The sequence below is a fragment of the Centruroides vittatus genome, unplaced genomic scaffold, assembly GCF_030686945.1.
Source record: "Centruroides vittatus isolate TY-2023 unplaced genomic scaffold, ASM3068694v2 contig_991, whole genome shotgun sequence".
Classification (NCBI taxonomy): Eukaryota; Metazoa; Arthropoda; class Arachnida; order Scorpiones; family Buthidae; genus Centruroides; species Centruroides vittatus.
The window spans coordinates 43861-115949 of record NW_027122660.1 but is presented as its reverse complement, the minus strand read 5'-3'; the positions used below and the strand labels follow the sequence as shown (position 1 = coordinate 115949).

Here is a 72089-nt window from a genome sequence, read left to right as displayed (position 1 = left end):
TTTTCTGAATTAAAAGTAATAATAATTGCTATTCATATAAATAATGTATAAATGACAAAATTAGAATATATTTTCAAACCTGACAAATATCTGCTGTAAAATATATAATTTTATCTGTAGTATCATTTCCAATTGTAAACTGTTACTGTCACACTGATAATTAATACGATGTAAATACTGTTAAAAATCTTTGTAAATTTTTTTTCAGTATTCTAATATACTTAAATTAAAGTTAAGATTTTTAGATGTTTTCATTTACTTTGCTGTAAATGTATTATTATTAAATGTTATTTAGTTAATGTGTTTTTCATTATTCTACAAGCACAGTAACGACGCAAGTTTAACTTTACATTTTATTTTTCCATCTATTACGTTCTGTATACATAACAAGAGAAAGCAATAAAATCGTATACAATTTCACTCTTTGAGACTTTTTTCCAAATCGGCATGCTTGGACACATCCTAAACCCAAAATGTCAATAAAACCAGAAAAAAATTCTGACATATGAATGCGTGCGTGCGTGCGTGCTTAAATATGAAGAGCATGAATGGTATTTAATTCTTGTTGTTAAAGTTGGAAGGTGAAGAGATAATGGGTGGTCATGTGCCATATCACAAAAAAAGTTTAACTTAATACAGATCTAAATCATTACTAACTTTTAAATTTTTTGTACAAAACTCATCACATCTTTCATGATTAAAAATAAAAAAATTTTTAGTAGTAAAATCTCATAACAGCTGGCGCTATGAACAACTTGATTCACTCTGTTTTGTACCACATTAACAAATAATATTAATTTATATAACTATTTAATAATAATACTTTTTATGGAAAAAGAAAGGTGTATAGCTTACGGCCAACGTGCATGTTAACTAGGTACAGGTCTAAAGTCGTTGACAACAGTGAGTCTGTATCCCAAGTTTCAATCTATTCTGGAGTTTCAAATTCTTTTCGTTGCTACGTTCTAGTGGATTTCTCAGCGACAAGTGAACTGCTTTCTGCTTCTGTTTGTTTATATGCACTCTGTTATCAGTTTTCGACGCACGAAACAGTAACTATTTATCTTCGATCAGTGACTTATTCGGTCATAGTTCGATCTGAAAATTTGTCTGTTACAGCACTTTTCCTTTTGGGACGAAATGTCTTGGCTCGTAATTATTTTTATAGAAGTAAAGCAAATACGATATCCGAAGACAAGATTAATATTTATTTTTAGCTTTGTGGAGATTCGTCTGTGCTGTACTCTTCATGTTGCGTATCATCGGGTTTTGGTTCTATATCAGAATCTCTGCTTTCTTGCGCCAACGTTGATTCTTTGACAACTGGTCTAGGGACTTCATGATGAATATCGGCATATAAAACACTTTCAACCACTCCACATGGACCACATCAAGTCATGAGATACCATGAGTTTTACAGTCAATAGCCTTTATATCATCATTATTGTCGTTTAGCTTACAATTCTGAATGTCCTTTATATTTTATAGGTTTGCCATACTGTAATTATTTTAAAATAGTAAATAATGCTAGCTACTCCTTGAAATATTTATGGTATTGTCAGCATTCATTGTATTTGTTTATAGACAGATTTTTGCGTTAGCAATATAACTTTGCACAACTTCGCGAGAGGCCTCTGTGCACCTATCCCTAAAAAAAACATTTGTTTCAGCCAATTCGTTGTTATTGTCAACATTAATCCTCTTGAAATATAGATAAATGGAAGTAGTAGTAGTGATTTGAGCAGCACTAATCACAAAATTAATTTTTCAAGGAAAATTGTGAGCAGCTTTGATTACAAAAAAAAATTATTTTCAGATTAAATTAAGATTACAAATAAGTTTATTATCAATACTAGAATTATTTTTTTAATTGTTATTTGTTCAGTAAATTACAATAAGATTACGAATAATTTGATTCAATATTTGATAAAATAATATTTTATTAAGTTGGAGTGATATTTTATTAAGTTGCAGTGAAATTTGTCAAGTAAACTAAGATTACAAATAATTTGCCAAATAATAGTTTTATTATCAATACTAAAAGCAATTACTATCTCGATCGATAATTGTCTTAATATTCAGGTACATTTGAAATAATATAACACTACAATTATTTTGAAAAAATTTTTATTCATAAATTATAAATAGAAATCATTTTTAAAATTAAAATTTGTCAATTAATAAGAAATCAAAGTTTTATTCTTATTAGAGAAATTGGTTATTTTCTCGATTGATATTTGTTTTAATATTCAGGGTACACGATGATTAGAAGTTGTATAAACACGAAATATTATTTTGGAAAGTTTTTTTTATTTTTACGTTATATTAATACAATTTATTTCAGTTTTTGCACTTTTTTTTTCTGTTTAACTTTAGTTTTCTTGCAGGAATAAATATTCATGATTGCTGACGATATATTCTCGATCTAATTTTTGATATTTTAGAATGTGACACCAAGAAAGTTGACGTTAGAACTTGTCAATCAATTGTTGGTAAAGTTTTTGGTAAGGAGAAAGAAAATTCTAGTTTAGATAATCTTGAATTTCGCGTAAAATCTTTGTTTTTAATTCTTGGTATATTAAAATTATCTTTATATCAAACGTATGTATGAATAAAACAATTAGATTATCTGGAATAGTTTGAAATTCAGCGATTTTATTGCAATCAAGATGTTTTGAAAAATTAGCTAAAAAATTTTCGTATAATTTCTGATATTGGCAAATTAAATCTTATTTTGCATATTTAATATGTTATATGATAAATGAGATAGAGTATTTGTAATTTTTTCATATGAATTCCCAATTTAATTTAACCCGTGTATTGTGAAAAAGTGTGAGATAAATCGTTTTACTGATTGATGATATCTCGGGCAACATAATTTTTGAAATAACGAATAGTACATTCTTCTAATGACAAAGACAAGAAAGTTTTTCTGTCAAAGTGGAATTGAGTATAATCTGTAAAAAAATAAACAATTCTTTTGAATTACAAAATATTGTTTATTCGAATTGAATACAAATTTAAAATTGAGCACATATTAAATAGACACAGTTTCAGTATATTCTCCAAAACTTTTTCATTTATGCAAACAACATTTAGTTTTCATAGTTTTCAATTCTAGAATAATATATAACAAGTATATTATTTAACATTATAAACCTTAATAAATGCAATAATATCCAAACAAATTAAAACACATATACTAAACTTTGGCTTATTGTTAAGATATTTTTTATTAAAATTATAATCACATTCTAAAATTTATATTATATATATATTAAAAAAATAATACCTACTATCAGTAGCAGTGGTTTGGGTCACTCTAATGACAAAATTGTAAAATAAATTTTATCCTGTTTTATAAAGTATTATAAATAATTTATTAATACCTTTCGTAATACTTGAATTAAAAAATGTGATTGGCTGATTGTTGATATAAATATAATTTTAACATATGTTAGAATTTATTTTAATGCCAAGATCGAACATGAAAGCATATGGTTTTATTTTTACCTACGACAGTGACAGAAATTATTGTTTCTACTCCTTTGTACAAGTCTCTGGATAGCTGTATTGCTGCGATAAATAATTTTACACTCGATATCCTTGATAACTTTCCAATTGTTTTCCGTTATTTTAAAGTTAACAGGGAAATATGGAAAGGACATTGAAAATTCGGTCTTATAATTGTTGATGAAGACGAAAAAATTAACGAAGTTAGTAATAAATTGTATTGTTTATTCGAACAATGTTCGGATGTTATGAAGGAAGTTTACGTTGAAAAGAATAAAAAGAATATATTAATATTTAGAGAGATAAATTGCGGATTGAGACATTATAAATTTAATAAATTCCATAAAATCGATTGATATGTATTTTAAGCATCTCAGTAACTGTATAATCGCCGGATCATCGCAATGTGAAAAGACTACGTTAGTAAGAAACATTATTCGTTTTAAAATTTATGATAAGCCATTATAGAAAATTTTATGGTGTTATTCTGTATATTTGCCATTTTTTTGAAATGAAAAATGTATTACATTCATGTATGGCTTACCTGAATCTGTGCAAGGATGGGATTTAGTAATAATTGATGATTTGATGCACGAACTCAGTTCAAAAACTGCATTTGTGTTTACGACAGAGAGTCTCACCATTATAATGTAAGCGTGATCCTGATAATGCAAAATCTGTTTTCGAAAAATAGAATTATGAGACATATTACTTTAAATACACATTATTTGATTTTATTTAAAAATAATCATGACGAAAGTCGAGTACGTTGTTTAGGACAGCAGGCCTTTGCAGGAAAATGTAATTTTTTATGGATGCGTATATAAAAAAGCGACAGAAAAAAATTTTTGTTATTTGTTACTGGATTTTCACCCTAAAACAGACAAGAAAATTTCGGTGCGGGATTCGCGTTTTCCGGACGAACAAGGCATTCATTGGATATACTTACCGATATAATGAAGAATATAAAGAAAAATTATCATATGCTGGTACTTTTAGTTAAAACTACTCCCTCTCAATGAAGAGCGATATTGAAAGAGGCTACTCCTGATCAAGTTAAAGTTTTGTGCGAAAAATATGCTATAATTCGCAAAGAGGAAATTTACCTGCTAATGTTCATGAATTACGAAAATATAAAAATATAATCAGGAAATTAAGTGAAAAACGCGTTCCTTTAAATATGAAAAAACAAAATTTGATTAATCAATCTGGTGAATTTCTTCCTCTTCTACTAGCACCCTTATTGTCTATGGCAGGAGGACTAATTGGTAAAGTAATAGGAAAAAAATTTAATGGCGAAGCGAATGGCTCTGGTCCCTCCTGAGTTATTAGCAAGATATCAAATAAAACCTGAAATAAGAATTGGTAATAATATGGAAGGATTACTTGAGAGTACTGATTAATCCGACGATAGTAAAGTTTAATTATTAAGTCAGTTTATTTTAAGATATCAGAGAACCGTCCATAAGCCGGAAAAGCCAGTCAGAGTATCTGTTGTGCTTGATGAAAATCAAGAACCACCCGAAAAAAACCCGCTGTTGACGATAATGGTGAAAATGCATTTATTAAACAAATAACTATATCTGAACCGCAGCTATATCAAAAATACATTCCTCATTTAATCGATAAGCTGAGACAAAATCATTACGGATGGAATACAAAAGGTGAGTGGTTAACAGTTAGCAACACTCCAGTTGTAAGAAGTAATATGATCGATTTGTTATCCCATTTAATGAGAAATCGAAAAACACCCCTTTCTCCAGTTGGTTTTAACGTGTTTTGGAAAGCTGTAAGAAAATTAAATTTTCCTAGGAATGGATAGGAAATAAAAGTTTGGCAACTCTACCCGAAATCGGCGAAAAGCAAAGATATCAACTGACACAAGTTGAAAGTCTTGAAGAAATTTTTTCTAGTTTCTTTAAGAGTATTTTACCAGTAGAAAAATTCATTGAAAAAGAGAAAGAAGAGTCCAGAATAAAGAAACTATTGAGGCCATTACCGTATAACCCAAAATCTTCGGCATCGTTCGGAGGAGTGAGTAAACTAGTTAAAGCTTCTTAACTTACTGAGATGTATTGTCGAAAAATCACTGTCTTCTCAATCTGTATATTCGTTGCATAAACCTGTAAGAGTTAAATATTCGCAAAGAAAAACAAAAGCTTTTCATCCTAATGACCTATGGCAAGCCGATTTAATTGTGTTAAAGCAATTTTCTAGATATAATAATGGTATAAAATATTTATTAAGAGTAATTTATGTATTTAGTAAATATCGTTACGTTGTGCCAATAAAAGATAAAAAACCTAAGTCTGTTTTGAACCTAAGTCTGCTTTGTCCTCTAAGAAGCCTTTGCTCTCCATCCAGCCTGGGAAGTAGACATTGATAATGATAAGTCTTTCACTATTAAACAGTATAGTTTGTAGTCACGATAGTGCTCGTTACAGTACTTAGTGTTGTGCAATGTTGTTCATGCATAATTACTATAGAAAAAATGCCTAAAATCTCGATTTCAAATTTTAACTGAAAAAAATTAATTTTTATGCCTTAACAGATAGTTATATTATGTGCCATTATAATGAAGCCAAAATACTTAAATTATAATGAGATTACATCATGATTTCTAGAAAAACAAAGTTAATATTTTTGTTACAACAAAAAAAGTGAATGTTTTTATTATGTAGTCGTGTGAATAAATATTTTACGTAAATCAATGATTGTTTTATTTTAAATACGTCTTAATAAACCTATTATATATATATATTAACATAATATTGGAATTATCTTTACAAGTTATATAATGTAGTGTTTTATTTTGGGGTCTCTGAGACCTTACCAGGCGCTCGGTGAAAATTTCTTTACCAGGAACCCCGAAAGTTAACGGTAAGATATTCGATGCATATGGAAAGCCTTGTACCTTCTAACATGTTTATTCTTTGCAAATCAGAAACCGTGTTGTATATATTTAAGAATTGCATCGATTAATCTATTTAAAAAAATTATTGCCATATACTATATATAAACCATGACAACATAGTTCAGACGAAACATCGATTCCTACACACGGTTGCAACACAGAACTACAGGATCACGTAGAAATAACAATAATACACGAAATAGATCGAACTAAACAGTTTTTAAGTGTGTAGCACTTGTGCGGTTTAGTTTATTCATTTACCGAAATGCGTCACATGTCGTCCTTCCAGATCCGCAGATGCTTTTTCTTAAATGATTTTCAATAGGAAACTGACCACTATTAAAAAGTTACACACGTGAAGAAAACTTGAAAAATCGAAAGTTGGCAGCCTGAATTAACGATCAACTACCATTCCTCAGTAGATTTATTTACTCGTCAATTGATGGGATGTGGAGCACAGGAAATTCGGAAATCGAACTTCGTCAATAAATGTATTTGTTCTCGAAAATGCTTTGCTCATTGATTGAAATTTCAGTATAAAAGCTATTTTAATATATGACATTTAATTAAAACTATTATTATGAAACACATGAACAGTCAGTATATACAAGAAAAAAAAACGATAAAGATATATATAATTAATGATAACAATAGAATATAAAAAAAAAATTAATTTCTGGATGTGAAAATGAATATAATTTGAATTGTAATTATTGATAGATAATATCAATTCTTTAATTAGAATCTAAATCGAAGTAATTTTTTCTATGAATTTTCAGAATATGTTCGTTCAAAGCTATCTTTGAATGAAAAACTCCACGACATACACCGCAACGTACAGGCTTGTGAGTTTTGAGGTGCATATTTAAGCTGGAAAAGTCAGAAAATCTATCTTTGTAGACTTCGCAATGAAATGAATTATCATTTTTATGGACGAGTCTGTGATTATCTAATTGATGTTTCTGTCTAAAACGTTGGTTACAGATATCACATATGAACTGATTTAAACTGAAATGCTTCAGACAGTGTTCATCATAATATTTTTTCGTTTTGTAAGTTGCATTACATATAGGACAAGTGTAGAACGAAGTATGAGTTTTCGAATGAGCACGCATCAGCGACTTAGTTCTGAAGCTCTTGTTGCACGTATCACAAACAAATGGTTTCTCACCAGTATGTATCTCGAAAATGATTTATGTAAGATTCTTTTCGGGTAAATGTTTTATCGCATGTTAAACATTCGAATTTTAGACCAAAACTAGTGGAATGACTTTTCATATGACGATTCAAGTTCCATTTCATTGTGAACGCTTTATCACAAAAATCACATTGAAAAGGCTTCTGTCCTGTGTGAATTATTAAATGACGTTTCAAATTGTATGGTCTGGCAAAAGTTTTTTTGCATTGTTCGCATACAGTTGACATTTCTGGGCACTTGAAAATCTAAAAGTAAAAAAAAACTTTTACTGAAAACTAAACAATAAGATATTTTACATAAAATTAAAACAGTGCTATAACTAAGCAGGTGCAACGGATATGGTTCGACAAAGCAGGTGCAAGTTGAAGGCAAAAGTCATAAGGCTGTCCAATAGAATATGAAATTGAAAAGTAAGTGAGGATTACTTTATAATAATTTTTTGTTTACACATACATATATCAATAATATAAATAATGTCCATTACTGTATTTCCGTACTAAGACAATAATGTGTTTAATAACTGTATTTTAGAAATCAATGACATAAATTAAACAATAACAATGTTTAATATAAATAATTTATCTATCTTTCTATAAAAGTTCTTTGGTGTTTTAATCATAAGAAACATAAAATTTCCAGTAGTAATAAAATAATTTATAATAACATTTTAGTCAAAGTATAGCTGGGTAACCCCAATGGCGTCGCTACGGCCGCGCTTCCGACTGTTTGTGCTCCTGACTGACCTTTCAAAGCGAAGTCGCCGTGTGCTAAACGTCACTAGTTATTGATTCACGGTAGTTATTGAACAAAGAGAAAAAAAGGAAACGTCTACTAATAATATAGTTAATCTAATCTAATTTAAAAGAAGCGTCGTAATTGGGGTTACCTAGGTATACCTTAACTAACTTTTTATTTATACTAGGTATTCTTAACAGTAGTTTCTCATTAAAAACACATTTAGTACTATAACACTAAAATCATATTTATTACATGCCACTTTACTGTTATAAAACTTATTGTTTCAACTTTAGAATATAATACAGAAAGCTCACTTATAATACTGAAAATACATTAAAAATTACTGTATGTAGTATTAAGTTACAATAGTCAAGGCAATTAACCGGCTATCTTAGTTTAGGAAATGTATATTCTATTAAATGTTTTTAATTGTTTAATACAATTTTGAGTAGTCAATAGAAATACTATATTTAATTATTAAACTTCTAGAAGTAACAGAAACTTTTTAACTATACAATGAAAGCGGCTAGAAAAGTAAACACATAAACGACACTCATATGTTAGCTATTCATTTATTAAGAACAGGAAAAAAGTAAAATATTAAATTGATATGCTAGTCATTAACCTGCTATAATTCAGAAGAATAATGCAAGTACTTAATATAAATTCATACGAATAATTTGAATTTTCTCGATTCTTTTCCGACTTTCAAAAATTATAGTAATATGTTTTATATTTTGATCAAGAATTTCGTATATACCTACTCTTAATAAATGTTAAAAACTTCTGATTCGCGTTCAATTGGTTTTACTCCGGTACAATCAATGTCAAAGAGCATTACTTAATCACTCGAAGTACAATGTTATTGCAGTGTTATTTGCATAATAAGTTATTAAATATGAAAAAAATTACATAATTTGGTGTGTAAAAACCTTATTAATATTATATTTTGATGTTTATGTTTGTATAAATCATTTTCTGGTTTATCAGTTATTTAAAATAATTTAAAGCATAAATACGAAAGTGAATAATTGGTCATAAGGAACCTTGCCTATCTCTTGATGTTAAGTATTGATTAAATCACAGACTGTGTTTGTGTTTAAATGTACATATTCTAAATTTTTCTGGACGTGTTTATTGCTACCGACTCATTTAAAAAGAAAGTGAGACACAAGCTTCTGCATTCTAGAAGTGTGAGCGATCTGGAATGAGAGTAACATCCGTGAAAAAATCTGAAGCATTTTTACATATTTACCTTGTATGCCTTTTACACCCGAATGTATCGCTACGTATGAGCTAGCGAAATGAGATCCTTTAACTGAGAAAACTTTGCTTCAAGTTAACCATTGTTCTGCAACAACTTTTTTTACGTTTGCAATAATAAAGTGTCATTCGTTACCAGTCTATTAGTGCCAAGTTGATAAAAATTTCGAAACACTGCTGATTCAAACACTTTTATTGCAAACATTTCCATGAGATGAACCTCTTAAACATTGTATAGAAATTTTGTGTCATGCTGATAGTTTCTGTTTGACAACTGCAGTCAAACAAACACCGGATTATATTGGGCTATTTTTCTGCTATTATATTTCATTAAATACTAAATAATTTTGCACTAGAGGCAGGCGTTAGATGTCATGACTTAGTAAGTTTAATTATTATTATTAAAATTTATAAAGTAATTAAAAATATTCCAGAAGACGGTGCGTTTAATATTCTCGAAGTAACGAGTACATACTTTTGAATTAAATTTATTAAACGTAAAATTGTTGAAGAGAAAAAATAACTTCTTATGAAAAATAATTTCTTATGCAGAAACATATAATATAGTTTAATATTCATACTAAACGTATTGAGTTAAACGTATGGGGCAAATGTCAATGAAGAATGCCTGGACACAAAGAACAACCAAAAGCGAAAGGTCCTCACGTCACATTCACTTTTGTAATATACCTCTTTTTCACCGATGATTCGTAACTGGAGTTACATACGATTTAAAATATTACAAACTTTACAAATTACCTTACAACAAATATCTTTTAAAGAAAAATTACATTTAAACTTTAAGATGACTTACGAAAAGTATATATATCTTTTTTCAGTCTATTCTTTTTTATCTGCTTCACAATACCACACAGAAGTAACAGCTGATCGGCTTGAAGATTTAATAAAATCTTCATTAAAGCGACAATAATAGATTATTAAAAATTTTTCACACAAAATTACAATTAATAAAACGCTCATTTTTTATTTTATAATTCGGCGCTTTTTTTAATTAAGACAATGGTGACAATTTTCCACGAAAACTACCATATCTTGTATCTGTAATATACATATAATTGCTTCAAAGCCTTTGTTGATGCTTTCTAGTATTTACAAAAAGTTATTTGCATAAAATCATACCTTATTTACATAATAACAACGTAAACCAGAATTATCGTTTTAATAAAGATTTTATTATATATTCAAGCCACTAGGCTCTTATTTCTCTGTGATATTATAAAAAGGATAAAAGAGAAAAGACCAAAAAAGTTGCATATTTTTTTGTAAGCCGTTTTAAACTACAGATGAAGATAATCGCGAATTATATCGTCACTGGGTAAGTAATGTATGATTTTATGGAAACTACATTTAAATTAACATTAATTTTAAGCATTAATGATATTTTGAATGCCAATTAGTTACTTTGTAGTTGATATTATTGTAATGAAATAATGCTACATTGAATTATGAGTAGATAATGCAAGTATAACAGTAAATTTAATTGTAGCTTGTATTTACACGTACTGTAATTTACCGAAAAAAATAAACAGTTAACGCCGCACAATGTTCGACTACGATCGTTTATAATTACTACTTTTTCAAAAAAGATATTGTTTTAATCAAATATGATAATGGTTATATTTTGCGCCAAATGAAATTGTGCTGTATATCTGTTTTAACATTAAATTCGCCTATTTACTAATTTTAGTAAATCATCTTTATTGAAATTACGTTAGCTTCTTCTGAATGTTTTCAACGAGCAAGGCATGTTCCAATGTTTACGCGCTTTTAATATTGATAAATGGTATTCCAAGTACTAATAAGATGTTTGACCATTCAGTTTTGTTTTCTTCCAATGGTAAGGGATAACTTATCAGCCAAACTTATAACTTGCATGTTTTGTTATACGATTTTTTTCGGTTTAAATATACGAAAAAGAGTATAAATGCAACCGATCGTGAATTTTTACACTATGAATGTAACAAAAGATATGACAGACCTAAACGTGTGACGAAAAGTAAAAATATAACTTGCAAACCACCAGTCAGTGATGGTTATTTAAATCATCATAGACTTGGATTTTCGCTAAACAATCACAGTTTAAAATTTCAGGTTTCTGAACATTTTTCTAACTTAAAATTTAAATGTAAAAACAAATAAAATTCGTATAAATTTTTCGTTTGAAAGCTCGTTATTGTCTTAGTTTTAGATTAATGAACTTCATACTGGTATAATTATATTATTATTTCATACTATATAAAAATTTTATACCCTATCTAAAAGATAGGATATGGAATTTTTTCTAATTCGGAAGATAGAGATCTAGTTTTGCACCCGGTAAAAACGGATGAGATTGGCTGAAGTCTAATAATCTTAAACTTCGCTATCGTGACATTTTTCTTGCGATCATCTGCTAGTAATTTAATAAAAGGGTGTTTTTACCATTTAATGTTTAAACTTTATTCGTAAGAATTAAAAAACTAGTCAGTTTCGCGTTATTCTATGGTAGAAAAAAGGCAATTTCCTGGCGGATTCACGAACAGCGGCCTCAAATTAATTTCTTATAATCTCATTAATATAAGTGTTTAAATAATTATTGTAGTAAATGTATACTGTGAGAAAACCATGAAACACAGTTTAGCCAAAAAACTGAATTTTTTACCCGGATGCATAAGTACAGAGAGACAAAGCAACATGAATTTAATGAAAGAACAATTCACGAAATAGGCTGGAAGTGTTTGAATTATAAAACTTTGACTTCACAGTGTTTGTGTTCTCTTACGCGCTCTGCTTATTATTGAGATCCCAGAATCTATTTTAACATATAACACCGATCTAAACGTTTCTGATATACTCGTACTTTAATTATAACACATAGTTACAAAATACATCAATAATAAAAAAATACAAAGAGATAAAGTGAACAGAATAAAAACTACATGAAATTTTTTAAAGAATAAAAATGTAAACATTAAACAAATCTTCGGAGACCATAAATTAATTATAATTACACGTGTAATTATTACAAATGATGTTGATGCTTTACACAAATTTTCAATCTCACAAAATCTATCCGTAAACTTTCAAAATATAATTGTCCATAGAACTCTTTGAATAGAATTCTTTACAACATATACTGCAACGAACAAGATTTTTAGTTTTGATGTGGTGCATTAAGCTGGTACAATTAAAAAACTTTTGTTGATAGATTTTGCAATTAAATGGATTATACTGATCATGAAGAAGAGTGTAGTTATCTAATTGTGACCTGAGTGTCGGCACCACTTTCATGCCTTGAAAGCATTGACACCATCGTGTCTTGGTTGACACGGAAGCCGCGACGGTTCAAAAATAGGTTCCGCGAGCGGCCGCGTGCACGGACAATTCGGATTCGGTATCGAGTGAGAGACAGCGCACCGGAAGTGACTCACGCAGAGGTTAAGGTAACGAAACAACACTTATTTGAAACATGACGTTAGAATACATGCTGTCCTCGATCAAGAAAGAAATATGTGAGGTACTTTCGCAATCAGAGAAAGAGAGTTTACAACAATTTCGCGTGGCGATATAAACCTGACATAGTGGTGGGTCTTTTACATGATTTACATACAGAACTTTAAGAAGTATGACCAAAAAGTTAGAAAGCCGATTATTCTTACACAATGTCGAGAAGAATGTAATGTGCAAGGAGATGAAAAATATGCTGAATCGTGTAAATACATAGTAGAAATGTAGTGGAACCAGCAGCAATGGCAGAGCATATTACGGAGGTAGTGAACGATGATCTAGATCAAAAGTGAGCAACCTTTTTTATAACACGGGCGAAAATAAATTTTACGTTTTTACCGCGGGCCGTAGTAGTTAATTGATGCCTTCTTGTAACCTGTAATTTTTTAGTGTGCAAATATGAAATAAATAAAAAACGTTAATTAGTACATTTATTTCTCTTATCATTTTCGAAAAATTACAAAGAATTGGAAAAATAACTATTAATTAGTTATTTTTTTCAATTTAATAATCTATTAAAGATCTCGTTTGCTGGATAGAAACTTTTCGCGAACCGTAGCTTGCCCGTGGGCCGGGGGTTGCCCACCATTGATCTAGATAACCTGGATTCTCTGAATTTCACATTGAAACAAGAATTGAAGATTCAACTAAAACGTGAGAAAGAAAACTTTATGAAACGTGAAAAAATTAGTATTAAGAAAAATTGTGATAAATTATTAGAAAAGGAAAAGGCTGTTTATAAAAGTGAGGGGGGTCAAAGGTGAAAACGTTTATTTTTGATTTATGATTATTTGATGACCCTGAAACCGACTAGCGTAGAAGCAGAAACGGCCTTTACCGCAGCAAAATATATTTTCTGTTCATTAAGAAGTAGGTTGGGAGACACCATCGATACCATTTGTTTCTTGAGATCCTATTTCCAGAAAAGTCAAAAAATTAACAGAAGTAATTGATTTAGTTTTATTTAATCCTGTAAAATACTTTATTCAGAACAAGACCAATATTTTGTTACTTTTACTGTAATTCTATTGATTAAGAGTTTTTAACTTTTATTCTATAAGTGGTTTGTGGGCTAGACTAGGCAATTTTATTGTGAAAATTAGTGAGAAACTGAGACTGCCTAGTTAGTAAAATAGTTAATTAAATTAAAGAGTATCAGTATCTTAGATATATGACGATATGAATATATGTGATTCATGATTGTGATAGTAATAACTAACTATTAGACTACTTACTGATTACTTACTCACTACTTTACTAACACTAATAGTTAAATTACTTATAAATAAATACAAAGTAATATGTAGAGCCTATATCAGAAAACTGGTAAGACTGATAGCCTCTTAGCCACTGATTATTTGTCCTTACATTATTTTAACATAATATATTAATATAAATTAACTAGCAGATAGGCCCGGCGTTGCTCGTGCAAAAGTAACGATAGCGAAGATTGAGATTATTACGTTATAGTCACAAAAGAAAAAGAGTAATTTCCATCTACGAACTAAATATTTGTAAAGAAAGGTCGAATTTGAAAATCGAATGTTCTAATATTGTTCGATTTTCACGACGTGTTCTAATTATATCGTTCGATTTTTAACGAATGAAGAAGAAAAATCGAGAACTAATCTGTTTAAATTTGAAAATCGAATGTGTTCTAACATATTAGTCTTTTTCTTTATTCTTTTTTTCAAGAGCCCGTAAATCTTGCCCATCGCTTTCTCTTGTTCTTCATTGTTACTTAACACTTCCATTGTTGACACATCCGTTATTACTTAACACTAACACTTTGGTACTTAAATTTGGTACCCTAACTGTTTCCCAAATTTCAACTTTCAACTCCTAACCGTTTTAGCGAAAAATAAGATAATTACGTTACAGTCAACATTACTCGTTTTCACAGAATGCAAAAATTGGGTCCCCCTTGTTTCAAGACTAATTACAGAATTTCTAGATGGGTCTAAAAATATGTTCGATTTTCCGCAAAAAAGAAAAAAAACAGCATCTGCGTCTTGCACGTCACTTTTTCTTAACAATTCCATTGTTACGTAACACGTCGATTGTCGGCATTTCCATTGTTACTTGACACTTCCATTGTTAATGGAAGTGTTAAAACTTAGTCCTTTCCCTCTTCCCCGTGTGGAGTAATTTCGAAAAATCTTTTTTTAGCGCGCGTTCTCGTGACGTACCCTAACTGTGTACCAAATTTCAACTTTAAACTCCTAACCGTTTGGGCACGTCTCGATAATGTATATAGAGGATTTAATTTTGTCCCTACCCCCGTAGGGAAAAATTTCGAAATATCCCTTCTTAGTGTGCGTTCTCATGATATACCCTAACTGTGTAGCAAATTGCAACTTACAACTCCTAACCGTTCGAGCTCTGCGCTGATTATTATTATTATTATCAAGTCGTCTCGATTATATATATAGACTAGCAGGTAGGCCCGGCGTTGCTCGGGCAAAAGTAACGATAGCGAAGATTAAGATTATTATGTTGTAGTCAGAAAAAAAAGTAATTTCATGAAAGAACTAAGTTTTTCTAAAAAAAGGTCGAATTTGAAAATCGAATGTTTTAATATTGTTCGATTTACACAACGTGTTCTGATTATATCCTTAGATTTTCATCGAATGTTCTAAAGAAGGAAGGTCGAGAAAAACCGAAGTAATCTGTGTAAATTTGAAAATCGAATATGTTTCAACATATTACTCTTTTTCTTTTTTCTTTTTTTTCCAGCACCTGTAAATCTTGCATGTCGCTTTCTCTTGTTCTCCATTTTTATTTAACACTTCCATTGTTACTTAACACATAGGGTACCAGATTTAAGTACCAAACTGTGTATTAAATTTTAACTTTCAACTCCTAACCGTTTGTGCTGTTAACATCTCCATTGTTACTTAACACTTCCATTGTTACTTAACACTTCCATTGTTACTTAACACTATCATTGTTACTTAACACATAGTGTACCAGATTTAAGTACCAAACTGTGTATTAAATTTTAACTTTCAACTCCTAACCGTTTGGGTTCTGTGCTGATTATTATTATTATTATTATCAACTCGTCTTGATTATATATATAGATTAGTAGAATTATCTTTGCTATTATTTAACTTCAGTTATATTATAATTATAATGCAATTTTTGTTCTATAAGCACGATATAGAATACGACACGATTTCAAAAAAATGGCAAATATAATGTAATCTTTAACATTTAAAGTTAATTATCTCTATCTCAAGTGTTAAACCAACCGAAAGTTAAGTTTACTACCTAAATGTGTAAGAAGTTTTACTGATTTATAGTGACCAGTATAAATAATAAAAGTTTCTTGAGTATTTAAAACATAAATGTTTTATTTTTTTAAATTGCTGGATAAATAGTTAGATAGATAACACTTTATTGCACCAAAAATACACCTGCGCTGGATCCAGCTGAAATAATGTCGGTCCAGCAAAAATCCAGCAGGATTTAAAACCCTGCTGGATTGCAATCGCTATACAGATCTAATGTGGTAATTGTAATCTAGTATATTTTCGGTATTGATATAAATATACAGACTAAAGTAAACAATTACATATTTTTAACCACTATATATTTTTCAGTAGATTTCCATTAAACTAAAATGGAAACAACTATTTAATAGCTGAATATACAAAAATAACCTTTTCCAAAATGTTGTAACAACAGTTATAAAGTTTTGTAAGTCGATAAATATTAGAAGTATACTATAACAAAAACTTATTCATTAACACCAAAACTGTCGTACACATTGAATGCATTTTGCTTTACATTCTCGAGCGGCTGCTGGCTCTACGGTCAACTTTGGTTGTACTAAATGGCAACAGTTTAGTTGTGTGATTTAGTTACTTACTCAGTAGCATTTATAAAATGAAATTAGTTAAATTTTTCTGCCCTTTGTATTTTTCTGCAATAATTAATCTTTACTGCTTCTTACAACTAAAGATAAACCAGTGCTTTATTGGAATAATACGACAGAAACGTTTGTAATTTTTTGTAAGATATGTGATGAAAACAAAAAATTCTTTGTCCCCACCACGTTGAAGAAATATAGCCCACTACTAATTACCAATATTTAGATGTTTTACTTAATACTGATTGGTTATAGTCAATTATAATCTTGTTTTTTTCCTGCTCACTTTTAATTTCACACTATATAATTTATCTCTGAATTTTGATTTTTCCTCCATGAATTATTTATAACCTTATTACAGAGAACATTGTTATCCGCACATAACATGCTGCATAGTTTTTCTTTCATATTCTCTAAACAGATGATATATCTTCTAAGACAAAAGGACTAGCCTAAATACTGAATTTTAATTAACATCACTCCTACTCTGTAGCTCTGTGCATCTGCATTTTTTTTTCAGAGTCCTTGTACTCTTTTATGTGTATCAGTATTACTCTAGTTATCTTCTTAATTCTTGCATAGTAGATATGAATAGAACTTATCGAAACTTTCTCTAGGCAAAGAAATGTTTTGTTCGAGTTTTCCTTATAATGCCTATATTTTTTCAACAGTGGTTAGAATCATTGAAAAAATAAAAGCATCATTCATATTTATCATTATTACAGCTTCCTAATACAATTTATATATTTAAAATTTATTTATTTTGTTACTTATAGGTTGTCTACAAGATATATAATTTTCACTTACAATAATTCCAAAGATTTTCTTATAAAACTCATTTTTCTTTTTAATACAATCTTGTAGATAAGTAGTATTTGACTATAATTACTAAAAATAATATTTTACATATCTGTATTATATGTTTAATCCATTTAATTACTTAAAATGTTTTGTAATTTTATAAATAAATTATAATGTTTACTACTGCATTTAACTGAAAAATGCAAAAATTACAATATTTACTTAAAATACATTTAATCAACTATTTTACAAAAACTATTTTCTACATTTTCTTCCCTTGAAACATTGCGATATTTTATTTATTTTCATTTTTACACTTCACTGCTATACTTGAATTTGGTTATTTCATTTATATTTTAAAACTTTAGTATTGTTTCTATACAATTCGCATCCCATCCAGTTGCAGAACATGATCGATATTTTTAATCCAAGTGTGTTTAATATAACGAAGACAAACAAATACATATGTATCACAGACCAGTCGTTTTAAAATGAATTCCTTATAAACTAATTTTAGGATATTTTTAATTTTACTTTGCTTTTATAATATTTTGTCCACTAGATTATTTAAAATTCCAGTTATAAGCTATTTATCTAAAGGAGACATGTGCATGATAAATAGTACACTATAATTTATTTCTCTTACTACAGGAAACGCCATGCTCAATAACAGAGTATTGATTATTGATCGAATAAGCTGTATTACAAAATGGATATTGTACTAGGTTTGAAAATAGATATTACTTGTATTAGATTACAGTTGAAGATTGCACACGTTTAAAACATAAGTAATTCTGAACAACTGACATGATTCGGAAAGTATTGTACCTCTTACATAATTACAGTTATTGGATAGTATAAATATTTCTTTTTTCCATTTTATCTACCGTGTTTTGTAAGTGTCGTTTCATCTTAATTAGCTATCATTGTTTTCTACATTTTTCAAATTATATTGAATAAAAAATATTTTACAGAATAGACAACTAATATAGATTAAGTTATATAAATTACATATACAATTACTTTATATTTATCTATATATTATAAATATTTATACATTAAATTTGACAATACTAAATCGATGTTTTTCATTTTCCGTAAAGATTTCAGTTATCCGAAGTTTGTTACTTAAAATATTTATTATAGAATAATAAAAATTCAGGTATTACATGTGTTTAGTGATATTAGTAATTTAAGAAATAGTCGATTGAGAAATAGTCATATATAGAGTATATTACGATAAGGAAAAAAGAGTAAATATATGTATATATATATATATATATGTGGGTGTGTTCGTGTTTCTGTGTACATAAAAAATTTCCGTTTCGTTCCACTTTGAAATTCCTGTTTTTATAAATATCTAAACATGGATTTCATCAAGTCTATAATAAGAATCGCCAAGTGAAAAGGGTAGAAGACACAAACATAACAAACATTTTTAACTGAAAAGTTTTTGAAAATTCCTACCCCAAATATTTGTACAGATGTACGTTGACATTTAACAGTTTTTGATGTTGAATTACTACGTATTTAATTTCAATAAATACATTTTTTATCCAGTGTTAATTTTTCACTCATTTGAAAATTATCCATTCTGTTTTAAAGCATTATCTTGGTTTCTTGCCAGCTATTATTCTTTTAAAGTTTTATTTTTCATTATTTCTCTATGCACCAGTAATTTTAGTTCTAATATATAGATTCGAGGTATGCTGGAGATAATAGGCACTTTATCTCTTAAACACTAATTAGTGAAAACGATTAACGATTAATAGGAATATATCTTTTAATTCTCTGAGTCAATCGAACTATATAAACCTAATTTACAGAGTTAACAGATGTAAAATTTATCTTTTTCATATATTATTTCTGTTACTTAAAATTGCAGTAAAAGTCATTTTAAATAAAAAAATAATAGGTTTTGCATTTCTTTATGTTAATTTAATGTAAAATTTTAATATAGTTGAAACGATGTTATATTATAGATATATATTTTGAGCACAATACATTTATGACTAGGATCTTAATAATTGACAGCAAAGCACTTGTTAAATCGTTTACACTGTGGCTAGGTAGGGTAACTAAACAAACTGCAAAATTAAATTTCATCTTTATCCGTGAAAAAACAATTTTAAAAGAAAAACAAAGAGAACACGGAAAAATTATAAAAGTTAACAAAATTAAAACTTTGTATAAATAAAAATGATATTACGAAAATAAATAATATATGTATACTGTTTTTGTGGTTAGGTGGAGAAATATACAAAAATCCCTTTGAAAATAATAATACTCGTAATTTACAAAATATGTTTGAAGTGTTTCAGTTTTATGTTTTAAAAATATATAGTAGTAAAAATTATATTTTAACAGAACGTGCTCAGCAAACAATTAGACAATTATAACACACCGTTTTCATTGTCGAGGGAGTTATATTTAAACTAACGTTTTCAACCTATTCTACGAGTCATGCTCAGGTTGAAATGCGTTGGAATATCTCCATAGACTAATGTATAAATTTTGTGTTCGTGGCAAACTTTTTTTTACTATAAACTTCCAAGTCGATCGTAAGCCTTCTGCTTCCCTTGCATTTATGCATGTTTCATCCGGTTTGCTCTTGTATATTTTTAGCGGTCCTTACTAACATTGGTGAGCGCAAGGGTTTGACAATGTCCGCTTCATCCCAATTTACTATCGAGCCTTAAGTTTGCACCATCTGAGAAAGTACTGTTGTGTTGGAATCTTTTCTGGTGTTATATTTGTGTTCTTTCAGTCTCACTCCTTAATTCCTTGTTGTGACAACGATGTACGTTTTTTGATATTTAGCTGTACGTTATCGTAAGAAATGACAATAGAAAAATAACAAAAATAGCTAAAAGATACGAGATGAGCAGAACAGCTTCAAGATATGAATTCGGTAAAATTGGAAAAATAAAAGTAGCATTCATATTTATTAATATTATAGCTTTCTAATAAAATTTACATATCTAAAATTTATTTATAATGTTACCTATAAGTTGTCTACAGAATATATAATTTTGACTTAAAATAATTCAAAAGATTTTGTCATTCTAACTTAATTTTTTACTTATTAAATACAATCTTATAGATAGGGAGTACTCCACTATAATTAGTACAAAAAGTATTTCACGATTTGTGATATATTTTACGTAACTGTGTTATATGTGTAATCTATTAACTTACTTTAATTTTTTTCTTTTTTGTTATTTTCCAAGTATATTATAATTCTCACTAATTTTTTGAAAAATGCCTTAGTGACAATGCAAAAATTGCAATATTTACTTGAAATACATATAATCAACTGTTTTATAAAAACTATTTTCTACATTTTCTTTCCTTGAAACATAACTATATTAAATATATCTTCATTTCTACACTGTTTTTTTTGTTCACTGTCATAATAACTTGACATTGGGTTCGTTTTATTAAACTGATTTCATTCATCTTTTAAAGCCTTAGGGTTGATTCAATACAACTTACATTCTATTGAGTTACAGTGCCTGATCGATATTTTGAATTTAAGTTTGTGTTTAATATAACGAAAGAAAACAAATGCATTGGTATCATAGACCAGTCTCTCTGAAATGAATTCCTTATAAACTAATTTTATAAAATTTCTAATATTTCTTGGCTTTTATAATATTTTGTCTATTGAAATATTTTAAATTACAATTGTAAGCCATTTGTGTAAACACAGACGTGCATAACGAATAATACACTATAATTGATTTTTTCTCTAAAGGAAACATCATGCTGAATAACAGAGTATTGATTATAGATGAAATAAGCTGCATTACAAAATCACTATAGTACTAGATTTGAAAATAGATATTACTTTTATTAGATTACAGTTGGAGGTTGTACACGTTTTAAAAGTAAGTAATTCTTAACAACTGAAATGATTCAAAAAGTACTTTTTACACATAATTAGTGTTATTAGGTATTAGGTATAACTTACTGTTCTTCGGCAATTATATTAAGTTAATAATATTTTACAAAATAGACAACTAATATAAACAAAGTAATATAAATTTTATATACAATTATATTGTATTTAACTTTATAATTTTAATATTTTTACATTAAAATTGATAATATTAAGTCGAAGTTATATGAAATTTCTTACTAAAAATATTTAGTACAGAATAAAAAAATAAGAAGTCTCATGTGTTCAGTGAAATTACTTATTAATTAAAAGTGTATTGAGAAATAGTTATACATTATATTACAATAATGCAGTAATAGTAAATCAGTGAACACACACACACACACATATATATATGTGTGTGTGTGTGTTGTGTGTGTGTGTGTGTGTGTGTGTGTGTGTGTGTGTGTGTGTGTGTGTGTACAGTAAGGCCCCGCTTAACGCTGCCTCGCTAATGAAACTGCACGACTTCAACGCAAAATACAAGAATTTTAGAACAGTTAAAACCTTCGTTACAAAATATAAACTTTACATTTCTGTGCGCATATGTTTATTTGTTATTTAACCTATATTATTATGCAAAAATTTATATACAAATAATTTAAAATTATAGTAAAATTTGCTTACTTTTTGGTCGCGTGTTACCTATTCCTCTTTATTCTAGGTCAAAATGGTTTCGTTTAACGTTGTTTCGGTTTGCGCTTTGTCGTCTAGGAACGCATCCCGCGCGTTAAGCGTGGTCTTACCGTATATACATATGTGTGTCTCTCTCTGTGACAAAAGTAAAATCCAGATTATAAGGAATATATGATTTAAACGTATTTTCTAAGTTCGATTCTAAATTTTTGTAGAGATTTAGGTATATCTCAAGACTTTATATTTTAAAATTATTACGTATTTAATATCAATAAATATATATTTTATTTAATGTCACTGTCTCACTTTATTTGAGAATTATTCATTCTATGTTAAACCATTATTTTGCATTCTGCCAGATATTTTTCTTCTAAAATTTTGTTTTTTTACTATTTTTACATGCATGAGTAATTTTAGTTTTAACGTATTAATCCAAAGTATATTAATTATAATGGACACTTTAATTACACTTTAATTATTGAAAACAGATAAAAAATTAATACAGTTATATTTTATTGTTTCAGTGTGTCAACAGAATCATAAATCCGGGTTACAGAGTTAACTGATAACAAGTAAAATTTAACTTTTTCATATTTTATTTACATTACTTAAAATTGCACATAAAGCCATTTTAAATACAGTTTATAATATGTTTTTGCATTTGTTTTTATACATTAAATGTATAATATTTGCTGTAGTTTAAACGATTCTATAGCTGCCAAAAGGGAACCGTGATACAGTACATTTTTATCATTGAAATACTTAGATTGGTATTATATTAGCAAGTGAGATAAATGCTCAATGTTAATATAATGCATTTCACTATAATATTACTTTATCTTCCATATTGTGAGCACTATACAGTCAAACCTGTTTTTATGCGGTCTTTTTTTGTGCGATTTTTTATTTGTGCGGTATAGTCGGCGACTAGTCTCGTGCGATTTGTCATGTCTCACGTCGACTTATTATAGATAAATAAACTTATTATAGTAATATTATTGCATGAATACGCGAAAAATGAAATAATTTATTTTTTAAGTCAACAAAACACCACCTGGACAAAAATATGTAAAACAGACTATCGATGAGACGATGCAGTCAAGTGCTGACATCTGTTTTCAATAAATTCTATTTCGTACTGTTTCGAGTTATTTTTTATGTGAGACTTTTTTTATGCGATTCCTATTGACTGCATAAAAATATTTTTTAAATTGTGTTGCGAAAACTATTTTTTATAGCCACTCGTATAGTTTCGTGCAATTTTTAATGCGTTTTTTTATGCCGTCCCTATCCACCGCATAAAAACAGGTTTGACTGTATATCATTGAATAAGTTTTCAGATATCTGAAACTAAAGCAATTGTTAATCGTTCATACCATGGCTAGGCGCTGTAACTAAATGAGTTGCGAAGTTAAATTGTAGGAAAAATAAGTTTAAGAAACTAACAGAACACGAAAAATTGTAACAGTGAAGAAAAAACAAAACTTTGTTTAAATTAAAATGATGGCATGAAAACAAATGATATATGGTTACTATTACTGTAGTTTGGTGGGAAAACGTACAAATTATTATTATGGTTAAATAATTGATAAAATGTATTTGAAGTGATTATTGTAAAATTGGATTAACGATTACTTTTATTTTTGTGAGATTCACGGATTAAGAAATTAAGTATTATAAAATATTTTATTTCTTTGATAAAAGTTTAACAAAAACAATGTACGTGTTTCGTTTCCGAGAAAGAGAAATAACAAACTTCATTTCTAGGCTAACTAAAAACTACTTACTGTCCTATGACAATGAGTCAGTTACCAGCCGTCCCATAAAAAGAGGTAGATTTTCTGCCTTTTCGTGCAGTTCATCAGAGGTTTGACAAGATTCGAACTGGCCACATAAGAACAGTTCTTAGGAGACAAAAATTGCCGTAATAACTAGACAGTCTCCCATAGTCTTGAAGGCGACATATACAAGATATAAACCATAATGTATATTGAGCGCATAAAAGATTGATTCTCCCGTTCCGCATTTTCCAGAATACTTATCAACACATCCAAAGTTAAGGTCAAACCTCATGTGGAGGTAGTATAATATTTAGAACGATTGTACGCTCTCTCTCTCTCTCGTGAAGCATTAGTGTCGGGTATGCAGAATATAGTTAGATTTAGATTTTTTATATGATATTCTTGCATTTTATAATACTTATGGACTATTGTATATATATTTTATCGTTATAATATAATAAATAATATATATATATATATGCGTGTTAGTCCGCGATAAATGGACTATCTGGTGTCAGCATTCTGACGTTGACCGAAATTTTACGATTTTGATCATCCATTACCGCTCGTAAAAAGGCTGTCCTTCGACTTAGTGAGCGATACGTAAGTTCCGACAGGGTAAACGCGTTTTGAAATTTGCGTTAACGACCTCTTGTATTCTCACACTTTTTAAGTAAATGAGGTTGTGACAATTATAATTTCAATGGAAAATCACAGGGAAAATTTGCAAGTAATTGAAAAGAAAACTACACATACTGGTATAATGCAAATGTGGAAAACTAGCAGATTTGCCCGGCGTTGTTCGTGCAAAAAATAATAGCAAACATTAAGATTATTAGGTTTATTTCGTACTTTAACAATATTATTATATTACATTATAGTGCTTATTTACATAACTACCAATATTATCTTAAAGATTGAAAACATCAAGTTGTCAGGTATTTAAATTTTCTTAAACTATGTTCAGTACAGAAATAGATTATTTTTAGAACGTACTAGATTAGTCACTCGGTGTGAGAAACACTTACGTAAAATGATTCTAGTATTTATATAAATAAAATACTATAATATAATAAATATAAAAATTTTGATTTTTTTCGCACGAATTAAATATTTTTGTAAAAATTGAAAACAAAGTCGCTCTAAAAATATTTTAGATGATCACCATTTTTATTGTGTTCTAGAACAAAATTATAGACAGCTTGTCCTTCTTATTTAAGCTACACAACTGCCCACATTTAAAATAGTTCCTTAAAAACACAGGAAAAACCAATAAAAATTAAAAGAATTTTTCTAATTTTGATTAATTTTTTTGTTGTTTCTAAGAAACTATTCTAAATGTGGGCAGTTTTGTAGCCTGAAAAGAAAGAACAAGCTGTCCGTAATTTTATTCTACAACACAATATAAATAGTAATCGTTGGAAATACTTTTAGAGCGACTTTTGTCTTCAATTTCTACAAATATTAAAATGAAAACCATATAAAAAGTTTGGCTTATTATCCTACCATTGTCACGTTCATCATGATACTCGAACGGCACGAAATGACATAATTTTGTTGACTAAGTAGACACAAATGTGGTATCTTAAATTTTTTCTACTTCTAAAAATGTTATCTCTAAGAAACTGTTCTGATCACAGCCGAATATCAAATAATCATTTCACAACAAATCAATTTAAGACAGACCAAATATTTGAACTCTAGAAAACAACTCAAATCATATTTTGTGCTCACCAGAACCTTGTATTATGTAATTTTCTTATTTCAATGCCACTTGACTGATTAATCCGATAAAAAAAAGGTGCCGTGGTGAAAAGGTCTTAAAGTAATTCGAGCAAAACTAGTCGTTTACCTTGTCCCAAAGAAGAGGATAGTCAAACACTACAAATTAATACAGGTCTAATTTTAATACTTGTAAAATAATCCGTGTTAGACAGGTTATGAGAGTTTCACATGTGATCAAATTGCTAACCTTAACATTCAAAAGACTTCATATGAGTTTAATTTAAAAATTTTTTTTAAAACTGTGCAAATAATTGCTTTAATGCTATACCTATGTAAACATATTTTATATCATTGAGAATTATTCATTAATCATAACGAACGTTTTCAATCTTTAACCAACTTTTTTTTATATCTTTTATTATTTTTATATTTGTTAGTTTGTATATATATTATTGTAATCTATACTCTAAATTTAAATAACGCAATATTTCAAAAAATTTTGAATATTAAATGTGTTCTTAACTGGTTAATAGAAACAAAAATAGTTATCAATATTCCGCAATTTTAAAAAATCAGAAGATGATTTGTAGGAGAGCTTCACAACTTTCCTTACTGTTAAAGAGTAATTCTAATCGAAAAAAAAAATTTTGCATAGGTTAAGAAGCACCTAGGTGGGTATTATGTATTATATGTTATAAAATAGTGTTTATATTTTTGCAACTAATTGTATAAATTATACGAAGAATATGTTCCGTAACATAACGCTTTTATACAAAAATTATTAAACTGCAATTTAAACAAATTAAATACTAGTAGTAGTGGTTTAAAAAGCTTTGATCGCAAAATTAATTTTTTAGTTACAAATTCGAATTCAATTAATTTTATTTAGACAATAATGCAAAGTTTCTGTATTTATTATTAAATGTTTTTTTTTTTATAAATTTGAATTAAATAAATTTTATTTTAACAATATTAAAAAGATATGATTACAAAATTAATTTTTTAAATTTATTTTAATATTATTATTAAATTAAGTGGCAGTGATAATTTATAATTTGTCGTGTAAATTAAATTAAGATTACAAATACTTTTTAATTCAATTCAGTTTTTATACTTAAAAAACTTTTTAATTCAATTTAGTTTTCATATTTAAGAAAACTTTTCAATTCACTTGTTTAGTTTTCATATAACATCTTATAATAGTAAAGCAAAGTTTAATTAATATATTCTTTCTAATCATTAAATTTTTTATTATAAAATTAATTTGCATTAATAATTTATACTATTTGTTTTAATATAAAGGGTATATTAAAACACAACTTTAAGTAACATTTGAATAATAAAAAAAAGTAAAATACAGTAATTGTTCAATATAATAATTATCTAAATTATTTATTTACTTATATATTAAATACCTATACACTGTATTCATTATGAAAATATTTGTTTTCGTTTAATTAAGAATTGTTCGTAAGATAGAATACTACAAAAAGAACATTTTTTCAAAAATATTTGTAATAATAACAATTTTTTAAATATAACTTAATCTTAGACACTTAAGAAGTATTTACTGTCAAAATAATTTTAGTTTCATTAAAAAAATAAAAATTTCTATTTGTTCATTATTTTCAATTTTTTTAAAAATTTAGGTACCTTCGAACTTTCTAATGTCAAATGATGAAATTTTTATGTACATTATTGCTTCGGTTAAGTTTGAAAAATTAAATTTAATATCTCTTTCTTGTAATAAATTATGTTGTACTTTTTATATAAGTTAAATAAAATTTCATATACTTTACTATGACACTTTCGACTTCTAAAATCTTAATTTTTATTTAATAAATACATTTCTTGTAAAAATTTCCAAATTTAACAAATTTTTTCTCTCGTGGTGATAAATTATCAAAAGTAATGAATTGGTTAACTGTAGTAAAACTTTTTGATGGCGAAAGAAAGTACATTTATACCACTATAATACAACACCTTAATTTTGCTGAGAATTAGATATTTTAATGACAAACGCTTTCAACCTGATTAACAGGCCATTTTCAGGTCTACAAAAAACGATAATGGAACAGAAACGTTCCATGTATAGAATATAAATATTTAAATCAAAATTTTAGAACAAAAATTTAAAAAATATACAATAGAGACGGAATAAAATATAAAATTAAAATATACAAGAGAATAAATAAAAATAAACTAAAAAATATAATATACATAATAAATCTTCCCATAACTGATTCTAGCATGAGTTTTCAGTGAATTTTTTAATCATGTATTTCCACGCCGACGACAGGCTCTCAGCATCTCTCGCATTCAAACACCCTTCCCGTAGCCTACTCCTATATATTTCAATCTTCTCCGCTGTCATTGATAAAGTGGGGGAAGATACTGGTTTTATAATCGTTGCCTCGTCCCATTTTACTATCGAACCTTGGACTTGCGACATTTGTGACAAAACCGTGGTATTGGATCCTTTTTTTACGTTATACCGATGTTCTTTTAGCCTTACCCCTAAGCTCCTGTTGGTGACGCCGATGTAGTCTTTCTTAACATCTAGCTGGATGTTTTCATAAGGAACTTTATAGACCCCTGGTTTCTCTTCTGTCTTTATTCTATCCTTATCATTTCTCAATATCTTATATAAATTTGGGGCTCTTTTTAAAATCATCCTTGCTTGTTTCTTATTAGCCACTTCTTTCATAATACTGCTCAAATTACTGTTATATGTAAACTTCAAGCGTCTATTGTGATCCGTATTTAATCCTTGTTTCTCATTGTTCTTTTCATATTTTTTGAGTAATCCTACTATGGTGCTTTTCTTGTAGCCTAGGGTCTGAGCTACTTGTAATATTCTTTCAATTTCTTTATTTCTGTCACCGATTCTATCACAATACAAATAGGCTCTTCTTATCAAAGTTTGAAACGCAGCCATTTTATATCGATATGGATCCATGGACTGTGCTGGTATATATAGCGGGGTGTGAGTAGGTTTAACATATACGCTTGTGTTAAACCTACTCACACCCCGCTATATATACCAGCACAGTCCATGGATCCATATCGATATAAAATGGCTGCGTTTCAAACTTTGATAAGAAGAGCCTATTTGTATTGTATGTCGTGCAGAAATCGCCAATTTGTCTACATGAGGTGTTGAAATGGAAGATTTTCGTCTCGAATCGTGAAAGCTTCGAAGTCAAAGATAACTCGTATTTCACTGTTTAATGTTTTTATGGCCAACAGTCAATAAGTTAAAACGCTTTAAAGTCTATCGGCATGTCATTTTGTAATTTTATATAAATTAAAATAGAAATTAATATTATTTCATATTTAATAAGAAAAATAGCGAAAAGATTTCATACATAAATATTTTTTATCTGACTATATAAAATGTTAATTGATATACCAAATTGTTAATGTAAAATCTATAAAAATATAATTTTTAAAATTTATATTGTAATTGAATTGAAATAAAACTTATGTTTTTTAAAAATATTTATATATAGTTACTAAAATGAAAAAAAAGTAAAAAATATATTATAAGAATCTAACTCAAATCGTACAGTAGCAATAATGATAATGATAATATTATAAATGGTCTTTTTTCAAATCAAATTTATACTGTGTGATCCAACTTATTTAACTTTGAATTACTATACGGTTTATACTAAACCATAATTTCTTTAAAATAATATTTATTTTACTAATAAACTGTAATTAAAGATATTAAATTTATAAAATAAAACTGTGATTATATACATTTTTTTTATTATAAACTCATTTCACTTCTATGAAAACTATTATATATCAACGAACTTTAAGAATAAATTTTACAACTATAACGTGGATTATTTTAAAAACAACTTATTTAATTAAGCTAACTAAACACATAATAAAATTGTAACACTATCTGTATTAGTTTTATATTATAGTACGTAAAATTAGATTAGTTTTAAATATATTCAAAAAATTGATATATAATATGAGTACATTTATTTATTAAATATTAACTTATTATCAATAATATTATCATTTTAATTAATTTATATACATTTAAATTTTTACTACTGAGTATTTATTTAAATATAATTAACAAAGAGTTTTAAAAATATTAAACTTCAAGAAAACGAACGTCTGATTGTAATTTCTAAATATTTGTTTTTCACATGACAGATATAAACTCTACAAATAATTGCTGAATTTATATGTCTAACTATCAACTTTTTAAAAATAATAGATTCGTTATAAAAATGAATTTTGCTTTTGTTCGTTTTGTTATTAAATTATTATTAGAAATTAACTGTTTTTTATCCATGTCCAATATATTAATATAATATATATATATACTTTGTTTTTTAAAGTTGCTAATTTTGATATATTTTTTTCCCGCTGGTTTTGCATTAAGAGATTTTATAAATACTAGTTATAAGAGACTAGTTTAATACCTCGCCGAGAACTTCTTTTGCAAGAACTTTTTATACAAGATTATCCTTTTCAGAAAGTAAGTATTTTTATTTAGAAGTTTGCCTTTGACTTACACCTAACTTTAGATAACATTAAATTTCCGAAAAATTCAGAAGTGTAACATCAAGAAATATAAGAAAATCAATTCATAGTAGTAAAATTTAATGCAATGTACGACCATTTAGACAATTGTGTAAATGTTTAAAATACGTCTTTTAGAGGTTTAGTAAAGTTCAGTGACTTATTATTTTAATATATTCATAACTTTTTTTATAACTTTTTATTTTGAAATATTACTGAATTAGTTTAATGGTGATATTGAATTCTGTTTTAATAAATTCTGAAGGTAAGTATTCTAATATTTACTTACTTTTATAACTATTTAATATGTGTGATTATGTATTTTGAGTCATTGGTGCTTCACAATAAAAATTTTTGTTAACACATAGTTCTAGGAGTTTAGGTTTGTAACAAGATATTCTAGAGTTCGGGAAAACTGATTTTTATAATGAGTCTATTATTATTATTTTTTCAAATTTAACAGTCAGACATAAAAAAATCCGTAAGATTTCACAATTATTTGCATGGTTTATATCTATCATATGAGAAACAAAATTTTAGAGAGTTATAGAGTTTTCGAGATGCTATATAATTCATTTCTGAATTACGAATAATTTACTTAAAGTCAGCAAAAGTATATTACTTCACTTACTTGCAGAAATATGTCATGTTTTAGATTTACTTTGAATTTTGGTGAACTTTTCAGTTCACCAAAATTCATTTTTATAATGAATCTATCATTTTGTAAATTTAAACAGTTAAACAAAATATATTTTGGTAATATAAAATTCTCCTGTAGTAAGTATTAAAATAATTTATAATAAATATCGTTTTTCTTTGTATGACTATATTTAATCGAGATACTTTAATATAAATTAGATTTTAACTCTCAAATATTTCCAAATGACCTGCATTAGAATTAATCCAGTGTATTATAATATAGTTTTTATATAGACATTATCTTCGTTTACAATTTTCGGAAATAAACGAGGCCAAACCTATAAATATAGAAAATCACGAGTTGAAAAAGCAATAGGTTGCCTTAGACCAAAAGTTTGGCTTTGACATTTTTCTAGATAAAAATAAATCTTTCGAAAATTCACAAGTTTAACATCAATTGATGAAGGTGGTAAAATTTTAAACTATATTGATGAGTTTATAAAATATAAAACTCGGATGAACTATGTTATTTCACAAACAATTTTTGAAATTTTGCTTTATAAATTCTATCAGCTTCATTTTATAACTATTGTAGTAAAAAAACCTGTAAATATCCTAAGAATTTAAGCATAAAAAGAGCTGTAATTTTTTGTTACAATCAACAAAACTTTAAGGATATATTATTTTAAATTGCTGTTTTAAAAATTATTATTATTATTGCAAATCAGCACAATTTAATTTCATAATTAAACTAAATATATTTAACTTTGCCTTAAGTAAAACAATTTTATCTTATCAATAAGATTTATGATTAGTATAGCTATAGAAATTTCGGTTTTATATTATTTGAAATTGTCGTGTTTTAATTTACACTGACATTAGGATAAATTTAATAGCTAAACACAATATATTAAACTTACTGTTAAAATAAAATTTATTATAAACTATTCAGATAACTTATAATTCATTTTTTTCATCTGTAGATTATTTGCACGGTTTATATGTATGATATGAGAAACAAAATTTTAGGGAGTAGGGGCGAAGTGATAGAGTTTAAAAGTACTATATAACTTATTTCTGAAATACCAAAAAGTTTTGCCGACTTTATGTGAATAAATTACTTCACTTACTTGTAAAAATATGTCATGTTAAAGTTAAACTAAAAGGAAAAGTTCAGCGAAATTCAATTTTATAACGAATCTATTAATTTTAAAAAGTTAACAGTTAGACATAAGAATTCAACAATTATTTGTAGGGTTTATATCTAACATGTGAAAAACAAATATTTTGGAATTACAATCAGAGGATCGTTTTCTTGGAGTTTAATATTTGTAAAACTCTTTCTTAATTATATTTAAATAAATACTCAGTAGTATAAATTTAAATGTATAGAAATTAATTAAAATGATAATATTATTGATAATAAGTTAATATTAAATAAATAAATGTAATCATATTATATATACATTTTTTGAATATATTTAAACTGATTTAATTGTACGTACTATAACATATGACTAATACAAATAGTGTTACAATTTTATTAATTAATTAAGTTGTTTTTAAAATAATCCACGTTATTGTTAAAAAATTTATTCTTAAAGTTCGTTGATATATAATAGTTTTCATAGAGTTGAAATGAGTTTATAATAAAAAAAATGTATATAATCACAGTTTCATTTTATAAATTTAATATCTTTAATTAGAGTTTATCAGTTAAATTAATATTATTTCAAAGAAATTATGGTTTAGTATAAACCGTATAGTAATTTAAAGTTAAATAAGTTGGATCACACAGTATAAATTTGATTTGAAAAAAGACCATTTATAATATTATTATTATTATTATTGCTACTGTACAGTTTGAGTTAGATTCTTATAATATATCTTCAATTTTTATTTCATTTTAGTAACTATTTATATATACAGTCAAACCTGTTTTTATGCAAGGGATAGGGACCGCATTAAAAAAAACGCATTAAAAAAAATCTCACGAAACTTCACGAATGGCTGTAAATAATAGTTTTCGCAACACAATTAAAAAATATTTATTTTTATGCGGTCAACAGGGACCGCATAAAAAAAGTCTTACATAGAAAATAACTCAAAACCGTACGAAATAGAATTTATTGACAACAGATGTCAGCACTTGACTGCATCGTCTGGTCTATCGTCTGTTTTACATATTTTTGTCCAAATGGTGTTTTGTTGACTTAAAAAGTAAATTATTTCATTTTCGCATATTCATGCAATAATATTACTATAATAAGTGCATTTATGCTATAATAAGTTTATTTAGCTATAATAAGTCAACGTAAGACATGACGAATCGCACGAGACTAGTCGCCAACTATACCGCACAAATTAAAAATTCCCATTAAAAAAATCGCACAAATAAAAATCGCACATAAAAACAGCGCATAAAAACAGGTTTGACTGTATATATTTTAAAAAAATCCATAAGTTTTATTTCAATTCAATTACAATATAAATTTTAAAAATTATATTTTTATAGATTTTACATTAACAATTTGGTATATCAATGAACATTTTATATAGTCAATAAAAAATATTTATGTATGAAATCTTTTCGCTATTTTTTTATTAAATATGAAATAATATTAATTTCTATTTTAATTTATACAAAATTACAAAATGACATGCCGATAGATTTTAAAGCGTTACAACTTAATGACTGTTGGCCATAAAAACATTAAACAGTGAAATACGAGTTATCTTTGACTTCGAAGCTTTCACGATTCGAGACGAAAAATCTTTCATTCAACACCTCATGTAGACAAATTGGGTTTGTAGCAAGACATACAAACAATTTTGGGAAGATAAAGAAATGTAATAAATTTATTACAAAATTTATAATATTAAATTGGAAAAAATAATGCTCATTATATATATACCGTTGTGTTACTATTATTTTAATATAGAAAGTCAATTGTAATTTAACTTATTGTTAAATACATCAAAGTAAAACTAAAATGTAACTGATTATAAAACAATTATTACAACCATTGTTTTCTTAATTTTGTTTAAGAATTTGTATTCTACTAATGTACAAACGTACTTCCCCTAGCCATTAAAAAATTTTACTACTGTTAATCAATTCATTACTTTTGATAATTTATCACCACAAGAGAAAAAATCTGTTAAATTTGGAAATTTTTACGAGAGATGTATTTATTATATAAAAATAATAATTTTGGAAGTTGGGAGTTTTATAGTAAGGTATATGAAATTATATTTAATCTATATAAAAAGTACAATATAATTTATTACAAAAAAGAGATATTGAATTTAATTTTTCAAACTTAACCAAAGCAATAATATACATAAAACTTTCATCATTCGACATTAGAAAGTTATTAGGTACCGAAATTTTCAAAAATTGACAAAATATGTACAGATAGAAATTTTTATTTTCTTAATGGAACTACAATTATTTAGACAGCGAATTTTTTAGGTGTCTATGTTTAAGTAATATTTAAAAAATTGTTATTATTACAAATATTTTTTTTAATGTTCTTTTTGTGATATTCTATCTCACGAACAATTCTTAATTAAACTCGAAAAAAAATTTTTTAAATGAATACATTGTACAAGTATTAAATACATAAGTAAAAAATATAATTTAAATAATTATTATTTTGAATAATTACTGTATTTTACTTTGACTTATTGTATTTAAAATTGTGTTTCAATATACTCCTCTTTATATTAGAACAAATTGTATAAATAATTAATGCAAATTAATTTTATAATAAAAAATTTAATAATTAAAAAAATGTATAAATTAAACTCTGATTTACTGTTATAAGATGTTATATGAAAACTACAGAAATAAACTAAAAAGTTTTCTAAATACAAAAACTGAGTTTAATTAAAAAGTATTTTAAGTATGACAACTGACATAAATTAAAAAGTCCTCTGAGTATGAAAACTGAACTGAGTAAAAAAGTTTACTAAATATGAAAACTGAACTAAATTAAAAAGTTTTCTAAATATGAAAACTGAACTGAAGTAAAAAGTTTTCTAAATATGAAAACTGAACTGAAGTAAAAAGTTTATCAAATATGAAAACTGAACTGAAGTAAAAAGTTTATCAAATATGAAAACTGAACTGAAGTAAAAAGTTTTCAAATATGAAAACTGAACTGAAGTAAAAAGTTTTTCAAATATGAAAACTGAACTGAAGTAAAAAGTTTACTAAATATGAAAACTGAACTGAAGTAAAAAGTTTTTTAAATATGAAAACTGAACTGAAGTAAAAAGTTTTTCAAATATGAAAACTGAACTGAAGTAAAAAGTTTACTAAATATGAAAACTGAACTGAAGTAAAAAGTTTTCTAAATATGAAAACTGAACTGAAGTAAAAAGTTTTCTAAATATGAAAACTGAACTGAAGTAAAAAGTTTTCTAAATATGAAAACTGAACTGAAGTAAAAAGTTTTCTAAATATGAAAACTGAACTGAAGTAAAAAGTTTTCTAAATATGAAAACTGAACTGAAGTAAAAAGTTTTCTAAATATGAAAACTGAACTGAAGTAAAAAGTTTTTCAAATATGAAAACTGAACTGAAGTAAAAAGTTTTTCAAATATGAAAACTGAACTGAAGTAAAAAGTTTTTCAAATATGAAAACTGAACTGAAGTAAAAAGTTTTTCAAATATGAAAACTGAACTGAAGTAAAAAGTTTTCTAAATATGAAAACTGAACTGAAGTAAAAAGTTTACTAAATATGAAAACTGAACTGAAGTAAAAAGTTTTCTAAATATGAAAATTGAACTGAAGTAAAAAGTTTTTCAAATATGAAAACTGAACTGAAGTAAAAAGTTTTTCAAATATGAAAACTGAACTGAAGTAAAAAGTTTTTCAAATATGAAAACTGAACTGAAGTAAAAAGTTTTCTAAATATGAAAACTGAACTGAAGTAAAAAGTTTTCTAAATATGAAAACTGAACTGAAGTAAAAAGTTTTCTAAATATGAAAACTGAACTGAAGTAAAAAGTTTTCTAAATATGAAAACTGAACTGAAGTAAAAAGTTTTCTAAATATGAAAACTGAACTGAAGTAAAAAGTTTTCTAAATATGAAAACTGAACTGAAGTAAAAAGTTTATAAATATGAAAACTGAACTGAAGTAAAAAGTTTTCAAATATGAAAACTGAACTGAAGTAAAAAGTTTTTCAAATATGAAAACTGAACTGAAGTAAAAAGTTTTTCAAATATGAAAACTGAACTGAAGTAAAAAGTTTTTCAAATATGAAAACTGAACTGAAGTAAAAAGTTTTCTAAATATGAAAACTGAACTGAAGTAAAAAGTTTATCAAATATGAAAACTGAACTGAAGTAAAAAGTTTTTCAAATATGAAAACTGAACTGAATTAAAAAGTTTTATAAATATGAAAACTAATTTAATTAAAAAGTATTTTAAGTATGACAACTAACATGAATTAAAAAGTTTTCTAAGTATGAAAACTGAACTGAAGTAAAAAGTTTATCAAATATGAAAACTGAACTGAAGTAAAAAGTTTTCTAAATATGAAAACTGAACTGAAGTAAAAAGTTTTCTAAATATGAAAACTGAACTGAAGTAAAAAGTTTTCTAAATATGAAAACTGAACTGAAGTAAAAAGTTTTCTAAATATGAAAACTGAACTGAAGTAAAAAGTTTTCTAAATATGAAAACTGAACTGAAGTAAAAAGTTTTCTAAATATGAAAACTGAACTGAAGTAAAAAGTTTTCTAAATATGAAAACTGAACTGAAGTAAAAAGTTTTTCAAATATGAAAACTGAACTGAAGTAAAAAGTTTTTCAAATATGAAAACTGAACTGAAGTAAAAAGTTTTCTAAATATGAAAACTGAACTGAAGTAAAAAGTTTTTCAAATATGAAAACTGAACTGAAGTAAAAAGTTTTTCAAATATGAAAACTGAACTGAAGTAAAAAGTTTTCTAAATATGAAAACTGAACTGAAGTAAAAAGTTTTCTAAATATGAAAACTGAACTGAAGTAAAAAGTTTTTCAAATATGAAAACTGAACTGAAGTAAAAAGTTTTCAAATATGAAAACTGAACTGAAGTAAAAAGTTTTTCAAATATGAAAACTGAACTGAAGTAAAAAGTTTTTCAAATATGAAAACTGAACTGAAGTAAAAAGTTTTCTAAATATGAAAACTGAACTGAAGTAAAAAGTTTTCTAAATATGAAAACTGAACTGAAGTAAAAAGTTTTTCAAATATGAAAACTGAACTGAAGTAAAAAGTTTTCTAAATATGAAAACTGAACTGAAGTAAAAAGTTTATCTAAATATGAAAACTGAACTGAAGTAAAAAGTTTTCTAAATATGAAAACTGAACTGAAGTAAAAAGTTTTTCAAATATGAAAACTGAACTGAAGTAAAAAGTTTTTCAAATATGAAAACTGAACTGAAGTAAAAAGTTTTTCAAATATGAAAACTGAACTGAAGTAAAAAGTTTACTAAATATGAAAACTGAACTGAAGTAAAAAGTTTATCAAATATGAAAACTGAACTGAAGTAAAAAGTTTTCTAAATATGAAAACTGAACTGAAGTAAAAAGTTTTTCAAATATGAAAACTGAACTGAAGTAAAAAGTTTTCTAAATATGAAAACTGAACTGAAGTAAAAAGTTTTCTAAATATGAAAACTGAACTGAAGTAAAAAGTTTACTAAATATGAAAACTGAACTGAAGTAAAAAGTTTTCTAAATATGAAAATTGAACTGAAGTAAAAAGTTTTTCAAATATGAAAACTGAACTGAAGTAAAAAGTTTTTCAAATATGAAAACTGAACTGAAGTAAAAAGTTTTTCAAATATGAAAACTGAACTGAAGTAAAAAGTTTACTAAATATGAAAACTGAACTGAAGTAAAAAGTTTATCAAATATGAAAACTGAACTGAAGTAAAAAGTTTTTCAAATATGAAAACTGAACTGAATTAAAAAGTTTTATAAATATGAAAACTAAGTTTAATTAAAAAGTATTTTAAGTATGACAACTAACATGAATTAAAAAGTTTTCTAAGTATGAAAACTGAACTGAAGTAAAAAGTTTTTCAAATATGAGAACTGAACTGAAGTAAAAAGTTTTCAAATATGAAAACTGAACTGAAGTAAAAAGTTTACTAAATATGAAAACTGAACTGAAGTAAAAAGTTTATCAAATATGAAAACTGAACTGAAGTAAAAAGTTTTTCTAAATATGAAAACTGAACTGAAGTAAAAAGTTTTTCAAATATGAAAACTGAACTGAAGTAAAAAGTTTTCAAATATGAAAACTGAACTGAAGTAAAAAGTTTTTCAAATATGAAAACTGAACTGAAGTAAAAAGTTTTTCAAATATGAAAACTGAACTGAATTAAAAAGTTTTATAAATATGAAAACTAAGTTTAATTAAAAAGTATTTTAAGTATGACAACTAACATGAATTAAAAAGTTTTCTAAGTATGAAAACTGAACTGAATAAAAAGTTTACTAAATATGAAAACTGAACTGAAGTAAAAAGTTTTCTAAATATGAAAACTGAACTGAAGTAAAAAGTTTTTCAAATATGAAAACTGAACTGAATTAAATAGTTTTCTAAATATGAAAACTAAGTTTAATTAAAAAATATTTTAAGTATGACAACTAACATGAATTAAAAAGTCCTCTAAGTATGAAAACTGAATTGAACTATTACTCGAGAAATTTGTATTTGTAATCTTAATTTAATTAACTTGACACCTTTATGAACTGAAAAATTTTTATTGTGATTCGAAATAATTATATTCATCGCGTTTTTATTTGTAATCTTAATTCATTCGACAAATTATTTTTTGGAAAGTCATTTGTAATCTTAATATAATTTACTTCACAAATTTTAAATTATCATTGCAAGTTAATTTAATAATAATATTAAAATAAATGTTAAAAAATAATTTTGTGATTAAATCTACTCAATATTGTTAAAATAAGAATAATTTAATTCAAATTTGTAATTAGAAAATTATTTTTGTTACTAGTATGTGTCGTGAAATTAATTTTTTGATCAAATCTTTTTAATATTGTTAAAATAAAACTAATTTAATTCAAATTTATAAAAAAACATTTAATAATTATTACAGAAACTTTGCATTATCGTTAAAATAAAATTAATTTAATTCAAATTTGTAATTAGAAAATTAAGTTTGTGATCAAAGCTTTCCAAACCATTACTACTTATACTTATAAAGTTTAACTGTTGGCTGGCTGGCTGTCTGTCGTTAATTTTGTGAAAAGAGTCACATTCATAAAAGCTAAGACCATACGTAAAAATAAAAAAAGTAAACCCAGATTTACAATTTTTAGGAACTTAATGTTTGGAATGGATGTCATGTTGCTTTCATTAAAAAGTTGCCTTTGAGCAAAGTTAGATAGATGATTGGCTCAACTTTGTAGTTTTCAGGAAAAGTACGGTGTGTAGGGGCAAAACAACTACGAAATAATTCAGACCATTGTGATAAAAAGTTGCAGGATAGCATTGTGTCAATATCAAAATAAACAATCACTTGTTAGAATTAGTTAATTTCATTTGCTGCAACGCGACATGTGAATGATATACCAGGAAAGATGAATCTTTTTATGGGTGAATTTTATCTAGAAAGATGAAAAGTGCCTAGAAAACATCATGTGGCCAGACCATTTGTAATGTTCGAACCCACGATGGTTTTATGCACTTCGCTACCAGGGAACTCTTATTAAAATTAAAAAAGAACGGTTCAATTATAAAAAATTTTGAGTCTTATATGTGGAAAATTAAATACTTATAGATTTTTTACAGGGTAACACTTTTGATGGCACGCCTGCAAGAGTTATATGCTACCTGTCGCAGTAATTATATATCACATCTATTTCTCGAAATACGCATATTGCAGTAAGTAAATATATTATTTTTATTTTTAAAATTATGTATTCTTTAAGTATAATATTTATTTTATTATTTTGTTAAATTACCTGCCAATAGTTTGCGCTGCATGTAATTCAGCAAATCGAATAAAGATAAATAACAATTAATTTAGAAAAACCCATAAGATATTTTGGGCTGAGATGTATGACATTGTTTAAGTTAAGGTAATTAAACGAAACTGCTGTGTTTTGTACTAATTGGTTGAACGGCCTAGAAATGAACTGACATTCTGATTTATAGATAAAGATATTTTATTTACTAATTATAGTATAATAGTGATTAACTATAAGGCTGTGGTTAATACAAATGAAAGAATAATTTTTTGATATTTGTTTGTTTAAAAATTTTAAATTTTTAATTAAAAAGTTCAGAATTAAATTAAAAAGTATGGTAACCGTTCATTGTAACAATATCCTAGATTTGTGTAATATGGTATGGTTAATTTTATTTAAGAATAAAATTTAGTATATTGAAAAGATTTTTTATATTATTGTAAAAAGATTTATATATTTGTAGCTGAAATATACTGTACGTAACATTGGAGATCAATTGTATACATGTAAACTATATTCGGATATAAATGCATTAGACAAAGTTAACAAAAAAATTTGAAAATGTACATATGAGATTTAGAATGTTAGTTGATGTTAGAATGATAGTCGATTTTGTAGGCTATCACGCGTTTAAATTTTTTAGAGATATCTGTGATGTGCAAGTAACAACGTCCGTATTATATCATAGGAGGGACTTCTATTTATGAGTAAAGCGTAAACTAATTGATAAGACCATTTTTATAAACAACAACAGTAGAATTTAATTAATCGAATGAAATAAAAATTACAATAAAAATACAAATGATATGAGAATACAATAAATGGAATTACAAATAATATATTCTAAGCCTATTCTCGTGGAGAAACTAACTTATCTCTCTTAATCTAAATTAATCTATCTCGCAAAGAGAGAGTTTACAAAAGTTTTAACAATATACTACTTTTATCATAATTTTCTTCGCTTGGAAATTATGAAAGATTTTGTATGGCTGTCTTTTTATGGAGATCTGTTGATGTGCTTTCATATATGGTAGCTTTGTCAGAAGGGCTTAGAATTCTTTGCTGCATGAGTCTACCACGATAGCGGGAAAAAGTCCCCTTTTTATACCTTTTAATTTCTTCAGATCTCTTCTAATAGAGATCGAGCTTAAGGGTCTTATGACTGAGTGCACATGATGTGTCTTTAGGATTTACTCAGCCTTTTATTCATGGGAGATAAAGATCTCTCTCGGGAACTGACTGCTAACAAAGGAAACATTTGTTCCTTGTTTTCTTTGATTTTGAACTTTGATAAAAATTCTGATTTATTAAATTAAATTTTAACAAATTTTTATTAATTTTCTGAAGTATTTTATCTCTAAATCCCCGACTCTTACATATATATATGTAAAATTACTTTTTCCGCCTATTGTTTTCTATCGTTAACACGTAATCCTTTTTTTCTTGACCTTCTCGAAACTTTTCTGTACATGTTGGTGTTGCCATATCTCGAAGCTTGTTCTGTGTTGCCAGATACTTTTCCATCCCCCTGCTTTTTACATTCAAAAGTGGGTTGTTGTATAAGCGTAACTTGGATATATGGACGATATCTGACGGTTTTCATTCTTTCCCCATTCTATTTCATATAGTACATTTGATACTTCTCTTATTACTTTATACGGGCCAAATATCAGAGGTTTTAATATTTCCGCATTATAGCATTTTTATTTTCACTTACTACCAGGTCCCCGGGTTTAGTGTTACCTTCTAGTGTCTGTTGTCAAAATAATTCTTATTCACTTCCTGCTTCATTTGAGTACATGGTAAGTCAATTTTCTTGCTTCTTTTACTGGAAGGAGAGCATTCGTAAAAACAAATATTTGTGGTGGGCGCATTATTTTTCTGCCTGTTCATTTTTCATTTAAAGTCATTCCTATGTTAACCAATTTTAACGGCCAATTCTTCCCTCATAAAAATGTCCGGATTATGAGTTTTAACAAAGCTTCTTCCAACTCTTGCAATTGGGTAGGAGTAAATCTGGTCCTGTGTCGATATCTGTTTAGTTGGCTTCGTCTCCGAAGACTTGCCGCTCTCTTTTTCTCTGCCCATTAATGGTCTTCCACCAGTAAACACCGTCAATAAGCAATCAATTCTTATATTGTTTGTAACATTTCGTGCATTGTCTAGATTCGAAATCATGTATTTGAAATTGGAGATGTTTGAAACAATCCTATAACTGGATAAGTGACATTAAGAAACTCGAAACGATATTTATCGTAGTAATTACCGTGGGCAAGCAGTTTTAGCAAAAATATGTCACGAATAAAAGACTATAATTCATTTATTGTTAAAAAAAGAAAAAAATATGATCGAAAGTACAAATAAGAAAAAAAAGTATTATAATAATTTTCAGATTTTGTTCAGTCTCAAATGAGGAAACTGCATTTGAAACAAGGTAAAAAGTTGTAAAGAGTTGACAAACCTAATTAAAACACATACATTGGAAATAGTTATGTAAGAGATGAAAATTTTGATAGGATGAGTTGTATTATAGCATTATCTAGTGGGAATAAGGGACGTAAATTTGGTTCCTTTTTCTTAGAACTCGGATTAGTTTTCCATACTTCAACTGAAATACATGAAAATCTGGAAACATATGAAGCAACTCTGTGAATTTATATTTTAAAAATATCATTATAAATCTCATAACACTTTTTGTTATTAAGCATGAAATTGGCAAAAGTCAACACTTTGGATTTATAAATAAACTTTTTCTCATAGTGAATGTATTGTCGAAAAAGTAAGTTTTGCACACTTCGAGGTTTTACTCAGTATTTTGTCTCTAAAATCTGCAAAATGTAACATGGGAGTGTTTGTTTTTTTTAATCAGACAGGAAAGTGAAAATTTTACTTCAGAAGCCTTGGCTCCACCAAAGCATAAATTTAAAAATAAAATTATAAAATTTATTTCTGGTAATAATAGTTGTCAAATATAAAAGAAAACATTATCCTGGATGCAAAAAAACATATCTTCTTCATTTAACCCACTGCAAACAGATGGAGAAGAGAGTTGTTGTAGATAGAGTAATAAAACGATTAACAGTTTATTGACCTTTATTGTTGGATGCTGCTGAATTTATCACTTTGACAAGAGATAAAAAACAAAGCTGTGCAACTCCGAACTTGAAAGATAGTATATTCCTGTAAAATTTAATTTACAATGGATATCAATTCCTAGAGGTTGAAATAATTTATAGACATTTGAAATTTGTTATTTTCATTTTCGGTTTGCGTTTACAGATGAAATTTGAACAAACAAACATATAAATGCAATATTTTTAATCTTACAAGTATATTGTTGTTAAGTAGTAGACATTAAGCATAAATCGAAAAAGTAAACGTAGTCTAGCATATGCATATGAAAAAATGTAAAAACTTGTAATTGTAAAAGCCTTACTGTCCTTAAATTCGAATATTATTGTTAATTGTTTACGTGGACTTTACTTATTAATAGGACTTTATACTGGTGTTTAAGGATTGGCACAGTAATGAGAGTTCAGGAAAGAACAAAATTTCTTTATTATATTTTGTTTTTTAAGAAATGTATTAAGAAATTTTGTTATTTCTTGAACTAACTCTCATTACTGTGCCAATTCTTAAACACCAGTATAAAGTCCTATTAATAAGTAAAGTCCAAGTAGACAATTTACAATAATGTAAAAACTTCATTAATTTGCATTATATGTGGTGTATATATTGCCCAAGAAAAATTGCAAAAGTCTACACATCTGGTTAAACTTAAAGAACAGAAAATAGAAAAGTGTAAACTTTGTTCATCTATTGAATACATAATTAACAAATATTGTGGGTGTTATCAATGTAATGGCATGTAATAAAAAATTTTGCTAATCGATATTTGTTAATTATGTATTCAAATATTAAAATATAAATATAAATATTTGTTATTTTTTAAACATAACTTCATTGTCTGTTTCATTATATTTATTTTCTGTTACTTCCATATTTTATTATTTATCCTTAACTTTGTTATAAAACGTATTGAGATAAAGTACAAAACATTAATGAATAACACGAATCACATCTCGTGGAATATTATGGCTTAATAGTAAGAAACTACAACATGGCTTAACAGTAAGAAACAACATTTATTTAGAATCGACAACCAAATATTACAGAAAAAATTAATCAATAATTAAACTTTATTTTAGAACGTAAACTTTTATTGGTTAAAATTTAATTCTGTCAATTGATATTCAATTATAAATATGGCGTTATGACATTTCTGCTATTCTGAATTCGATTTATACAGAAGTAATTAGCAATAAAATCCGTTGAACGGAATACCAGGCATGCAACGCCTAAGTACAGATAAGGATTTTAATTTTTATTTTTTCGTGTGGATAGATAAATTAATATCTTTACAAAAAGTACAGAAGTAATAATATAAATAAGTACAGCTATTAAAATATTAAAATTATATTATTAAAAGTTGTTTCAAGTTTTGAGATAATTTTTATTTTTAAAATTTTTTTTATAATATACCGATAGAGTAATCGTTTTTTAAAATTTTATTGCTTAAAACAGTATTTATAATTTTCAACCCCTAATAACAACTTTCACATTATTCAATATCTGAAATAAATTTTCACATATTCTATTCTGCTTGCATACATTTTTAAAGCAGACAACGTTTATGTTTTAACATATTTACAAAACAAACAAATAATATATATTGCTTTAATAAAATTTTATTTAAAATAGTTTTATTTTTATCTTATTTTTCACTTATCATTTAATTAATTTTTGTTTAGCTAACATGGAAAATCATTGTTCCTCTTGCATCTTACAATTAATTTTCAATTTGTCCATTGCTGTTGGAGATGTTGGCTTTTCTTCATGTACACAATACAGACGCAACGCCAAACAAAGCATATTTGGTAAAATATACAGAAGTATTATGCGAATCATCTTTCTGAGTCATATTATCTTAATGATTATTAATTCGTTTTCAAATCATGAAAACATCACTGCATGCGATACAATCAGAAATGCAAAAGGAACCAACTACAGTCTGTTCCTTAGAGCAATCATAATTTGTATTGATGCAATCTGTATTGTTATTCTGAATGTGAATGGAAGGAAAATGGTAACCATTGATTTTGAAAGTTCATGTTTTGATGGTGAAGAAAGAAAATTGAAAAAATATCTATGTCACATGATTGCAGCTTTCGGAGTCATCTATCTAATTGTTTCAACAATAATCTTCTTCTCTACCTCAGTCAATATGGCTAAAAAATTAGAAATGCAATCTGATTACTATAAAGCTTTAATTTGCATAGTTTACTATAACACATGTTTTCAACTTGAAGCAGCTCTTTGTATATGGATTTTACTCGCTATATCTCTTGTGAGTCTGGTAGTAGTTAAAAGAATGGTTGAAATTTCGGATGAATTGCAATTAGCAAAGCCCAACTGGCCAAAGAATTCTCTGGATCGAATGATAACCAAACATCACGAATTATGCAGTATATTGGATCAAATAAACGAAAAATGGAATGGAAACATATTTCTGGTTTATGGAATAATCTTTTATATGGAAGCATTTCTCATCTATTCACTAGTATTTTTGCAATTATCTGGAGCTGATTACTATTATATGATAATACCTATTGCAGCCGTGATTTGCACCCTTGTAATTTTAATTATAAGTTTTGCAATTTCTTTTAGTACTTCACGGGTAAGTATTTCATTACAAAAATACTGAATTCCTTTTCCATTCTCTTATGAATATTTGTATGATAATTTTTCAGATATACGATTCATTTCAGGAAGTGAGACGATTTAGTGCAGCATCTTGTCAATTACCGGATAAAATTAAGGTTAGCTTTTATATAATTATAAAATCAATATATATTAATAACAATTTTAATCAATTTAAATCCAGATTCTAGGATTTATGAAAAAATTTCGTGAAAATAAAATCGGGGCTAGTTGTGGTGATTGCTTCATTTTATCGAAGGAGTGTCCTGTACAGGTACAGTTAACTTAAATATTAATAACGACAGAAATAGTTGTAAAGAGTTTTATTCTTTCTGTGAACAGTTTAAAAAGTTTTCAAGTATGAATAATTGACTGTAATTATATATTACAATATGATTGTATTTCAGTTCATGATTTTATATAGTATAATTGTTACAGTTTATGAATTCATTTTATCATTTTTATTTATATGTAATTAGTTGATAGGTGAAAATTTTTCCGAAATTTTAGTAGCAGTACTAAATACAGTCGAATGCTTATTTTTTCTTCTTATTGTAACTAGTGCCAAATTAAACTTTCTAAAATTGACACTAATGTAAGAACCACGGTGTTGCCCTTGGCTTCTCACAATTTTGATCTCAGGATTAGGGTGAAGCCAACTTCCAGGTGTATATGACAGGTTTGTCCACGCAAACTGATTGTCTGCAGAAGACAAGTTTGGTATGCTATAGACAGGTTTTTTGAAGTTTAGGCTAGATAGAGGACTCTAGCATAGATAAATCGAAAAATGGAGGAAAATTCACGAGGAGCCAACTCAGTGGAATAGAAAGTTTTGCCTCATTATTACCAGCGTTTTCAGGCAATGCAGCAGAAATTCATATCACAGACTTTTTCAAATCATTAAGTGATGTCACTAAGCATGCTGCATGGACAAAAACGCGAATGCTGGCTGTGGCTAAGCTAAGACTTACAGGTACTAGGGAGTTCAGTAGAAAGAAATCAGCACATTAAGCAGATGGAAAACTATGAAAAATTCAGGAAAATACTGACCAAACGTTTTGAAAAAGAACCTTTTTCTGTCAGATTAAATAAATTATATTCATGCGTGCAAAAAAGGGGAAGACGTTCAGACTAGGAATTGCAATTCAACAGCGTTTTAAATCCAGCTGTATTTTTGCTGGAATAATATCATTCCAGCTGGATCAAGCACAGATGTATTTTTGGTGCAATAAAATTTTATCTATGTATTTATTTAGCAATTTATGGTTTTTTAAAAAAATAAAACATTTTTTAAAAAATATTTAAGAAACTTTTATTATTTATACTGGTCACTATAAATCAGTAAAACGTTTTACACATTTAGCTAGTAAACTTAACTTCGGTTCGGTTTAACACTTGAGATAGACATAATAACTTTAAATGTTAAAGATTACATTATAAGTATAATCTAACTAAAGTTAAATAATAGCAAAAGTAATTCTACTAATTAATTTATATTAATACAGTATATATGTTATAATAATGTAAGGACAGATAATCAGTTGCTAATTGGCTATCAGTCTTACCAGTTTTCTTATATAGTCTCTACACACCAGTCTGTAGTTATTTATAAGTGATTTAATTATTTTTGTTAGTAAAGTAGTGAGTAAGTAATTAGTAGTAGTCTAGTAGTTAGTTATTATTATCACAATCATGAATCACATACATTCATATCATCGTATATCTAGATACTAATACTCATTAATTTAATTAACTATTTAACTAACTAGGTAGTCTCAGTTTTTCACTAATTTTCACAATAGAATTGCCTTGCCTAGCCCACTAACCACTTATAAAATTGAAGTTAAAATTTTTTACTTAATAGAATTAGAGTAGAAGAATTTTAAAGGATTAACTGTCTTAACCAATAAATGTTTACTCACTTCCCCGACCATAAATATTTCACTATTAACAAAAATACACACCCTAAAATTTTACAGCGACTACAGGAAAAAGGCAGATTATTGGCAGATAACATCGATAGTAAACTTCTTTTGCACTGTAATTGGTCAATTTCTTTATTGTTATTAGATCCACCTGTAAAAACAATTGCCGGAAAAAATTCTTGCGAAATGCCACTCCTTGCAGACTACCAGTTCGAATTATGTAAATACTCGTAGTTGCTATGAAATCACGTGTTTTAATTGTTTTTCACTTCTAATTTGCTAATAAAAAATGATTGACAGTATTTACACGAATAAATATGTTTTCAAAACCGTTTAGCACTAAATATTCTTGGAAAACTCCACCTTTCAAACTTTCAAAGCTAAGTCTATGGGAGACCTTTATGCTGTTAATTGGCTTTGAAAATCATGTTTATATGCCTTCTATGTTCCAATTGGTTATTTCTATGATGACTGACTTGATATCAAGCAATGAGTGTTCTTTTAGAACCCTAACTCGTTTCCACCACCTCAGTTAGTTGTGCTGATTAAACTTTATCCGTTAGCTGCACGGGGTACAACTGTTACCCCTGAACATCAGTGTGGCTTCCTGTAAAAATTTTTTTGTACTAATTTGAAATTTTTTCAGCACAATCTTTAGTACTTTGAAAAAAGTACTAAGGACGTTATTTTTCAGCATTTAACAAATAAAAAGATACACGCAGTTAAATATAGCTGGGAGACTATAGTACCCTGCAGGTCTAACACATGTGTAGTTTTATGCTACATCAAAAATCTCCCAGTAATATTTGCCATAGATCCAAACCTAACTGACACGTTAGGTTTGGATCTATGTCCAATGAAGTTTCTGATCATCTCAAAGGAAAAGGTACCAGTAAAATATGGAACGAAACAGAAGATAAAAAAGGCCGATAGAGAAGCAATTCAGACCATAGGCATTACAGCGCCTACGATCAAGTTGCATGGATAAAAATTTACCACGTTGTGTAAAATCGTCCGATCGAACAGTATTGCCCCTTTCGAAAAGTTGTTTTTTCTTCGTGTCGGCTTCTCGCAAGGTTTATGACATGAACAAAAATGAAAAACTTTATTATTTGGCAAGATAATTTGCTTACTGTCAAAATCGACAGCTAATTTATCGTCCTGAACTGAGGCCTTTACCAAAAATTCTTCCACACAGAGCGATAAATTCGGCTCTAACTATTTTGCGTGACTGGAAAAATTCATCACCTCTCAGTTTAAATGTAGGTACTGCCATGCGAATGGTCGGAATTACTTTTCAGTTGGACTTCTTTATCTAGTTCTTGGATCCAAATTTGACGGGTGCCTTTCCTTTTAGTGGCAACTTTATTGGACCGCTTAATTTAAATCATTTAGCTCATATTATTAAGTATTATTGCTATTTTCTGATTATACGCATTTCGTTTATTTAGAGAGTTTTTTTTTAAGATTGTAGTACAATTGCAAAGTGCAGCTTATTTGAACAATAAAAATTACATTGCTGTTATACAGCAGTAAAATAGAGCACTTACGAGATAATGCAATAAAGTACTTGTGCCATATTTCAATAGAGGGTTTTTTCAGTAGTGCAATAATGCATTTGTGTAGCGTTGTAATTGAAGTATTTTGTTTCAAATATTTGAGTGATCGAAAGTATTATCAACTTAAATATATTAATTATACTAGAGACTAACAATTATCTGTCTTTTAAATTTTTTCTATCTTATTACGTACTTAAGAAAAGTTTTAGTATAAATATGAAAAAATTCAGTATTTATATTTAAAAAGTTTAAATAATATTAATTTTTACAGGTATATTTATATCTTTTGAAATTTTTCAGGCGTGGAACTCACTTTATACAGCATATAACATAATACTTAAACTACACGAAATCTCTGAAGGTGGTAACCAGCCATGCCAGACTGTAGAAATGTTATTTTACAATTCTACAAAAATGTTGTTTTCAAGAAAAGAATAAATGAAAAATTATTTTTATCACTACAAAATTACTTCTCAGATCAGATATACTATGTTATCACATTGTATGAAAAACAGTTATACGTAAAATAATAGAATTTGCACTAGATGCAACATACGTATCGTAAATGAATTAAATTCGTAAAACAGCCCGTAATGCATTATGTCGCAACAATTTTTCACTGATGTACATCTAAAATCCTTTGGTAGCGATTTTACAGTTGTATGAACTGATTGCGTGTGTTAGCAAGCTGCAATGTCTAAAAATGTTCTGAGAGCACACTTAACTAATATTGTTTCAAAAGAGAGTCAAACCATTTTATTGCCACAGAAGACGTTTTCTTGTACCGTGTATCAATAGAAATGATATTGTTAACAGTTTTACTGTCGAACACAAACTGTAAATGCACTGAGTCTGTTACATTAAAAATTTCCTCGCCAACCGAAATGTATCTTTCATTAATTGTTTTGAACTTGATCGCCTGCAGGCGGTAAGTCGTTTAAATGCAGTAAAAATGTTGTCAAAAAATTTTAGCTGCAGAAAGTACACATTGGAAGGTGATCCTGGATTTAAGCAACGTGCAGATTGTATAATTTTTCTGTGTATTTTCGTCTGTCAAACACAAGTAGCAGGCTTATCATAAATTTTACCTAATAAGCACTTCTCTTGCTTGATCACCAATATAATTTGTTTGCTTATTTCAGCACTAATAGCTAATAATATCTTTTAGAAATGTTTTTGCCGTGCATTATTATCTACATATTTTTATTTAAAATAATAGTGAATTTTCCTGTATTAGAACTAATGATGATTGCTGTTCATTTAAATAATACACAAATGACAAATCTAGACTATATTTTGAAACTAGTCGAATATGTGCTGTTAAACGTATAATGTTTTCTGCAGTAACGTTTTTACGAAAAAACTTTTAAAATTAATACGAGAGTTAAAATATATGTAGACACTATTAAAAACTTAGTGAAATTAGTTTTTCTGTATTTTAAAATACTTGAAATTATAGCTGGTTTGTTTTGGATGTTTCATTTATTTTGATGTAAATTTGTCATTATTAAATTTTAAATTGGACAATGTGTTTTTCATTATTCTATTAGTACAGTTACCACATAATTCATTCAGTACGTTTGAATTAAATTTTAATTATTTTAAATTGCTATATAGTGTTTTTAAATTTTGAACTAGATTAGCGTGTTTTTTGATTCTATACAGAAACCTTTTTTTCTATATAATTCGAATTTTATTTCTATGGATGATGACAAAAATATTTTGAAAATAGCAAAATTTCGAATCATTTACATTTTATTATATTAATATTTTTAAAAATTTGTTGTTTCATATACTAACTAATAATTATTATCTAATAAAAAAGAATTATTCTGCCTGATGCGATGCATAGCGTGTGTCACATTGTTTAATGCGTGTGATGCAACACACGCTATGCATCGTTGATAAAACGGGGATACGAGAATGTTATTCGTAAACCTTTTGATTCATCGAGACGTTAGGACCCGCTCACGATGTGACTAGATGGCTGTAAAATATAGGATAATCTTAAAAGCGAGTGGGTAGAGTCGCGGGTAAGTTCCTATCGTTTGAACAATGGATGTTTGTATTCAACCAATTGAACAGACAGGTTAACAAATAACAGACAAAAGTTTAATGAATATAATAAAGAAATACATAAAGGAATAATCTATCGTTCAATCGACGCCTAATTACGTATATCCCTCTAAACACTGACAGGAAGTTCACAAATGTTCTAATTATAATACCTCTGATCTGGTCGATACGATTCAGTCACATCATCTGGATCGTATCAACTAGATTAAAACAATTATAATTAGAAACTTTGTAAACTCTTTCTGTGGAGAGGTCTTTTGGATATGGAGACGAGTATGGCCCGGATGAGAAGAGGTCAAAGGTGGATTATGTGGTTTCTATAGCAGTTCACACTTCTACAACTGTTTGCTTATTTTATGGCAGTCTCCTGTCTATGGCCGTCTCTATAGCAGTCCTCTGTGATCGTCGGCTGTCTTCCTCTATGGCAGTTTTGGATTGTTGCCGGCTGCTATTATGGCAGTTTCTTATTACCGTTGACTGGCTCGAGAATACGATTTCTCTCTCTTTTAATTTAAATTTCTCTCTAATTTGGTTTTAGTATTCATAACATCTGACCGGATATTATTTCTGGATATTATATAATTTTCAATTTCGTAATCAATAGAAATGGTTATTTCTATTGATTCGAATTTTGGACCAGAACTAGTGGAATGACTTTTCATATGACGATTCAAGTTCTTTTTCATTGTGATCTGTCATCTGACGCAAACGGACAGATGTTCGTCAGAGGTGTGTGATAACATTTCCCCCAAAGATAGTTTTCCTTCATTTTCCACGAATTTAACAGAGATGCCCTAACTTCCTCGCTAAAATATTACTTTTATTCTTTTCCCTTGCGTAATATAAATATTCTGATTGGAACTATACAATAGCATATAAATCAGTTAAGCAGAAATACAGTAAACCTGATATCAAGAACATTTTAGATTACATTGATGTAACGTCATCCGTTTTAATGATAACAATACAATATAAAAAAACATTAATTTCTGGATGTAAAAATGAATTTAATTCGAATTGTAATTATTAATAGATGATATTAATGCTTTAATCAGAATCTGAATAGAAGTAATTTTTTTCATGAATTTTCAGAATATGTTCGTTCAAAGCTATCTTTGAATGAAAAACTCCACAACATACACCGCAACGTACAGGCTTGTGAGTTTTGAAGTGCATATTTAAGCTAGAAAGATCAGAAAATCTATCTTCACAGACTTCACAATGAAATTGATTATCGTTTCTATGAACGAGTCTGTGATTATCTAATTCATGTTTCTGTCCAAAACGTTGGTTACAGATATCACATATAAACTGATTTAAACTGGAATGCTTCAGACAATGTTCATCATAATATTTTTTGGTTTTCTAAGTTGCATCATATGTAGGACAAGTGTAGAACGAAGTATAAGTTTTCGAATGAGCATGCATCAGTGACCCAGATCTAAAGCTCTTGTTGCACGTATCACAAACAAATGGTTTCTTACCAGTATGTATCCGAAAATGATTTATGTAAAATTCTTTTCAGGTAAATGTTTTATCGCATGTTAAACATTCGAATTTTGGACCAGAACTAGTGGAATGTCTTTCATATGACGATTCAAGTTCTCTTTCATTGTGAACGCTTTATCACAGAAATCACATCGAAATGGCTTCTGTCCTGTGTGAATTATTAAATGACGTTTCAAATTGTATGGTCTGGCAAAAGTTTTTTTGCATTGTACGCATACGGTTGACATTTCTGGGCACTTGAAAATCTGAACGTAAAAAAAAACTTTTACTGAAAACTAAACAATAGAATATTTTACATACAATTAAAACAGTGCTATAACTAAGCAGGTGCAACGGATATAATTCGACAAAGCAGGTGCAAGTAGAAGGCAAAAGACATAAGGCTGTCCAATAGAATATGAAATTGAAAAGTAAGTGAAGATTACTTTATAATAATTTTTTGTTTACACATACATATATCAATAATATAAATAATGTCCATTACTGTATTTCCGTACTAAGACAATAATGTGTTTAATAACTATATTTTAGCAATCAATGACATAAATTAAACAATAGCAATGTTTAGTATAAATAATTTAATTATCTTCCTATAAAAGTTCTTTGGTGTTTTAATCATAAGAAACATAAAATTTCCAGTAGTAATAAAATATTTTATAACAACTTTTTGGGCAAAGTATACCTGGGTAACCCCAATGGCGTCGCTACGGCCGCGCTTACGACTGTTCGTGCTCCTGACTGATCTCCCGGAGGGAAGTCGCCTGTGCTAAACGTCACTAGTTATTGATTCACGGTAGTTATTGGACAAAGAGAAAAACAGGAAACGTCTACTAATAATATAGTTAATCTAATTTAACCTAAAAGAAGCGTCGTAATTGGGGTTACCTAGGTATACCTTAACAAACTTTTTTATTTATACTAGGTATTCTTAACAGTAGTTTTTAATTGAAAACACATTTAATACTATAACACTGAAATCACATTTATTACATGCCATTTTACTGTTATAAAACTGATTTTTTCAATTTTAGACTATAATACAGAAAGCTCACTTATAATACTGAAAATACATTAAAAATTACTGTATGTAGTAGTAAGTTACAATAGTCGAGGCAATTGACCGGCTACCTTAGTTTAGGAAATGTATATTCTAATAATGTTTTTAATTGTTTAATACAATTTCGAGTAGTCAATAGAAATACTATATTTAATTATTAAACTTCTAGAAGTAACAGAAACTTTTTAACTATACAATAAAAGCGGCTAGAAAAGTAAACACATAAACGACACTCATATGTTAGCTATTCATTTATTAAGAACAGGAAAAAGGTAAAATATTAAATTGATATGCTAGTCATTAACCTGCTATAATTCAGAAGAATAATGCAAGTACTTAATATAAATTCATACGAATAATTTGAATTTTCTCGATTCTTTTCCGACTTTCAAAAATTATAGTAATATGTTTTATATTTTGATCAAGAATTTCGTATATACCTACTCTTAATAAATGTGAAAAACTTCTGATTCGCGTTTAATTGGTTTTACTCCGGTACAATCAACGTCAAAAAACATTACTTAATCATTCGAAGTACGATGTTATTGCAGTGTTATTTGCATAATAGATTATTAAATATGAGAAAAATTACATAATTTGGTGTGTAAAAACCTTATTAATATTATATTTTAATGTTTATGTTTGTATAAATTATTTTCTCATTTATCAGTTATTCAAAATAATCTAAAGCATAAATACGAAAGTAAATAATTGGTCATAATCAACCTTGCCTATCTCTTGATGTTAAGTATTAATAAATTCACAGACTGTGTTTGTGTTTAAATGTACATATTCTAAATTTTTCTGGACGTCTTTATTGCTACCGACTATTTAAAAAGAAAGTGAGACACAAGCTTCTGCATTCTAGAAGTGTGAGCGATCTGGAATGAGAGTAACATCCGTGGAGAAATCTGAAGCATTTTTACATATTTACCTTGTATGCCTTTTACACCCGAATGTATCGCTGCATATGAGCTAGCGAAATGAGATCCTACAACTAAGAAAACTTTGCTTCAAGTTAACCATTGTTTTGCAACAACTTTTTATTACGTTTGCAATAATAAAGTGTCATTCGTTACCAGTCCATTAGTGCCAAGTTGATAAAACTACGGAACACAGCTGATTCGAACACTTTTATTGCAAACATTTCCATGAGATGAACCTCTTAAACATTGTATAGAAATTTTGTGTTATGCTAATAGTTTCTGTTTGACAACTGCAGTCAAACAAACACCGGATTATATTGGGCTATTTTTCCGCTATTATATTTTATTAATTACTAAATAATTTTACACTAGAGGCAGGCGTTAGATGTCATGACTTAGTAAGTTTAATAATTAATTACTTAATAAATTTTAATTATAAAAATATTCCAGAAGAAGGTGCATTTAATATTCTCACACTAACGAGTACATACTTTGAATTAAATTTATTAAACATAAAATTGTTGAAGAGAAAAAATAACTTACATTTCTTATACAGAAACATATAATATAGTTTAATATTCATACAAAACGTATTGAGTTAAACGTATGGGGCAAATGTCAATGAAGAATGCCTGGACACAAAGAACAACCAAAAGCGAAAGGTTTTCACGTCACATTCACTTTTGTAATATACCTGTTTTTTCACCGATGTTTCGTAACTGGAGTTACATAAGATTTAGAATGTTACAAACTTTACAAATTACCTTACAACAAAAATCTTTTAAAGAAAAATTATATTTAAACTTTAAGATGACTTACGAAAAGTATATATAACTTTTTTTAGTCTTTTCTTTTTTATCTGCTTTACAATACCACACAGAAGTAACGGCTAATCGGTTTGAAAATTTAATAAAATCTTTATTGAAGTGACAATAACAGATTATTAAAAATTTTTCACACAAAATTACAATAGATAAAACGCTCATCTTTCATTTTATAATTCGGCGCTTTTTTAAATTAAGACATTGGTGACAATTTTCTACTAAAACTACCATATCTTGTATCTGTAATATACATATAATTGCTTCAAAGCTTTTGGTGATGCTTTCCGGTATTTACAAATAGTTATTTGCATAAAATCATACCTTATTTACATAATAACGACATAAACCAGAATTATCGTTTCAATAAAGATTTTATTATATTTTCAAGCCGCTAGGCTGTTATTTCTGTATGATATTATGAAAAGGATAAAAGAAGAAAGATCAAAAATGTTGCATATTTTTTGTAAGTCGTTTTAAACTACAGATGAAGATAATCCTGAATTATATCGTCACTGTGTAAGTAATGTATGATTTTATGAAAACTACATTTAAATTAACATTAATTTCAAAGCAGTAATGACAGTTTGAACGCTAATTAGTTACTTCGTGGTTAGGATCCTTGTAATGAAATAACAATACATTAAATTATTATGAGTAAATGATGCAAGTATTACATTACATTTAATTGTAGCTTGTACAGTATTTACGTGTACTTTAATTTATTGAAAATAAAGAAACAATTAACGTCGCAAGATATTTGAATATAGTTGTTGTAATTATTTCTATTTTCGAAAAAATATTGTTGTAATTAAATATATTAATATTTATATCTTGCGAAAAATTAAATTGTACAGTATATGTTTGAACTTTAAATTTATCTATTTCTTAATCCTCGTAAATCATCTTTTCTGAACTAACTTCAGCTTCTGCTAAGTGCTCTCAACGAGCAGAACTTTGTTCCAATTTTTACGCGCTTATAAAAAACGGTTTTCAACATACTAATAAGATGTTAGACCTTTCAGTTTTGTTTTCTTTCAATATTAATAGCACTTTTCAGATAAACTTATAATTTGCTGTTTTTGTTATGTATATAAACCGAAAACAATTGTATAAGAACCAGTATAAATGCAAACCATCAGTCAGTAATTCATTTTTAATTAAAATCATCATACACCTGGATTTTCGCTAAATAATTACAGCTTGAAATTTAAGGTTTCGGTAAAGTGTAAAATTGGAAATTGCAAACAGTTTAAATTTTCCAGGCAGTGAATGGGCGAGTAGTGAAGAATGTCAGTTTTACTCTGTTTTTTTTTTCATATTTCTAACTCAAAATTTAAATATAAAAACAAATGAAATTCTTTGACATTTCTCATTTGAAAGCTCTTTATCGTCTTGCTTTTAGATTAATGAACTTCATGCAGGTATAAGTATATTATTATTTTTTACTATCTAAAACTTTTCTAATTTGGAAGAAAGTGATCTAATTTTTGCTCCCGGTAAAAACGAGTAAGATCGGCTATAGTCTATTAATCTTAAACTTTGCTATCGTTACATTTTTCCCGTGATCATATGCTAGTAATTTAATAAAAGAATGTTTTTATCATTTAATGTTCAAATTTAATTCATAAAAATCGAAAAACAAGTCAGTTTCGCGTTATTCTATGGTAAATAAGGCAGTTTCCTGGCGGCTTTCCGAAGAGGTGGTGGCAAAACAATTTTTTATAATCTCATTTATATAAAGATTTAAATAATTTTTGTAGTAAATGTATACTGTGAGAAAACCATAAAACGCAGTTCAGCTAAAAAACTGAATACTTCACCCGGATGCATAAGTACAGAGAGACAAAGCAACACGAATTTAATGAAAAAACAATTCACGAAACAGGCTGAAGTGTTTGAATTATAAAAGTTTAACTTCGCAGTGTTTGTGTTCTCTTACGTGCTGTGCTTATTATCTGAGATCCCAGAATCTGCTTTAACATAAAACACCGATCTAAACGTTTCTAATATACTCATGCTTTAATTATAATACATAGTTACAAAATACATCAATAATAAAAAAACAGAAGAATGAACAGAACAGAATAGATAGTACAAGAAATTTTTAAAAGAATAAAATACGAAGAAGTTAAATAGGACATAGGAGTCCAGAAATTGAATATAATTACAAGTGGAATTATTACAGATGATGTAATAATTCTCACACAAATTTTCAACCACACAAACTTTTTCCATGAACATCCAAAATATGACTGTCCATAGAACTCTTTGAATAGAATTCTTTACAACATATACTGCAATGGAGAAGATTATGACTTTTGATGTGGTGTATTAAGCTGGGACGGTTAGAAAACTTTTGTGGACAAATTTTGCAATTAAATGCATTATTTGGGTCATGAAGAAGTTTGTGGTTATCTAATTCTTGCTTCTTTTCAAAACTTTCGTTACAGATATCGCATAAGAACGGATTTAAATCAGAATGCACAAGACAATGTTGTTGATAAGACGTTCTACATGGAAAATTTCTGTTGCATGTAAAACAAGTGTATGTTACTTCTGCAGAATGGATTTGCATATGTGAGCTCAACAGCTTTCTACTTGTGAAGCTTTTGTTGCATGTATTACAAACATGTGGTTTTTCACCAGTAGGTATCCGAAGATGATCTTCATAATTTTCTTCTCGAGTAAACGTTTCCTCGCGTGGTAAGCATTTCAATGTTCGGTTAAAACTTCTAAAATGATTCTTATGACGTTTATGACGATCCATGCTGAATTTTGAAGCGAATGTTCTTCTACAGACATCACACTGAAACGGCTTTTCTACAGTGTGCGTAAACAAGTGACGTTTCATGTTCGATTTTTGAGTAAATGTTCTTTTACAGACATCACACTGAAACGGCTTTTCTCCAGTGTGCGTAAGCAAGTGACGTTTCATGTTTATCTTTTGTGCAAAAGTTGCTTCACAGACACCACACTTAAAGGGCCTTTTTCCAGGGTGCACAAGTAGATGACGTTTCAAGCTGGAATGTTCAGTAAAAATTTTTCCGCACTGTTCGCATTTATATTCCATTTGTGCACTTTTGAAATATCTGAAAGAATCGACTTGTTTTACATTACACATTGGCAATTTTTAGATAAAGAACTTGGTATTAAATTAATATCAGTAATATTATTTACCATGTTATAGTTTTAAGACATCATCATGATCAATAACTTTAAATTATAATTAACAAACTAAAATAAAAATACAACATGAAAATGCTTAATAAAAGTTACTTTTATAAATAGTTAAGTTTTGTACTATATAAATCGTTATAAATATAGAATTTCAAGAAATTTATACCAAGAACTGATGGTTAATGTTACCTATGGTGACTAAAATAGCGGCTGGTATCTGATTCCAGCAAACAGAAAGAAGGAAATAGTTGGGACGCACGTTCTAACCTAATCTAACCTATTCTAATAAATTACCATAATTATAACCAATAAATTATTAGAATAGGTTAGGTTAGATTAGAACGTGCAAGCCCACTATTTCCTGTCTTCTGTTTGCTGGAATCAGAGACTAGCCGCCATTTTAGTCACCATAAGTAACATTAACGAAACTGATTACTTAAGTTATCAGACTAAATGGAAGCGGACAAAAAAACTGAAAGATTGCCTTGTTTTCAGGAATTTATATTTCATTAAATACTTTTTTGTTATTTAATGCTATTTTAAGTAGTATAAACGAATTTTACATTAATTATCGAATTTTTTTGCAAATTTAAAACAGAATTTATAGTAGTAGCTCCAACAATCTTAAACACATAACCGACACTTATATATTTACCATTTTCCCTTAAAAACAAAAGGAATGCAAAATATAAAAGGAAATATTTTATTAATTAACCTTCTGCAATTGAGAATAATTACTCGTGCATTAACATAACTTTATACGAACAATTTAACAATTTCACATTTCTTTTCTACAAGATTACAATAATATATTTTACATTTTAATCAAAAGTTCGTATATACTCACTCGTAAAAAATGCTGAAAACTTGTAATTTAAGTTAGATTTTCTAACTCTCGTAAAAACTCTATTCTTGTAAATCACTCAATCACTGTAAGAACACCTTACGTTTACAGTGTTATTTGCATAATTAATTGTTAAATACAATTTATAAGATAAACATAAAAACATAATATTTTTAAAGTCCCTGTGCTTCAACAAACACAATTTATGTTTAAGTTTAATCTTTTCTTATCGATAAAATACTCAAATAATCTAAAGCATAATTACGAATGAATAATGGACCAAAATGTAAATGTAATGATGGACCGAAATGTAATACAGTAGAGAGTCGTGATCGGAATCAACTAGGGACTGGGGTTGTTCAGATTAGTGATTTGTTTCGATTACCGATTATGTACGAAAAAATATATTAAACTGTCCGATGTTCAAATTCTTCTCCGTTGCGTGACGCTTCGTGTTCAATTTTCGTCGATTTTAAGCCTAACGAAAATTTTTATAATAATAATCGAGGCTATCGTATCGTTAAAAATTATTTCTTTATTTTGTACAAACAAAATAAATATCTTGAAGAATATAAAAACATAAAAATTATACTTTAGAAGTAAATCTAGTATAAAAAAACGTTCGATTCAGCACGACACTGTCCGACTGAAAATCGTTCCGATTACCGGAGTTCCGATTAATGACTTTCTACTGTAGTATTTATATATATATTTTTCTCAAATGATAATTTAAATATATAAACTGTGAATATATTTATATATATTACATTGTAAAAATAAAGTGAAAAGCAATGAAATCGGTTATTAAATACGTTAAAATAAAAATTCTAAAAAATGTATATATTATTGATATAATGTTTTTATGTATTATATTTTTTCTGGTTAATTTTCGTTAGGTATTTAGCATTAGGGTTTTAGTTGAAACATCAACCTCGACAATCTACAAGTGTGACAGATGTAGAGCAAGAACTGTGAAGAAATTTGGAGCAGAATGGTATGTGCTCCAATTTTCATCGCATGCACGATTGTATTGCAGGATATGCTCACGGAATAAAAATATATTACAAGATAACCCGCCTAGAGCAAACTTTTTTTTAATTATAAGATATTTAAACGTTATAATAACAAGAAATGAAAACGAATTAGACTTTGAACTTTTTAAAAAACCATGTTCAATTAACACTACAATAAAATATATATTAAATATACCATTATATATAGAACTAAATATTTTAAAAATGAAATACCAGAAAATACAGAGTAAAACTAATAAAGAAATTAATAAACTTAAACATATTAACGAATTAAAAAAACAGTTTGCTCTAGACGGGTACCCAACCAGATTAATTAAAAAAATGGAAAAATAAAACTAATAATAAGATTCAAACAAACGATAAAAAACTGAACCGAGATTAAAATATGCCAGCTCCCCATACATTAGGAATCTGTATGAAAAAAAATAATATAAAGCTTGCTTCTAAATACGAAAATTTGTTCTCAAGACTTAAAGCTAAACAAAGAAAAAAGAAAGAGAAGATAGAAAAAGATGATATGAAAAACATAGTTTATAAGATACCATGTACCATTGAAAACACTAACTTCTATATAGGAGAAACGAAACGCAAACTTAAAATAAAAGTAAAAAAACATATTGCCGACTTAAAGTAAAATAGACTTATTTCAGTATTCCACGATCATTGTGTGTTAAATAATTGTGAAATTGATGATAATAAAATAAGTGTTCTACATAGAGAAAAAAAGACATATAACAGAAAATTCAAAGAAAGTGTAGAAATCGTTAATAATAAAAACAAAAACAATTATTGTAAAAATACTAATCTAAGTGTAAAAATCAGCGAAAGTTGGATTAAAATGTTATAAAAATATTATAAAATATATGAAACTGTTCTAAGATTTGATATTACATCATTTGCATAGTGGTAGATATTAAAATTTAAAAGTGAAATAAAAATTGGCAATGGGCACCTGTTGTATAGTAATAAGCTCTAAAAAATGTCGTTAAGCTGCGAGATAATTTTGTTGGAAGGGAAAACTCCTTAAAAGTAATACCTGTTCTATCGGTACTTAACCAAATGTATGCAAATTAAAAAACTAAATTACGCAGTTGAAGCGGCGGCGTGTGAGATCTGTATACAGAAACAACTCTAGTCACTATGCAAGAGAACTGTCAGATAACATAACAGTAGACGAATTTCAGGTATATTTTTTGTAAATACGATCTGTAGAGAATAATTTGATACATTTTTACAGACTGATATTAAAAACTTTTATGGAATTTTATAAAGATTCATGCTGTTGGACTACTCGTACTCTGTCTATGCTATATACTTAGCAGTTCCTCCATCTATGAGAATATATAAGTTAATCGAGTTTATTCTAAATGCGTTTATTACGTTTATGTATTTTATAAATGTTTGTGTTTCGGCATCTCGAGTGACAAACATAGCGAATGAAATAACAAAAACTTTTTACATAGTTTCAGTATCCAGCGATAACCACAAAATACATAGTTTGGCTTTTCGTATTTCTGTTTACTCTAAGTGTGTAGAAGAATTGCTTCATTTTACGGCTTGTCAAATGTTCACTATAAATAAAAGCCTAATTCTGTCAATTGGAAGTGTGTTTGTTACTTACATTATTATCCTAAATCAAATGTAATAAGAGAAAATGAAGATTGTATCTTGATTAATTTTTCAATATACAGTCTGAATTACTATATGTTATTCCACGCGCATTGTCATTTTTTAACGCTTATCGTACATCGTACTTTGTGATCATTTTTGAATTAATAACTTTCTTATGACGGATTGCAAATTTCGAATGATAAGAAATTAAAAAAAAAAAAAAAAAACATAGAACAACGTAAACCAGTGTAATTTCAGGATATAATGTAGAAATGTTTCATAAATAAATATGAAAAACGAACGAACAGAAATGATTCTGTAATTACATTGTGCAGATTTGTCAACACTAAATTAGTTAAAGTGCATGTACTGTACATTAACGATGCATTATAACTCGTTAAATGTGTCTGTTATTTGTTATATTGCATTTTTAATTCCTGCTAAAAAGAACGAATTTCGCAAACTTATCAACAACCTTCACAGACTAAAAAATTTAAATTAAGAACGTGAAATCCATCATAAATATTTAAAGATTTAAGTCACTATCATTTGGATTTGCTACTTTGTTTACAGCATTGCGACAACTATAGCCACACCTTCCACTTAAAATGAAATTTAAAACACTTGCATTACAGTCAACTGAATTGTAAAAATTATTGTATTGATTTTCGATAGTGCAATGTACTATTGGTTACACGTAATGCCCATTCTTTGCTTATTTTTAATATATCTTAACTGTATTTTATAGCATTAAATGTTATTGTCTAACTTTAGAATTTTAGCAATATGTCCATTAGTTGTGAAAAATTTCATATTAACTAAATCGCAAATATATACGTAAACGAATTTTAATAATTGCATAAAATTATCTTGCCTATCCGCAAATATTAAATAATTTAGATACGTAAATAAAGTTTCTGTACAGTAATAGAAATTATAATTAATTTTTTTGTACATAGTTGTATTTTTTATCATACTGTAAATGAATACATTATTATAAAATATTCTGCAATTTGAAAATACATTTTTCGTGATATACTATAATGTACATACATTGTAGTAATATATACATTCAAAGCTGTTTTTATGCGATGGATAGGGACCGCATAAAAAAAATCGCAAGAAACTTCACGAGTGGCTATAAAAAATAGTTTTCGCAACACAATTAAAAAATATTTTTTTATGCGGACAATAGGGACCGCATAAAAAAGTCTCACATAGAAAATAACTCAAAACCGTACGAAATAGAATTTATTGACAACAGATGTCAGCACTTGACTACATCGTCTTGTCTATCGTCTGTTTTACATATTTTTGTCCAGGTGGTGTTTTGTTGACTTGAAAAGTAAATAATTTCATATTTCGCATATTCATGCAATAATATTACTATAATAAGTGCATTTATGCTATAATAAGTTTATTTAGCTATAATAAGTCAACGTGAGACATGAAAAATCGCACGAGACTAGTTGCCAACTATACCGCACAAATATAAACTCGCACAAAAAAAATCGCACAAATAAAAAAACGCACAAAAAAAGATTTCATAAAAACAGGTTTGACTGTATTTTTTAATGTTTATCTTATTACGTAAAGACATAGTTTCCTATTTAAAAGCTTTATTATTACAAAATAGTAGTAATAATTTAAAATGTTAACATTGAAGTGCATTTTTAATTTTTTGTCTTAAATAAAATCAGATAAAATTTCTGATGTTCTTTGTATAAAAATTAACGACTATGATTTACTTATGCCGTTATGTTATACTTTTAACAATAATTTTTAATCTAAAGTAATTCGATAATTTATTTTATTTATTAAAAGTTTATTTATGATTTACACTTTAGGAAATATTGTGTTTTCACTTACTGCTTCAACACGTATAATGCAAAACCATGGTTAAGCATGACTTGTATAGCTGATGACTCTACTGCACATGTTTTTGAAGATAATATTACCTATGGTTTCAAAATGGCGGCTTTTCTCTGATTCCAGCAAATTGAAGAAACAGTTGGGACGCACGTTCTAACCTACCCTAACCTATTCTGATAAATTATATAATCATTATCAACAAAATTATTAAAATAGGTTAGGTTAGGTTAGAACGTGCGTTTCAACTGTTCCCTTTCTTCTATTTGCTGGAATCAGAGACGAGCCGCCATTTTAGAACCATAAGTAACATTAACCGTTTTGGATAATCATGATTCCTTTAAGTAGGAAGATAAAATAAATTTAGATAAAAATCTGCATCAGAACTCTTATTTCTATTTGGTCTTTCTCTAATGTTCAGTGCAGTCATTTATAAACCAGATAAGCAATTCAATTCTTATAATTTTAACAATTCAGTTTAAATAAACGGTCAATTGATTTAATTTGGTAAAAATAAATTTTTATTTGTAACATGCGAAAATAGTCACTGTGTTATATATAATAATCAAAATTTGTTTTAATCTTAAAATAAACGTTCTACCTGTAATAGTTAGAACTGACAAAAATAACGTAATTTTTATTTTAAATATTATGTTTCCGTAAAAAAATCTATTTTCTCTGTTATTAATAGATTTCCTATGGACATAGATCCGGTTATACATCCAATTCAAATTCAAGCGGAATTGTCACGAAATTTATGCAAGTAGTTAAGCTACGAAAATTGATGCAAACAGTGAAGAAATAAATTTGAATTTGCTTAGATTTAAAATTTTATACATCACTTTAACAATGCAAACTTATTCAAATAATTATTCACTCTAAAAGTATGAACGTTTCATGTCTATTAGGCAGTTACGAACCGATTAGCCGTGTATGTAACTATGGTTTATTGGTTAAAGCATATGGTTCGTTTTTTCTGAAAATAATATACACCACCAAACAGAACAATAACATCACTGTGTGCTATCAGAATTAAATCCTCGTTAAATATATTTTCGAATAAGTGGTGTGTAATTAACCTTGCAATTAATGGTATAGGTCACTCAGACCCAATGCGACTTTTGCAGTATATTTCTGTAATGTATTTATATAAGTAGCGATTTCATATTACACGTATCTTCCTAATCAGGGTGGTACTAAAAATTTACATAAAATTCAAATTAAATAATTTTACTATGCCGTGTTTTGCGGACGATATAGATCTGACACACCCAGAAATCCATGTGTGTGAATGTTTTTGTGCTTCGTAGACATATGTATTTTTTATTTCAGTTATTTGTTTACGTACTTCATTGATTTTAATGCTATGTGTCCAGTGAACAATTACGTTATTATCATATGCGCTTTTTATCTCTGTGTAAAGAAGTTATACTTTGCTTGCAGTGATCACACTGCTTTCCTTACAATGATTTCTTTATATACCTTAGGAAAAAGTTAAGATTATTCAAAATATAAGACTTTTACATGTATTATTGAGTGTTCCTCTTTGATAGCCGTAATTTTGAATGCGGATATTTCGGAATCTGAGTTGAGTCAGGTTTTAAGTAAAGTAACAGTTGGTTCTGCTCCAGCTGTTGATGGTTTACGCTTGTAATTTTAAAAGATGGATTCCGTTTTTCCGGTATTATTTAAAAGTTTTTATAGAATTTTGAGCACTAACGTAGAACCAAAGGATCGGGAAGTTTTTTGTTTGTGTCTAGTATATAAAAGTGTTTCTAAATCGATTCATTGTAATTACACAGGATTTCTTTGCTAACCTGTGCTTCAAAATTTCTTTGTAGAAAACTGTATTTTCGGTTAATACCTTTGTTAAATTTACATGTTATTTTATTTGAGAATCACGCTGGTTTTCAAGAAAAATATTTTACCATTTCATTTTCCATACTCTGACTATTAAGACGCTAATGAGAAAAAAGCGTAAAGAGTAAGCGGTTTTTGTAGATTTGTTTTCGGCCTTTGTTACTATAGATAGTTATTCAATGTGGAGAAAACTTTTGAGATATGGTCTGAGTTCTAAATTTGTTTCTTTGCTTGGAGAATCATATAGAAAATCAAACGTTAGAATCAAATGGGGGCGATTTAACTCTTGTGCTATTTTCACAACTACCGGTGTTACACTGGTTTTTGTTATCAGTACTGTTTTGTTCAGTTTGTATTTAAATGATCTAATTGAATGGATAAATAATTCTGATTATGAAGTTATCGATGAAATCAGTATTAGTTTCAAAATATTGGTATTTGCAGATTATGTTGTCTTCATTGCCGATCGCCTAAGAGATTTATAGGGATTTATTAATATTTTAGGTAAGTATTTATTAGAAAATAATAAGAGTTTAAATCGTTAAAAATCTAAAGTCGTTGTTTGTCGTAATGGAGGTAAATTTTCGAAACATAATAAATGGTGGTTTAGACATGATATAATACTAGTAATTACGCAATAAAATATCTGGGTGTAATATCTAAATGTAATGGAAAATATAACTTCCACGTTCAGATTTCTAAAAAGAATGCTTGTAGTTAAAACAATAAACAGCCTTTTAACTTTAAAATTTATTCTAATATAAGACTATAAACGTGCTTGTTTACACATCCATAACTTGATGGTAGCATAAAAGCCATAACATAACTGAACAACAGGACTCTTTGTGTTTTCAGCGGAATATACCGGTATTGCCAGTCCATACACAGTTTGCGATATCGACACTTGCTTTAGTTTAGTGTTCCCTAACACGTATGTAAACTGACTAAGTTATTCAGATATGTAGATCGGTTAAGTTACAAAATGTGCGCAATTTTCTGATGATTTTTAATTCAGATGTTATTTCGTCTTTGTTTTATGATTCTGAGGTATACGGTATTTAAGCTTATGTTTCAGATTCGGTGTTGAATATGTTTATTAAAAAATTATTTGGTTTATTTTGGTGTACTCTAAGATATTTAATTTTTCAGAGTGTTTGTTATCGCCTTTTTCGTTCGTACTTTCCAAAATTGTGTAAATTAGATTGCAAGATTACTGAAATTAGAAAAGAAAGATGGAGTAGGCGATGTTTACGCAATTTTTTAAACAAATGATTTTCTGTGGAAAAAAAAACTCTAGGAAATAACTATGTTAATAATGGTATTAATTTCGATGAATTATTAAATAATTATAACAGTTGCTGTTTATTGATATCAAATAATTTTTCTAATTATATTTATCACTTGCATATGTGTATTAACTAAATTTATTATAATATTTGGTATAAGTGTTTAAATAAAACATTTTTTATAGTTGTTTTTACAAAAATAGTATTTGTTTTAATACTGGTTCTACTTTAATGCAAGTGAGATATAATACTTTTAATTTTTGCAGAGATATTTGCACAAATTGCAAAGTAATTAAGTCTTTATATGCGCAGCACGTGATAGTTAAGTGTGTTAATTTCTCAAGATTACATTAAAGTATCTTTGGTGTTTTTACCATTTATTTCAAAAATCCTTTAGAAGTTATTAGTAATTTTAATAATTTTAATTTAATTTTTTTATCCAAAAAGTTTAGTCAAAAAATTAGCTAAAAATTAATTTTTTTTTCAGTTCGGCTTTCAGATAGATTGGTGCATAATTTATATATTTTTCGTTTGGAATTATTTAGTTCTGCTTATAGGTAGCTTTATTATTTTTTAAAATGTGTTCGAACATAAAGAGTTTGGGAGACTATCTGTTGTTTTGATGTGTTAATCAATATTTCATCCGCTTTTAATTGGGTGTGATTATTTCATATAAAATTTATTATTAACTTTAGTCTTTGCCATGATTTTCATTGTTTTGATATATGTTGATGTTTTGTTTAATTTATTCACAATTTTGTAAACTTTGTATTATTTATGTATGTATTTATATATTTTTTGTGTAATGATTTATTGATTATACTAATACTATAATTTTTTTTTACTTTTCTGTATCGATTTTTGTAATTTGTATTTTCCGCATCATAGGTTAAACAAGTATATATAAATAATTAAATTAACAATTCATCTGTTATTATTACAAGAAAGTAATGTAGAGTTGAAAGAAATTTAGTATTTGGCTTTTAAACATTTTTATAAAAATACATTTTGTACCATAATTTATATTTATGCTGAAAATTTTCTTCGAAAATTATGTAAAAATTTTCAAATTCAAATCTCTCTAAAGTTTCCTTGAACCGTAAATCATAGTTAGTGTCAGATCAGCGCGATCTCGTTGTGCCCAATAAATTTTATCTGGCACACGTTTCATGTAATATCAGCAAAACTTGGCTACTTGCAAAATAAAATCAGTATTTCAATCTAATTTTTTGTCGTGTTTTATAATTAGTGTAATACTTTTAATTATTGTTTTCAGTATTAAAGCTATTAGTAATTTTTTGTTCCCTATAATACATCGAACGTAAACATGAGTACATTCTTAGTAAGTCAAACGCTGCACTAGTTTGAAAAGCAAGTTCAGTTCTTATCTGTTTCATAGTTCGAAAAATTATCTGTTATCACATAACCCGAGTTCATTTCTCCAACAGATTTTGTTCGATCAGTAGCATTAATAATCTGTGTTGATTCGATTCTAATTAAAAATGTTTACCTTTCTTTAAATATTATATCCCTAAAACTTTGAAACACTCTTTTTCTTTAATAAGCAACTGCTTACCTTTAATGCTCTAAAAGCCTATGGTGTTGAATGTATGATCAAATTCTGCATATTGAGTAAATTACTTTAATAGAAAATGTGCTGGATGAAGGCAGGTAACATAATTTCGTCAATTACTACTCATTTAAATGCTATGCGTGTTAAAAAGATATGCAAAAAAAAATAAAAATGCTAAAAGTCGAAATGCAGATTACACGTATTCTATTCTTCAAGATATTTTTTAAATCTTTTCGTAAATTGTCTATTATATCTTTAAAATAATAAAATCTATAACACTGAGTTTCCAATACAGATATATAACAATACCCGTTTTCAATAAGACTTTTAAATACATTGAACTCTAACAATCACACTAACTGTAGTTCTCTATGTGTTTTTATGTTTTTTTTTACACCTTCCCCTTCCAATATAAAAAACATTATGTAGTTAAATTCGGGTATGTTTTCAGCTGTTTTAAACAGTACAGATATCCAGGTGACGAATGAATAATAGTGTGGTTTTACAGTGAAAATATTCCAATTATCTGCACTGATTATACAGTATTTAATCATTGAACCAAAAGGAATATAGTTTTGTTCATTAATATTATTGTGAAGTTGAAAATATTCTTTTTTAATAATATATTTAAAAAATTTATTCTGTATTTATTTTATTATACATAAAAAATATAACGTTTGTAATAAACTATAAAATGCTACACTCATTATCGAGTATTTTAACACACATAAGTGACATTACATTCTTTCAAATACACATTTTGAGTAGAGAACGATTAAAATATAAGAATAAAGAATAAAATATTAGTTGTTCCTCTAAATTTCAGTTGTCAAATACATTTATAAATCATTATATAAAAAATTCATATTCAGTACAAAACATAAAATTTTGTAGTTAAAATTACTATTACAAATTTGATTACATTAAAAAAATATTTAAAAATTTCTTGAACTCTGTTTTCTGCTGAAAGAAGGAAAGTTAAAATTTTTCCTACTGGAAATCTCTCGTTCATATAGTAAGCGATATATTAATGCATATTCGACTGAATATAGAAATATGGCTCAAAACCCAAAGGATATTTTCTAGATATCTTACAGTTTATACTTTTGATCCACAATTAATGCAGTAAGATGCCATTTCTGGAAACTCTAGAATACTTTTATACAATTTAAAAGTAGAAATTCGAGCAAACGGATGAAGGCAAGTTTCGCACAGTCGTGGTGTTTCTTCCGAATGTTGAAGAACGTGAGCTAAAAAGCTTTGTTTACATGAGAACTTGTGATCGCACTTTAGGCAGCCTGAATTAATATGCACCCAAACATGATTAACCATTTCATCTTCCTGAGCAAAATCAGCGCTGCATAAACAACACGAAAATTTTTGTGGTAGGGTATGTACGACTTTTTTGTGTTTACGACAATTAGAGGGATATCTAAACGTTCGATGACACATGTCGCACTTATAAGGTCTTTCTTTTGTATGCTTTGTGTGATGAATTCTCAACTGAATATTGTAAACAAAACGTTTATCACACATGTTGCACTGGTATGGTTTTTCTCCTCTATGAGATTTATGATGGTAAATAAAATTTGGTTTATGAGTAAATCGTTTATCACATAAATTGCACTGGTAAGGTTTTTCTCCTGTATGAGTTCTACGATGAGTAATCATTTGGTATTTAGTCGTAAAACATTTTTTACATATATCACATTTGAATGGCTTCTCTTTTGTGTGGGTTCTATGGTGATGAGTCAAAATAATTTTCCGTGAAAAACGTTTATCACATAAATCGCACTGGTAAGGTTTTTCTCCTGTATGAGTTCTACGATGAGTGGTGATTTGGTATCTAGTCGTAAAACATTTTTTACATATATCACATTCAAATGGCTTTTTTCCGATGTGAGTTCTGTTGTGGCGATTGAGAGAAGATTTGGAAGAGTAAGACTTCAAACAAAAGACACATTTGTGACTCATTGTGACGTTTGTTTAATTTAAAATATCTGAAAAATAAACAAGACTTTATATAGTTTCTTAAAATGTTTGTGTTAATTTAACTGTGTTTATACAGAGTAAGAGATAAGAATAATATTTGAATTGTAAAACCAAATTTTTAGCAGCACAATAAAATAAATATAATATGCATTAATATGTGACGTGTTTCCAGTTTTATTCTGTAAAAAAAGAATCGTTGAATATGTAATGAACTAAATTATTTTCTTTGTATAAAAATCACAACATATAGGATAACTCATTGTTTTCTATATATTAAATATATGTATTAAAATATAAATTTAATATTTTAATTCAAATTATAATAATACGCTGAAATAAAATTTTTTAAAATGTAATAATTAAATTTAATACAGTTTAATTAAATGGTCAATTAGAAACGTCGGCAATTTTGTAAGAAAATGCCTGTTTTTAAGAAATTTTTAGAAAAATTAACACTTATTTATCTGTTACAAACGTGATCAATACTAGGAATTACACTTAACAAGCAATTTCTTAGGTGCGAACACTCGATTAACTAACTATTTTTAGTAATTTATAATCTCGGTTGTTGATGCAATTTAAATAAATAAATATCTGTATGCGTACACAAAAATTGTCATGTAAATAAAATTCGAATAATGTTCGGAATTGATTTAAACACGAGGAATGTATCCATTGTTACCTCAAACAGGCCTTATAAATTTATGAAAAAAAATCTTAAATATGATATCAATTTAACTAGTCATTAAAATAATATTTATTCTTTACTAGCTTTTTTTTTGCAAATTTTTGCTTGACGTAAGAGAGTTAAAACACTTAAATATGCAGATTAGTATTACAGAAATTCTATTATTCACTGTTTGTTTTAAAGAAATAAAGCTGAAGGTACTTACTGGATCTAACTTCAAAAGTTCTGTCTTTAATACACTGTACTTTGACTCAAATAACTTTACTCACACAACAGTAGCAAGTAAAAATGTCTTACGGGTGCTGCTAGGTAATGCGACTCTACTACGTAAGTAAATAAAGAATCAGAGCCTACCTCATTATAATTGATTTATGCTGTTGGTCACCATCACAGGCTATAATAATATCGATTTACTTGGAGATGAACACAGACT

The 72089-nt window shown here is 27.5% G+C and overlaps 2 protein-coding genes across 2 annotated transcripts; both read right to left on the bottom strand.

Annotated features, from left to right (window-relative positions):
* Nucleotides 1-57934: 57934 nt before the first annotated feature.
* LOC136986111 (gastrula zinc finger protein XlCGF57.1-like) lies at nt 57935-58792 on the bottom strand. The gene has a single exon (XM_067283576.1). The coding sequence runs from the start codon at nt 58790-58792 to the stop codon at nt 57935-57937; it is 858 nt and encodes a 285-aa protein (XP_067139677.1).
* Nucleotides 58793-70074: 11282 nt separating this feature from the next.
* LOC136986110 (zinc finger protein 782-like) lies at nt 70075-70950 on the bottom strand. Its single transcript, XM_067283575.1, has one exon. It carries the CDS (start codon nt 70948-70950, stop codon nt 70075-70077), a length of 876 nt encoding a protein of 291 aa, XP_067139676.1.
* Between the last annotated feature and the right edge of the window lie 1139 nt (nt 70951-72089).

Bases quoted from the DNA above. Each gene is read 5' to 3' on its own strand.
- LOC136986111 (XM_067283576.1), bottom strand. From the start codon at position 58,792: ATGGAATATAAATGCGAACAGTGCGGAAAAATTTTTACTGAACATTCC.
- LOC136986110 (XM_067283575.1), bottom strand. From the start codon at position 70,950: ATGAGTCACAAATGTGTCTTTTGTTTGAAGTCTTACTCTTCCAAATCT.